Source organism: Platalea leucorodia (assembly GCF_965183815.1).
Source record: "Platalea leucorodia genome assembly, chromosome: 3".
Classification (NCBI taxonomy): Eukaryota; Metazoa; Chordata; class Aves; order Pelecaniformes; family Threskiornithidae; genus Platalea; species Platalea leucorodia.
In genome coordinates this window covers 39,774,775-39,835,722 of record NC_138825.1, presented here as the reverse complement: position 1 = coordinate 39,835,722, position 60,948 = coordinate 39,774,775, and the positions used below count along the sequence as shown (strand labels likewise).

Below are 60,948 nucleotides of genomic sequence, written 5' to 3'. Positions count from 1 at the left end.
AACCAATAAATTATTTCTTAGAGTAGCTGGAGTAGTTTTTACTAACTGCAAAGTTTAATGTCAGGTTCCACCATTCCGTAGTCTGCAAAGTTGCATCCGTATATAAATTAACATACATAAAAATAATCCATTGTCAAAAAGACTGCACATCAAAATAGTACTTCCATGTCTGCTTTTAAAAGAATAGGGTTTGGGGTTTATTTTTACAAATTGAAGCTTTATAGGGACATTTGCTCCATAACCCAAGATCATTAATGAAATAATGACTCAAAAATATGGTTTGTAGCTAAGGATTCTGTACATTTTTGTACCTTTTTCAGACTATTATGTTAGCTTTACCATCAGGTTTTCAGTGCTGTGATATGCAGGCTTCAAATATTGCAAGATGTGTTTACAGACAATAATTACTTCAATTACAGTAGCATTCCTAGTAGCCTTACGAAAATAATTTTGGCTCAAATTTCAAAGTATGCGGGTAATATCCCTTTAAATTTGAGATGCTATTGCAACCATCACACCCGCTATACAGTTAATTTGTTGCTGACAACAAGCGGCAAAAACTAGCAAAACATCTGAGGTGGGATCTAGTTTTATGAACAAAAGAGCAGCTTTGCCAAAGTTCAAGACAAATACAAAAAAATATTGCACAGCTTAAAACACAGTTCTTTGCCTTCTGACTTCAACACAGTACAACTTAACGGTGAATGTAAGGAATTACCAGTTTGTATTGTGAGCCCAATTTTTTGTGCCAGAAGGTCAGACGTCACGTATTACATCTCAACTAGCACGTTTTAAATGCTTACTTGGTATAGGAGTTCCAAGCAAACTTTTAAAAAGCTTAAAAAGCTTTCGGCCCCACTTGTCAAGGTCAGCAACTCTTGCCAACCAACATTAAAATTCCTCAGCGATACAGACCATTCAACCCATTAATTCCCTCAAAAAGCTATCAGACAGTAAGCATATTGTGAAGTAGACATTTTTATTTCACATTCCTAAAATAAGCTGTATTTACATATTATATAAAGGTATGAAGTCTTAATATAAAATAGAAAACTGCATTGACTGAAGAAACCACACTCCATATGGAGTTACTTCTTGAAGACCATTAGTTTATGAAATTTTACAATAATTTATATAAATTATCTCTTCCAAATTAGATGATTTTTTTCTTCTTTTTACTAATCCAGACAATTTTGATGACTTTACAAACAGTGGTGTACATTCTAAACTTAAAAAACAGTTACAGCATCTTCCGGCGCACAACTGGCTTTGGAAAATTAGACAGTCTTTTTTTGTTCTTTCGTAGAGTCTTCTCTGCCACGTCTGCAGTTTCTTTCTGTTTGTTTTTTGGTCCATCCACTGGACTTCCAAAAGGAGAGATGAATTTTATTTCCACTGGTGGAGGTGACCAAGAACCTTCTTGTCTTGAGGTTCTGACAAGAAAGAGAAGTATCAAATGGATTTTTTATTACCAGCAACATTTACTAGAGGAAAAAGAAACTGTGGAATTACAAAATCAATGGCAAAGCATTATTTATGGGCTTCTTTGTAGACAGGATCAAGCAGAAAAGGTAGATAAATAAGCTTCCTTTTGCCTACATTCCTTACCAGACTGTCCCAAGCATTCTCCGTCGCTGCTCATAGGAGCTTTTAGAGCCCCCCACCCCAGCTCTTCAGAGGCAAATGTCCTCAGACAGCTTTCCAGAAGGAACCAGAAAACACGTCCCTCTTCCGTTTCCATTAGAAAGCTAAACCATTAAGTGGGGAGAAGGGGGCCTATCAGACCAGCAAGCTGGGCAGGCTTGTAAAGTCAGAGCAGAACCGCACGGCCAAGTGAGGAAGAGGAAGGTAGGTGGCTAACAGCTCAACCACTACCACAATAAAGGAACGCAAGGAGGTATTTAAGAAGAATTTCATACTTGCTTGCTTTCTTCATTTCTGGCTTTGCAGTTCTACCTCTCTTCAATTTGGGCTTTCCCATAGGCTCTGTGGATTTGGTATCCTCTTCCTCTTTAGTTGGAAGCTCCTAGGTTAAGGAAACCAAAACGTTACTCATGCACAGCTTCTTACACTTCTACAGAATACAAAGGAATGTTTCTTTCATGAAGAAGTCCTGACAAAGTTATTTCCAAAAGCATTACAATTTCCCTCAAAAAACAAACCTTCCACCTCAAGTTATTGGACCACCCTAAAAGTTCAAACTCTGAAATGAACAGATAACACACCAAGTGAGTTTAAAGAAAGCCACTGTGCCTTTTGTTAAAGGCAAAGCGATACTTAGTAATTCTTGACTTACATAGACTCAAAATTGATTTCCGTAGCTAGCTGTCATGAAGTGAAAAAAATATAAATTGTTTAGCCGATTAATTTAAAGCTCTCTTTTTAGATATACTTTCAACGAAAAAAGCAAGGCATTGCAAAGTATGATTTGAAAAAGCAGTATGGAGTAAAAATCAAGAACATGAGACTAGTAACTAGAGTTTTTACTTACTGGTTCTTTCACAATTCGGGAAATGCTAGATACATTTTTCGTCCTTGATCGCAAAAGAGGCGGTGAAAAGACGAATTGAGAAGACATGTCCGGGTCTAAATCCTTAAGCTGCACAGGATGGTCTGCTTTTCCAGCTAAAATGACAATGTATTGTTAACATGCATGTATGTTATACATAAAGGACAGTGACGTTAAATGACAGCTGATAATCAGGAGCACAATAGCTTCCTGGAATAAAAGCTCCAACCAGGTTTATAAACCCTCAATGTGGAGCTATTTTTCCCCTAGTAACTGCCTCTTGGAACCCATTCTTTTACAGTAAATTGTGAAACAAAAATAAGCCAGTGCAGTGGTTTTACCTGCACTTACACAATCAAAGATATTATGCTCAAGAGGCATCAACTGGCCTTACAAATCTCAAAAAAAAAATTATCCTGTAGTCATTTTATTAAAGAACCCTATGGGCAGTAACTTCACTCACAAAGCATATGCCCACAAAAAACAATCCATAATTAAACAGCTGCATAGTTTGTTGCAAGATGCAGCTCATTTTAAGTTCAAAACTGAATTTGGAAGCATGCCTCCTTTCTTTCTCCAGCGGGGGGAGGAGATGGCAATCACGTCTTAACGGATACCACTCCTGTTTTCCAAATTGATAGAAATTAAGCTCATCACAAAAATTCGGCTTAAATTTCATTTCACTCTACTCAGATCAGCCTCCTCATCTCTTTCCACCACCAGTCAGCCAGTCGTGTAGAGTCCAGAAAACAGATGAACTGCCTCCTTCCACATTTTTTATTTTGCGTGCTTACGTTCTTTGTAATACTTAAAGCCATCCTTGCATCCATCTCTTTTACGCAGCTTACAAGACAGGAATATGCCCTATTTTGTGCACGAACACAATGCACCTACCTTTAAATCTCTTTGTCAGCTTTGTGAGAGGAGGAGAGAAAAGGAAGGGCTCCTTTTCCTCAACAGACAGTTTCTGATGCACGGCAGTTTTGCGGGATCTGGTTCTTGTAATACGATCCGTTAAAGTTCTTGATGTTTCCTCACGTCCTGATGGGTTTATGCCTTCAAGCAGCAAAGGACTGCCACCAGGTCCCTGGGGGAAGGCCTCCTCCCCTGTGCTCTCTGCCAATATTGAGCGTCTCTTTCTGCCCCGACGCCCCGTCCTTACTGTAGTCCTGGGTGTGGCCGATTCCTCATTTGGCTGTGCAGGTGTTTGCTCACGAGTATCCGTTTCTCCTGCTTTAGCACGTGCAACTCTTCTTGCTCTTCTCCTAGGAGTATCAAGGATTTCCACTTTCCCCCCTGAACGTACGTTTTCCTGAGTAGAGAGAGATTCTGTGTCTGCCAAGAGATTGCGTGCCCCTTTCCTAGCACTTCTTCTAGGAGTGACAGCAAGTTTGAATTCTGTTTGAGGAAGCGAGGATTTAGACAGATCAAGGTCAGAATTTTCTGAAACTTCGGATGAACTCATCTTTCTTCTTCTGCCCCGTTTAGTTGGCACGGGTACTTGGTCACTAGGCTGCACCTCTGGATCCTTGACCGTATTTTCAGTCAATTGTAAATTAATGCTTTTCAGTTTTCTTGCACTTCTGCTGGGACTGACCGCCGGTTTTATCTTATGAGCAGTGTCCGTCTGGCCACTTTCTTCATCTCCTGCTGAACTTTTCCCTCCTCTAGTCCTTTTGGAAGTAGCAGAAGCAATAACGCTACCTTCCACAGGACAAGTTTCCTGATTCGCCTCTTCCAAGAGTTCAGACGCAGCTTCCTTTGCTCTCCTTAATCCTCTTCTTGGAGTAACGGCTATGGACTGCGTCCTGACAGACAACGCTTGTCCATCAGAATGGCTGCTTTCTACTTTTTCAAAATTAGTCGGTTTAGGCTTCCTACCTCTCCTAGGAGTAACAGGGATCCCAGGTATTCTTTGCTCACCGTCAGCATTTTCTTCCGTTTGAAGACTAGAAGTCTCTGATGCTTCTTTTGTTCGCCTGGTACTTCTCCTAGGAGACAGTCCAAACAGAACTGGTTTGTCTGCCTTCAGCAGTTGCTGATCGCCTGCCGATGCAATACTTAGACTTCTACTCAGTTGCCCCCTTGTGCGTGTCCTAGGAGTGATGACATACTCGACTTGATGGATGCTGGTGTCATCTTCCACTCCTTCTGGCACAGTTGTTAGGGGAGCTTTTGCCTTCTGGAATCTAGTTACCTTTTTACCTATGCTTTCATGAATAGACTGTTCTACAACTTCAGATGTAAATTCTTTACTCCTTGTGTCTTTGATTACATCCAGCAAGTTCTCAGCAATAGCTGCCTTAATGGGTTCAGGCACATATGGGAGCGACTCTGCAATCTTTTGAGATGCCTGATCGCTAGTTACAGTGGACACCGAGTTTGTCACATGGTCTTGGTTTTCAGAATTTCCTAAACTGTTCACAGGTTTTTCCTCTGTTGTCGCGCCAGCCGGTCGAGAACCATCTACTGACGTAGGGCCTCCCATCTCCCCTTCACCTTCTTCTCCTTCCAAGACTAAAGTAAAATTACTCTGAGGTATAAAAAGCTCTCCATCTCCCTCAGCTGCATCACATTCACTATCCTTATTATCAGGCAAATCACACGCAAACTGTTGCTCTATAGTAGCATAGCTGTATTGAAGACTGCCTGATGGAAGCAGTTCACTATATGGTGATCTTTCAGGGGCTTCTTCCGAGGTTTGTGCCTTAACCGCACAATCTTCAAGAACCTAAAGTTAAAAAATGGCTGTGAATGCACTATTGATTACCAAACGGACTAACTTCCAGCTGAGCTAGATGAGACTGAGGACAGCGAAACGCTGCCTTTCCTTTCAGATCACCACTGACTGTAAAGTTAGAAACATCCAGCGCACTCTCTACTGGAGAGAAAAGTTTACGCGTTTAAGGGACGGAGAACAGAGTATTCAGTCTCTGCAATCACGTGCTCCATTTCTGATATTTCTGTTCATGCCTAACGATTTGCCACCACCCGTGAACAAAGTGAGCAGTTTTACAGTGCAAGCTGTATACACAACTGGCAGTCGTCATCCCATCGCAGTACTTTCGGGACTGACTACGGATCCACACAGAGCGACCGACTCTGCATCTAACAGGGTAAGATACAATCATGTAAGATACAAAGTTTGAAGTTTCAGTCGTGACAGCTGTGACCGCAATGCTTTGTCAAACTGGCCAGGTATCGCATCCCACAACTCAACACTGCGAGCTAAGGAATCACTGGGATTCCCTGAGACAACACATCTGTCCTAAATACCTCCACCTCGTGTTTTGTAGTTTCCTGTACTGAGCAATTATTCTTTCCTTCTAGATCATAGAATGCTTTAGGATGGAAGGGACCTTTAAAGGCCATCTAGTCCAACCCCCCTGCAATCGGCAGGGACATCTTCAACTAGATCAGGTTGCTCAGAGCCCCATCCAGCCTGCCCTTGAATGTTTCCAAGGATGGGGCATCCACCACCTCTCTGGGCAACCCATTGCAGTGTTTCACCACCCTCATCGTGAAACAGTTTTTCCTTGTGTTCAGTCTAAATCTACTCTCCTTTAGTTTAAAACCATTACCCCTTGCCTTGCCGCAGCAGGCCTTGCTAAAAAGACTATCCCCATCTTTCTTGTAGGCCCCCTTTAAGTATTGAAAGGCTGCAATAAGGCCTCCCCGCAGCCTTCTCTCCTCCAGGCTGAACAAGCCCAGCTCTTTCAGCCTGTCCTCAGAGCAGAGGTGCTCCATCCCTCTGATCATTTTTGTGGCCCTCCTCTGGACCCGCTCCAACAGGTCCATGTCCTTCCTGTGCTGAGGACCCCAGAGCTGGATGTAGCACTGCAGGTGGGGTCTCGCCAGAGCAGAGTAGAGGGGCAGAATCACCTGCCTCGACCTGCCGGCCATGCTTCTTTTGATCCAGCCCAGGATATGGTTGGCTTTGCGGGCTGCGAGAGCACATTGCCGGCTCATGTCCAGCTTTTCATCTCCCAGTACCCCCAAAGTCCTTCTCCTCAGGGCTGCTCTCAATGAGCAATGATCCACATGAGATACTCAAGCTTTTATGCTGAGAACAAAAGTAGCATCTGTTACGTATTTCGAGTGATGACTCAGATGGTCAAGATCACTTAATCCATGTGTAAAGACCTTTGCCCAGCCCTCTACGTTATAGCGCTAGCCAACGATGGCAGAAGGAAGAAGCCACTCAACAGGAGTCGCCACAGAATCTGCTTATTTTATTGCCTCCTGCCTTGTCAAAAGTTGCTAAAGCATCATTGCATAGCAACGTGCCATGCTTCAAAACTAAATTCAAGACATACTAGTCTGCATAAACTTTCCTTTTATGCTTACAAGTCTACGACCAAGAAAGCAGTAAGTAATTTGTCCTAAATTCAGCGAAGGCAGACAAGCCCAAACCAGATGTTTCCATATAAATCAGTAAGAACCAGCTACAACAAAAGCAGAAAAACCTTCACGGTGCTGCTACATGAACGACTGCAGAAGCTTTGAGACCTTTGTCTCCTCTACCTGCTCCCTTCTTCCCATTACAAATTTGCCCTTTGCTCCCATAAGTGCTTTATGTATTGCCAAGTCTATAATCATCTTCTCTACAGCATTGTCCTAAATCCCAAAGCTGAGACAAGCTACAGAAGTCACTGCCTATTTAACTTCATCTGAAATCTGGGACACTGAAAAGCATTTGCTGTTACTTAAGACCAACCTATTTGTGGTACGCCTACCTTTCAGTTTGTGTTTCGCTCTAACTATTCTTAATTCCTGTGAGGGTAATCCTACAAGAGATTGACAGTATACTCTATAGGGTACTTCGAGGACATCCACAATGAAGCCAAATAACTCATCAGCCCCAGTAGAAGTAAGAACAATGGGGAAAAACCTGGGACACCTGGAGAATCTCTAGTTCTGATTTGCAGTCCATGTGAACAACCTCTTAACATCCCTATTTTGCTAAGTTTAGATGTTAAAAAAACATGGTTGGTTTTTGTTTTTTGTTTTTTGTTTTTTTTAAAAGTTAAGTAGCTGGAAATGTCTTGACACTGAAATTAACTCATGACTGGGAATTCTGGTTATGTTACTAAGGAACACATAGTAAAGGATCTAAGCACCTAAATCATTCCGAAAATGCGTTTCGATCCCCCATCATTTTGTCATTTGGTAAATGGCCCCCAGTATCAACCAGCTGCACTCCTCAACTTTTCTTACTGCATTTAACATACATAATGAGGTTTTAACTTGTGTTAACCAGCTAAAGAAACTGAGACGGTTTTGTGTGTCTTCTACTTGTCAGGAAGACAGGCTTGTCCTCAATTTGCAAAGTGTTTTCTGTTTTGTAGAAAATGGGAGAATAGTTTACTCACGTTCATTTCCTCAGTTTGAGGAAGATTGTTAGAAACAGCTACTTCTTCCTGCAGAAGAGGAACATCTTCTTCAACTTCAGCTGCTTCGAGGTCACGTTCTTTAGGTAAATCCACACACTTCCTCTCAAGGCGATTTTCTGAATGAGTACTGACCACGTCCTCACTGTCAAGGATACTTATCACAGCTGGAAGAGATGTATACAATTTTAACTTAACTGCTATATAATGGCACAGGTTTAAGCAACAGGAATTAACAGAGGCAGCAGGAGCCAACACCACAGTTCTCCACCCTGGCACATATGTTGGGCTGTCGCCACAAACTAGAAGCCAGAACTATCTACCTGGTAAAGGAGGCAGCCCCACAATTAAACAAAACAAAACAAACAAACCAAAAAAGAGCAAGGGTAAAATCAGCCGGGAAGCCCACAGAGAAAAAGAACAACAGAGGAAAGGGTGGCTGGAAAGGCACACTGATAGCTAGTTCTTCTTCACAGCCCAAACACCGAGGATGCATCACGTTGTCATATAGTAACTCAAGCAGCAGATCCCATAGCAGACAAATTAGGAGTGCTGCACAACAGTAAAACGCATACTGATCTCTCCTTCGAATATTTTAAATGCTACCAGTTTTCTCAATACCTTTGTCAAGAACAGGAACAGTCACAATGCATTTTCTACAAGGACTTTCTTTGAGGAGGGTATTCTCTCTGCAGTTTAATGAAAGTTAGTAGCAGCATGCTAGCACTACTTCAGTCTGAGACACCGGTAGCGGTATGGCAAACCACACATTTTACTTCAGGAGTTCAGCTACCTCAACTCCCATAACATCTCCAACACACTGTACATACATTCAGCATCTGCCCCCGGGGATTCAGAGAGCTGTGGATTTGGTGCAGCTGGTATGGCTTTTTCTTCTGATGCAGAGGACATTCTGGACTCCTGGTGGGTTGTTTCGCTTCATGAACAGAAAGAGAGAAATTCATCATACAGCTTCAAAACAAACCTTGAAGAGCTTTACAGGTTACTTTCTCACTGTACAACCTTCAAGTTTCAAAACAGAAACAATTAAGAAAAATTAGAAATCCCTTTACCAACATAGCTACATTCAATTCCTGACTCCTTTTATGCAATGAATCAAGCACTGAACATTCTTCCCAGCTATCTATCTAACACTAGATAATAACATCGCAACAGAGTGGTACTGAAGAGTAAGGTGTCAATTGTCTTCTGCAGCAAGAGTGCAACTGCTATATTGGAGGTTAACAACAAACTGAACAAATGTCTGTACCAGCGTATGTTACCACTTGAAATGAAGGGTTATTTCATGACTAACATTCTGTCTTTATCACTAAGCAGTTACAGCTTTTAAAGTATCTGGCAAGAAAACTGCTTCCCCTTCCATAAACAAAGAGAAGCTAATTGAGCACAGACAGAAAACAGAAATTAAGTGTATAAAATACTGCCAGAAAGTACTCAAACCCCAAAATAAACCTGCTAACGTTACAGGAATCTCAGGTGCAATTTTTAGCTAGGCAATTTTCAGACTAAAGCAGGGCTTATGTTCACAGTATCTGCTTAGTAACCCTCAAACCGTAAAAAGGTTTATAGAGCCTGTTGAACGAAGCCCTTCTCATCATACTTTGAGGTCTGCAATGATTTGAGGAAAAAAAGACTCAAACTGACAGCTAGTCGATTTGACTTCTATTCATGCCAAATTAGTTGTGTTCCCAGACAGAAAGGAATAGAGAAGCCATCATATATAAGAACACAGGAAAGGACCAAGACCAGGTCAAAATCATAGTTCTCAAACACACGAGAGCCAGCAGCTACATGTTGTGTGAACGCAAAGATGTATCTGTTCTATAAACTTACCCTTCACTTGCAGTCCCAAAAGCAGCAGCCTCAGCAGCTTTAACCACCAATTCACCATCCTCAGGAAGGGCAGGACTTTCAGCATTTGATTCTTCCACAAATCCTACAAAAATCGACAGGTGGATGACTTCCCTGTGGCACTTAACAGCATTTCTTTTGAAACGCTCATGTAGTTTTTGAAGGGAGTGAGCCTTTATGCATTTCACCTAGGATAGCCATCTAAACAAAATAATGCTACCGAGACTTCAAATGCACACAAGGTCCGAATTCTTCTTCCCAGTAAAACAAGGAGTCTGATGCATCATTTCAGTCAAGGAAACAAAATGACCATTGATATTCTGTTTACAAACTAAACTTGCTATGTTACTGCCCTAATACATTCAGAAACTTCAGAAAACATCCCTCCTTCTTAAAACTGGCTAGTAACATTTCTTATTTCTCTTTGGATACTTCTCTCATTCCGGCACTCCTGCTTTTCTTTCCTGACTCCGTTTCCCCACTTCTACAAGAATGCGTCTCAGGTCTTCTCTTGTTCTCTTCTCTAGTGATTGACTGGTGGTGTGGAAACCCAGCTGCTTGCTAACCTGCTTTTATCTCAACAGGTTCCGTTTTAGAAACATGCTCCTTTTCTTCTTTGCTTCTACTGTCTGCTTCCTCCAGATCCAGCAATTACCTTTGCAGACAGTATGCAGGACTGGCATAATTTTGCAGGCTCAGGCCAAGCAGGAGCTATACGGACCGCCCTCCAATGCTTCCAGACTACTGAAATTGTACAGAACTCTTGGTACCAGAGTCCAGCCGTGACAAAGTTTCTTCATAAGGTTATTCTTTAACGATTAGTACCTTAGTGTTGTTTTTAATGAAAAGCACCTTTGATTTCTTGTCCAAATCCAAGACGTCTAAAATAGGACAGGCAAATGTTTTGACCTCTCTTACTAGAAGCACTCAGATCTGGAGAATCCCTTTTACCCATGTACATGGAGCCCATATCTGGGCACTCCTGTCATTTAAAAAGGAAAGGAGCTGAGGAACTTCCATAGCAACACTCACTCTCCAGGATCCTCCAGAATCGTCTCAGACTTAGGACTAAATCAGGCTGCAGATGACGCACCGATGCTGGAGTACACCCTCACTGCTACGAACCCTTTCAAGACCTCAGACACAGAACTCTGACACTTGCACACATGTCCCAGGAACAGCAAACATTGTTTAGAGAGACTCGAAGGGACTGAGCTCTGTTTGTCAAATACTGACTGCAGCTGTGCTTGCACATCTTCTCCCTGTTCTGGCACTACTTTCATTCCCAGCTCTTCATCACTGCTCCCCAGCCAGCGAGCTACATCTCTTCGAATCTGCCAGCAGACCTGCTCATATGAGCACATCCTCAGCAGCTGGACTGGCTTGAAGGAGTTCAGTTAAGCTGAATTACCAAAGACCAACTGAAATAGGTTTGGAAAAGGCTGCATAAGCTGTTGAGCCAGCAAAACGAACAAGCATGAACTGAACACTAATGACGTGGTTAAAAAAAAAAAAAAAGAAAGAAAAAAGAAAAAAGAAATCTATGTGCTCAAAGCATGCCCTACACTAAACTTGCTGTAAAAAACCTGCAGCCTACCAAAGTACCCCTAAAACACAACCAGAAGCCTAAGTCTTCAACCTGTATCCCCCTCAAAACTCCCACAAATCGCTGCTGCCTCTCACCTGCAATTACACACAAGAAATGTCAGCCAAAAGCAGTAGACATTCCTAACGTCCAGGATACCTAAAGAAGCACTCAAAACACAGTGGCAGTTTTAGAAGCCCAGGACAAGGAAGTGCCTAGGACACTTGTGAACGCTCACCATTAACTATTGCACTCATCAGTAATTTAACCTTTTTGAAGACATTTGAAAAATTCTGAAACGTAGGTTATCATAGGATGAAACCCACCAGCTTCTTTTCTTAGTTCTGATGAATCTGGTTGTTCCATCTGGAAAGGTTTATCTTCAGCCACTTCACTGTCTTCTTCCTTCCCCAGTTCTTGAAAACCGGCACTTTCTTCAGGGGAAGAATTAGCTGGTTTAGCAGCTATGAAGATGACATCATCTTCAAAATCGCCAGGTGATTTTGCATCATGATACTCCAAAGTAGTTTGGTCTGACCTGGCAGAGAAGCTACTAGTTTCTTTGCTGGCATCCAGTTTCTCCAAACCAGCTCCAGGTATGCTTTCTGAAGACTCTTCCATTTCAGCACGATCATCCTCAGGATTGCTCAGAGTAAACAGAGTTGTTTTCTCTCTACTTTCAGACCAAGCATCCTCCACCACTCCATGTCGATGCTCAGATGAAGCTCCAGACAGTGCTTTATCACCTTCCATTACCTTTTTTTTTAGGGAAAAAAAAGTTCACTATCAATAACATGCATACGCTTTTTGTGAAAGTAAGGGGGGGAAAAAAAAACAAAACAAAACAACAACAAACATATACCGATACTTGTAAGGTTTACAAGTGCCACCTTAAGCAAGGCGCTACAAAATTAATTCTCATTCTAGCGCTATCTTAGCTTTTAAAGCTGATTGTAAAAATTCATCACCCTTCTGACTGCTTATTGAGTTTCCATGGCCTTGGAGAATTAAGATGCCGTGGGTCTTGTAAGTGCTTGCTTATACTGTCATCTCAGGGCTGTTCTTTGGGTTCACTACCGTGCTTTCCAGAAGAGGGAGCTTTGCATACCTAAAATCCTAATTCAAGATTTCTCTTTTTTTATGCTTGCCTTTTCAACTTGTATGCGCTACTAAAATCATTTAGTGCTCACCATGCCTGTAGCATGGAACAAGTAAATTTATCTGGCCACGTCGCCTAATTAGTAAGAACTTCATATAGGAGAGAGAGCCTCTTGTTACCATTGAGTAGCTCGTTATAACAGGCAATGAAAAGTACAATAAACACAGAGTATGACAACTTGTCAGTACATGTATGGAAAGCTCATACATGTAGATTCTAGCACACGCCCCTGTTCTGCCCCTGATTTTGGTACGTTACTTGGGCAACTGCATGACGAGCTGAATCAGGGAATCCAACGGACAGAATAAAAGGAGGAGCAGAAGGGGGCAACCTTCAGGCGGCCCAGCTTCATTTGGCAACTATACGAATGCTAGCCCTGGTGCAAGGCAAGAAGCAAACGTGAGAACTTTGGGGCTAGAGAACAGACAAGAGTCCAGCTCTCTTCATCGGGAGTCTATTTTTACCATAATTTAGGTAAACCCAGCCTCGTGAAAAGAGAGAACGAAAGTAAATGCTGCTCAAGACCGCTGCTGCTTTCAAAGATGTTGAACTCACAAAGCTTAACAAACCCACACAACCGGCTCAAACTATCTTCCTTACCTTCCTGCCATACCACCGTTGGAAAAGGTAGAGCAGGAAGCTGAACTAGCCATTTGGAACAACCACAGCTCCTAACACCACCTGACCAAAAACCGCCAATGTCACTGGCATTTATTATGAATGTGTTCCTGCAGGCACGGGATGGTACAGAAGGTCTAACATAGCCTTTTCTGACCAAATTCAAGTCTGCCATTCTGATTTGCAATTCCAGTTCTCAATACAAGGAGTGTTGGCAAACTTTAAAGAAAACCTAAATCAAACCACAGCCTATAAAGCCTTTACCTGTAAAACCCACTCGCTACAGCCCAGCTTACCCCAACAGTCCATTCTGCATTCGAGATCTCTTCCCTGAAAGATATTCTAGGTTCCTTCGCTCGTAGAGGAGGAGTAACAGATCGTCCTGGAGATGCAGAGGGAGTTGCTAGGGGTGTGGTGCGAAGGCTGGATCTGAGAATAGACTGAGGAGTAAACCCAGGAAAACCAGAAGCAGACGTGGCCAGAACTTTAGCTCTCTATGAAAAGAAACACACACATTGACTTTAACACCAGTTAAATCTTCAAAACAGAGGACTTCCCTTCTCAAAAGTCTTCGTTTGAATTACAAACTGAGTTTGTCCCAGCAGAGAGGACAGAGCTTAGCCTCCGCGCTGCTCTTTTTCCAAAGGGATGAAAATCTTAACAATAAAAACCAAACCCATGCTTTTTATGTTTCTTTTGGCTTTTTTTTTGGATGCCAACATCAAAGGTTATTTTTCAAATTCATTTCCTGAAGAAACAAGGATGTGGCATCTCATTGTCTGCAAGGTTATCTCCCACCCCAGTAATTTTTGCAATTTCTAGGCTGCTCTTCTAAAAGGCATACAACTCCAAATGTTACCCCGGATACAGCGACAGAAAACACTGCCAGGCCAAATGGCAATGAGCAAAGCAACAGCGATAGCTTATTTTTTCACTATTTGATCAATCTGCGCACTAGACTAAATTAAGGGACGCTGCTGTAACAACACCCACACATCTGCATCTAGAAGCGCTCAGGTCCTCTTACCTCAGCTCAGAAAAGATTTGACAGTCTTGAAAGGGCTTAAAAGGAGGAAAATGAAACTAGCCTAATGATATGGACAACATTCAATACGAAGAAAAACGTTGTCATCAGAAACTGAAGCACATACGTTCTTGCTCATAGGTATGCAAGTCAAACTCCACAGAGCTATTGAGCACTTAAATGATGAGATGGTTAAGCTACGGGTTGCATCTTCAGGTATCTAAGTATATCGAAAGGTCCAGTTTTAACTCACGTTGTTCCATGCAGTAAAAACAAGTGTATTCCACAAAGCTATGGGACAACGTGCAGACTGCAATTAAATTAGAGCTAAACTTTCCCTCTTCAAGACTGTTCCCAACGTACTGCTTCCAAAAGGACTGTGCATACAATAACCCCACGCATATTGAAAATATCCCCCAATGTGAATCCAACAGTGTTTGTGTTAAACACTTTGGTGGTTTCATTTTAAACGAAGTTTACAGACTTATGGTTCGGTTGGTTGTTACTGCTTTTTTAAAATACAAACCTTAACCACCAGAGGAGTCTCTAGTAAATTCAGCTCTGATGCTCCTGAAAAACTCTTTTGTGAGATGGAACCATGCCTATTTGATTTCAATGGGCTGGATGCCATGAATGGAGCAGAAGCTCTGCATGGTGACTCCCAGCTACCACCCTGTGCTGCAGCACACGAAGGAACAGGACGAACCACCAAATCCAGCAATCTGTTGAGATACACAATTTAAAGTATGAACACAAATAAATACATGGGAAAAAAATGATGCTGCGTTCAAGAAATCTAAGATGATACGTAACAAAAACATTCAGTGAACGAGAAAAACGGGTGAACCCGCACTGCTGGGGTGATGCATCAGGCCCACGAGCAAGTTACAGGCATTTTCTTTTTTCAATTAATTCTTTACATTTCACACTTAATTTCCTAAACCACTGCCTCTGAGGCAAGAGCAGTCCAATTTTAAGTTGCACAAGTGATGCAGTTCTCATGTCAGAAGAAACTTCATCTGCACTTCTGTGCTGGGACCACTTCAAATTCTCCACTTAGTTGTGTCCCTAAGTTGACCTTTTCTTTAACAGATACAAACCCACATGCAAACAGAACACGTAGCAAACACAGAAAGTATACACACACACGCATACACACACAACATACGTGCACACATACATATGAGAGGCAACACCTTGCTGAAGTATTCATTCTGTAGATCTACTATACCTGGAACGTTTTTGTGAACATTTTGTAACCGGTGTCCCAACAAATGGATCGCGCAACTCTGCTCCAGGGAGAGCGTGTGTTAAGCCTGGTGGTTCTGTAGCTCTAGGGCTAGAATTGAAAGGAAAACGTAACTGACTCTCATTCGCCTGAAGTCCAAGCACACCAGAATTCAAGCTTATTTGACCATACCACCTGTAGGAAAGTCACCTGACAACTACGAGCCTCTTTTCTGCTCTTTAGAAGTCTGCCTGGTTTTAAGTAAAAAGGGCAGAAACGAAGCAGAAACCGGGCAGGAAGCGGTGAAAGATGGCTGTTTGATCCCACAATCGAGTCTACCAAAATCCGTACACCAATGGCTCGCTGGTAATCCTAGTGTTCTAGTTTCAACCGTCTTAAATTCTGTAAACACATTTACCATCATGGAAATACAGGTATTTGCATAAATGACCTCATCACAGCAGAAAAAAATCCCTCTCCAAATATTACTTCAGATGCATTGCTTCTCGAATGTTACACATTGTATGTGCAAAAAAGGCAAACAAAGCTTTATTCGGGTGCACCTTCCCTCCAAAACACTACCATAATGCAAATGGCTTTTTCTCGCTCTCTCCAAACACGTAGCTCAAGACTAAACTTTGTTAAAAGGCTGCTTACCTATCATATTGTGAGAAACTGGTTTTCCGCTCGTTCCCTACCCATACTTCTCCAATTTTGGACAACACATTACCGATGAAAGTTGCTCTTGTATGCACATTTCCTGCATTAGCTTGTTTTGTTACTGTTGATAACGGCTTTGGTCTTGCGACTGTAAAGCAAGAGGGGAAAACATATCAGCCCTGTGTAATCAAAGTGATGGCTAGTTGTCCGTTATATTCCCCCCCCTAAAAATTACCTTCTCTGAAGACCGATGAAGGCAAATGGTAAGGCTTGGCTCTCTCTACAGCCAGCTTCCTTTGGACTCTAGGAAGGATCTTGCCGTATTGGTCTAATATGGAGTTTCTGACAACTGCTCTCTCTCTCAAGCGAGGATCACGATCGTTCTGACGAAATGATGGACAAAATGATGGGACTATTAAAAGGAGTAAGGGAAAGCTACCTACACGCACCTTCCCTTCCGGCTGGATCCAAGTTTCCAAACGCAGGACCTAAAACTTCCAAAACCACCTTATACGTTTGATTCACTGGAGAACTGTCGTTCCGGAAAACAGCGAATGCATCACAGATCCATAACAGAAGTTCACATAAGAAGAAATTTTGAGACAGAGAAGTTAGATAAGAATTTCTGTCGTAGAAGTGGTAAAACGAAAGTTGTAGAATTGTAGAGCTCATGCTACAACTTGAGGAAATAAATAAAAAAAAAACCCAAACACATCACCACGCCAATTTTACCTGTGGATTGGCATCCGGACTGCTCTCAGCTAGAAGAAGAAAGTTGCGTGCAAGATACAAGAGATGACATACAACATACTCTTCATTCCACAGAAAGGAGTGGCACAAACAGCTTTCAGCAATTTAAACCATACGTAGCATACGCATCTGAGTAACTGAACGATAAGATTGGCCGATAGAAGAGCGAGATATTTGTTTCTCAGATGCAGACAAACTATTTTAAGTGGCGTCAGCCATGGTCTGTAACATTCAATTTATAACTTCACAGAGTAGCTTTGGAGTAGTGAAATACTTTGTTCAACTTTTCGGTTCAGCCGTAACTTAAGGTGTTGAAACTTATTCCTGGTACTTCAAAGAATGGCATAAAAAAAAACCAAAGCAGGATTTTTATTGAGTACTATCAAAAACGGTTCGTAACACCTAACAGAAACTTGCACGCTTGACAGAACTTTCAGGCTTACCATAAGATTAACCTTCATTGACTGATTCAACTGTAGTGCTGGGATATAGTTGGCACGCTGCAGATGGTGGACTAAAAGAAATTCCTGATTCTGAACACCAGCATTGGTCTGTAAAAACTTCTCCAAACACTCCTATGAGAAATAACACATTGCAAACATCTATTACGATTCTGCCTCTTCTCCTTTCCAAGAGACGATCAAGATTTTTGTTTTCTTGTCCACACTTACTTGTTCAGTGTCTGTGAAAGGTAGCTTCAGTAAGTCTTCCATTAGTCCCATCTCCTGACAGGTTTCATACATGTGTTTCAGCAGCTCTTCTATGTCTACCTTAGTGCTATGTTGCTGCAACAGACCCCAAGCCTCCACCACGCACCTGCAATTAAGTTTTTGAGACGTGAAGGAATATTAACAGTAGAGCCAGAAAGACGCCCCAAAATGACTGCATTCAAAAGCTTAAAGGAAATTTCAGGGATCGTGATTTGTATTATTTGTTCTCCACCTCTCACAGTATTTGAATGCCAAAGCGGTGGGGTGTATTTCCTTACCTATTGGACAACAACACAGTGAGGAAAAGCCGCACTTCACTACTGCTTGACGTTGATGGCTTCATCATCTGTATGTATCTGAGGGCTCGCCTGTGCTCTCCTTGGCACATGAGGGACTGAATAATCCTCCTATGTTGCCATGACACAGTTTTGATCGTAGCTGGATGAAAGAGCAGGGCCAGTGAACTCTGTAGAAGTCAGAGATCAGGTTTATTAAGGTACAGACATACTCTCATGCAACAAAAACATTCAGCGGTTTCTTAGGTAAGGGTGAATGCGGGTTAAACAAACTTAGAGGACTAACTAAGGAAATACTTGGTACAGGACATGTACAGAAAAATTCTTAAGTATGTGCAGAAAAAGCTTCCGTTAGCCATACAGACCAGAGCGAGTCTTTTAAGAGGAGTAATGCACACTTTTCTAGGTTAACCAAATCTCTCTATACAAACTTTGCTTTTTATAAACACACGGCTAAATAATAAGTCATTCTCCCAGACAAACAGGTTATATGAACGTCGTGACAGGCACAGAACAACCTTCAGCATCAGAAAGAACATGGATTAGGTTGACCAGTCACTTTTGCAGTCTTCTGTCTCAAATCTTGCTGCTCTGTGGTCACAGTTTTACTATTTAGAGTACCTAAAGCACCCTTTTTGAGAAAGTGCTCAACTGGTCTGCTGAAAACAGCCTAAAGGGATGGCTTGGAAAATTCACATATCAAGCATTACTAAAGTTGATTTCTTCTTTGTTTGAATCCATTTCCTGTCAAAGTAATTAAAATTTCAATCATCACTTCTTGCTGAAGGTGTCGGAGCGGTACTACAAAAAAGCTGCTAATGTTTTATCACCTGTTGTCAGCTAAGCACCAGTTTCTTAAAGCCATTTTATAGATTATAGCTTTGTACTGCAAGGCCTGTCTAACTAAACCGTAACGTACGTACTTCATAATCATTGTGATCCAGAAGCCAAAAACCTTGAATGAGCTTAACAAGACCCCAGGGGATGGCAAAGGCAGTTGGGAAGGAGTCGATTGAAGTTTCCGCTTTCTTCGGCAGGGAATGCATGATATCGAGCAGCAAGTAAATTGTCTGGTATCAAGTATCTAGTTAAGGCTAATAACTTTGCAAGGCCAAAAATTCATCACATCATTGCATTGAGAAAACCATAATGAAAGAAGAAGGTAAAAGTGGCAGGAGGCAGGAAATTCGCCTTGCCATTTTAAGCTGTTATAACCTGAAGAAGAGAGTCAGGTGCTAACAACAAAATTGCCTTCTGAATAAATAAGCAGAAAGACAGACTCTTTGATTTCTGTAAGGCATTCCAAAAGGTTAACTTTGGACATTTAAATACTTCAGTTATAAACTCAGGCTCCCTCTTCACTCAGCAGAGCTACCAGTTGGACACTCAAAACATTTGGACATCCAATGCTTAATTATTGAAGCAAACAAATTCTACAGTTGGTTCTTCCCTCATTTCCAGGGTATATAAACCAGTGCAGATTACGGTGCCCTTGCGATACCACTTAGCTCTGAATGATGAAAGCTGGATTTAAACCACTATGTGCGTCACTCACTGGTAGCGTCCTTGTCTCTTTCTGACATCCGTTTTTAGGGACATATGCTGATAAGACAGCTCTGGGGTACAACAGTTTTTAAACCCCTTGCTCTCTAGGCTCCCCTCTCGGGTTAGGCAACGAACAACAAAAGCAATTGTGTATGTTTCGGCAGCTTGAAAGTTAAGTCTCTTCTGCCCAATGACTTTGCTCTTCTCTCGGTTCATTATGCTGCGTGCCTGCCCTTTTAGCAGAACGAAAGCAAGCCTGTCACTAGCTGTGCTGGAAAATGGATGATTTCGGCAAAACTCAGGTACTGGTAAACCACTGTTAGAAATCCCTTTGCTCTGAAGCAGCACGTTTTGGTGCATCGTTCTAGCAAGCAGCCATTTGCTACAGGTATGGGTGCTTTAAAAAATTAAACTCTGCATTTAAATTTTGAGAAGAACTAAAGGGGCTGTTTATCATCTGTAGCATTTCCTAGTAAACCTGTTTTCCCCTATCAGAACAGACTTTGCAACAAAACATTCAAAAAATCATAAAAAATCCACAGTGCAAAGAAACAAAACAACGCTTCTGTCTACCACTTAATTCTAAACTAAAAGCTTTCACGTGCATTGTGTTTGGAGCATACTTTAAAAAATGTTATTAAACACGTAGGTGACAAACATTTAAGAACATTGATGCGCGTATACTGAAGGTGTAATAAAAACAACTAGAAAGGATACAATTGCATGTTTGTAGCTTTCCTCAATGCTTTCTAGCAAATAGAGATCCAGCAGTGCCTGAAAGGAAAAATTAAGAGTTCTTTAAAAACTCCTGTCTTTCACAAATCATTGGCTTTTTTGGGGGGGGGTGGGGGCTGGGGGGTGGTGGTTGTTGTTGTTTCCAGTGGACATAACACTCACATGTAAACTAGCAGGTGGATACTTCCCAGTTCCTCCTTCATCTCTCCGCCACAGCTTCTCGACTTGGTCTCCTAACTGGGAAACCATTCCATCAATCATCAAGCAGTCAGAATCCCATTTTCCCCTGGAACAAAAGGTGGCAAGGATTTGGACCGAGTGAAAGAGTAATTCCAGCCTCTCGGTGTAACTCATTTCCTCCACTCAAAACAAAACCAAAAGCTCCCAGGAGCCAAAGAAAGCAGCAAACAGACAAAGGCACGACCATGACTTGAAATAGACGTGGAAGAAGTTTCTGAGGCAGACGAAAGACGTTCGTTAGATCGTATGCAATTATTAAAGGAGTTCAAAATAGAAATCGTAAGAGCTCTCTTATTAAGGGAAAAGTTGCAATGACCTTTCAGTTTTCAGGTTTTCTTTCTTGTTGTGTTACTTGTAATACAAAGGAAGCGTAGACAAAGTTTTTTAAGTGCCAGAAATAACCACTCTCATGCTGTCTTAACAGAGGAAACGCAACAGTTTCAAAATACCAGGACTGTTCTTTAACGCAAACCTAATGCCGCAAATTGGAGTGTTCCAATACACAGCTGTGAGACAACATCACGGAAATTTCAGGTTTTGCTCTCAGCATCTCACTTTTCTTACTGAAAAAAAGTTATTTTCAGGAAGCTGAGCATACAGGTACATTTCAGTATCGTCTTACGCAGCATTTCTGTTTCTACACACATACCGTGACAATTACGGATGGCTGAACTTTTGAAAATGACATTCTTCCAAAGTCCATCCCAGTCTTGTGCTGGCTGCGACACTACCCTTTAATTTCCCGATGATACACAGCAGAAAAAGCACGCTAGAGGGTGTATGTTTCTAAGGCACACACGAGCCGGTACCTAAGTTACTTGAGCGGTAAGCTAAGTAAGGTGGGCTTTAAAGTCAACACCTGCTACACTGCAGCGTCCACCTTAACTCGTCTTGCAGCAGCTTGTTCACAGTGCCACAGCCTAACCTTCTTTCGGTCTTTATTTAGTTCTCAGTACAATTCCCAGAGGACAACCTATGATCATCTAATCCAAGGCATATCACCTATATGCTGGTCCAGGCAAGAGAGTTACATGTAACTCCGACTAGCTTATTAAATTACACAAATCTACTTGTGAGTAGGAGATTTAGGCCACCACAATTATTACCATCTGTTACTAGTCAACAAGAGGGATGATTGCTTTTTTAAAACATGCTTTCTTCTGTGTCCAAAGCAATTTCGCTGTGAACGCCGTGCTTTGCTCAACTGGAGATGACTGATCCTATCCTAATCACATGACCTGTTTCAGTCGTAACAAATTATACAGATTAGCCAACGAACTAAGCATGTTACAAAAAATGACGATACCGACCAATGGCACTAAGCAGAGGTATATATAAACATTTTAACACGGGAAAGTACCCTCTGTGTTCAACGGAACACTTGCGTCGCTGAAGTCAAGAGTATTGCCGGCAAATGCATTAAGCACAGCAAATGCAAGTGGCGATATAAAACCCGTTCACTTCCACTTCTGAATTTGCCGGGGAAGTGTTCTAGAGCTTTCCCGCAAGTCTTACCTTGATAAACGCTCAAGTTTCTGTCGATGCCCAGTGTAGTAGCTCTGAATCAGAGGATAAGTGTAGAAAGGTCTGGACAAATGCATATCATCATCTGCAGGCGAGCAAGTAAAAGCAAGTTAAAGAAGCGGTATCGCATTTTTAAACGAAAATTTTCAACTAAACACTTGACAGCAGATCGTACAAGCTAAGCATCAAGAAGCACAGGCAAGCCTCCAACTTTGACACCAGCCAACCCTCTTTCTGCCGTTGCCGAAAGAGATGTAAGACACAAGACTCAATTCCTTCTTGTCTCGAGCGCCCGTTCACGGTTACAGTTGATGTAGCGTTCGGAACACGTAGTGTAAGCTGAAGCTCGCTATAAAAAAGAACAACTCTCAAAGGCCATGGTTTACCTAAACTTGTCATGTGAGCATCTGGAAGGCAATTAAGGCTGACAATAGAATTTATAACCCATCCAAAGAAAGGAGTATTTCCAAGGTGCATTTTTTCCTCAAGCCATAAATCAAAAGTTCAAAACACGCGGGTAACGCTTTTACTGCAAAAACAAGCGCTCCAGCATTTGTTGTTGAATAGCAATTTGTTTAAGATCCCACGTATTGCAAGCTGTGGACACAAGCAACTCCTTGAAGTCAGAGGCTTGTTGCTATTACTAAAAAACATCCAGGAAAGAACCCGCTCGCATTACTCTACACTATCTGCTTGAAAAAACAGTTACATCTCAATTTCACCAGCACAACTTCAGCAGACGCTGTCACTGAACCAACACCACTTGTTATCGACAAAACATTTACAAAAGCGTGGCTAAGCATGTGCTCACAGGAATCACCTACTGCACAGTCTCCCTGTTACAAATGTATTACAGTTTACGCTTACCTAAACCCTCTGGAAGGAGACCGGATCGACAGAACCAGATGACCACTTGTGCATACAAAGAAACGAGGCTGGTTACCACCTGCTTATTTGTCAAGTCTGCAAAACCTGAAAGAAGGCACAAGATGATTTTTGTTACGCAATTCCTTTCAGTTGCACAAAACTCCCTTCATCATCCTGAATAGAAAGTACAGAAATAACACGGTAGAAACCTTTCTCTTTGCATTTTTCACTCTGCATCACTTCCTTGTCTCAAGAAAAAACCCACGATCACCGCCAAAACAAAACGCAACCCCTACAAAGAACCAGCTTCACTAAAAGTGAAAATAAAAGAAATAAAGCCTGAACTATTAAATACACTCACAAATAAGGCACCCGTTTTTCATGTAGCCGAGATTTTTACTATGGCAAAGGGATATTCTTTTTTTCCCCCTCCATATGCCCCGAACAATTTGTAAGACAAAAAGCCATAGAAACTCAAGGAACTTACTTTACAAGTTACTCGCTTATGCTTCCTTTATGGTTTTAGTAATTGGCACTACAATATGTGCATGCAGTTATACATTGCTAGCTAAGAATTAGAAAGAAACATCTTCAGCATGACCACATTCAGCTGCTGTAATTTCAAGCCAGTTGCTTACACAGCTTCTTGCTGAATGCAGCCTCCCTTGCCCACTTGCGTGAAGTCCACAACAAACTAGTGCCCTGAACTCAAGGCATATTGAGTGGTGGTCCCAACTTCTCACATTTAAGCCCCTTCTCCCAGCTAAATTTGACTGTCTTCCAATCACCAGAAACAACAAAAGCTCGTGTCTCCACAATTACAACCCAAGCATAATTCCAAATCTTGATAAGACATACCAAAGATTTCGTAATGCTTCTACAAACCTTTGTCAGTAAGCTCTTGTGCTTCTGTTAGAAAACAGTTTAAGACTGTGCTAAGGTTGCTCAAAAGCAACTGGCAGTGCTGAAGAGACTGTAACATCTGTGGGTCAATGAAGTTGCAAGAGCCATCAAACAGCGGAACACCTTTTCAAGAATAAGTATTAAATCATTAGCCTACAGAGCAATTTCAGAGTTTCAAAGTACACTTAAAGAACCGCGTGCAATATCATGTACCAGCAGATTACCGAATAAGCTCAATTAGAAAGAATGGTTTTATGTTTGCAGAATGACTGCACTAGTACTCACATATTTGGTCAAATTCATCTTTCGTACAGATCACTTTGTTCCATGTCCACTCAAGAACAAAGCGTAAATTAGCAGCAGAACTTGGCTGCTCTTTAAAAAAAGAGAACAAAAAAGAAATGAATCAACAATTTCAAACTAAAAAAATATGTAACATAAAACCAACGTAAGAAGTATTACCTTCCGATGTCCAATGTTTAATGCATCCAGTCAGAAGTTCTAAAGAACCTGTCTGGACGGCAGTTGACAATACCGCTTCTAACTGTTCCTCCTAAACATAACCAACAAAACAAAATGAGAATCTTGCATACTTCCAATATCGGAACCATCAACAGTAAATGTTTGTTTCTAACTGTACACTCATTCAGACATCACCACGGCCATTAGTACTAATTCAACTAGTTCCACGTTCTTTTTCTTAATTCTCGCCACAGGCTGGACTGCTTGCTGGTCTGAGGAACACATTAAACTTCTCCTCTGACGTTTCAACTTACTGAAGGACAAATCATGGTAAAATCATTCCATTCAAAGCCATTTCTACACAGGAGAACACACATGGGCCATTCCCACCTTTTTCTGAAAACTGGTTTCAGACAAGGGGACACACCAAATACTCCTTACGGTGGCAAACGAAGCTCCAAACCAAGCTTCTTGACCCTCATTCTGAAATTCGTCCTGCCAACATTCCAACCAAATCCCCGCTCAACTGCCGAACAAGCCTCTGAACGATATAGTTGCAATTCAGCAAAGGCTATTGAGAAACTTCTTGATTTCCCCAGTTATCTCCAAACTGGAGTTGACATCAGAACATCTCATTTGAATGGAAGAGTCTACATCAGGCTTGCAAAATACACAGTCTGTGGGCTAGGTCAACTTGCCAAGAAATTTATTTCAGCTACTACACTGTTCAGAAGTGTTATTTGCCCTAGCACGCTCCTCCCCAAATCCGGCGAAGAACCCCCTAGACAGGAAGATGAGGGCAGTGGGAAGACTGCTCTCCCCCTTCCTACTAATTGCTCCGCTGTCTGATGACTAGCTAGCTGATCCTTTAGCTTAGATCCTGCCTGGGTGAAGGTGGGCTGTCCATCACAAAGGCTCCATCTCTCCTGAAACTCTTCAGACGAGAGAGAAAGGTTGGTGCACTGCAAATGGAAAACCTATGGAAGAGGGGGGGGAAGTCACTCTGGTGGGAGAAAGCAGAGAGAAGGTAGTGGGTGTCATGAGATAAAGGTGATTAAGGTGTTGCAGCAACAGGAGGGCCATCTAAGAGGGGGAAATGGGGCTACCGCAGCAGAAGGCAGAGGCTGCAGAGGCAAAGATCTGCTTTGGGAGGCTGCAGAAGAGCCTACTGATGAAGGGAAAATGAGGGGAAGCGGTGATGAAATCGTCAGGGAGAGCTGACAACGGCAATTGTTTACCACAGCCCGCTTCCTGGGAAGCAAATGATCACGTATCGTGCAGCAAGCTGATGTGCGCAATAGCTCCCATCCGAGCCAGACACCCCTGTCGCCAGCTACTGCACCGAACCGAACGCCTTGAGAAACTGACGGGGACGAAGGCTGTGCCGAGGGAAAGACGCTTGCTGTTGCGCGTGACCGGCACCGGCTGCACGCTTCCTTGTGCGTGTCTGTGGCACAGAATTAATAGATGGGTCTGGAAAGACAGAGCTCTTAGGGCTGTTCCCAGCCCAACTCAGTAGTCTGGATCTAAGACTACTCTTACTTCTGCTAACTAAAGTCAACGCCTGCATTTCAATGCAACTTGCAAGTAAGGTGAAAAGCAGATGAGCGTGTCTCATAGCCTCTACGGCCCTGTCAGACAAGAGGGATGTATTTCCCCCTCGATTCCCTGACATGCGCTCACCTGACTCAAACTGGATGGCTGGACATCGACTAGTCTTGGAGACAGCAAGCCAGCGACAAGGCACCTGTTGTAGCTATCAGGAATGGCTTCACTTATTGAAGGACCCGATTTCTTTAAAAACTTCAAGGTCTGAAACATCAATCAAAAACGACAGATTAAGACAGCGTTATTATTCAACCACTAAGGTTCTGGGTAACCACTAAGAGAAAGAATATAAATGTTCACTTCAACTGTCAGAAAGCTTGCATCAGTAATATGCTTTAGGTTAGCAATCTGAGTAAGCGTTACTAGGTAGAGTCTTAAAGACGGCAGCCCAACTAACAGTTAGAGTTTATTAACAAAAAAAAAACAAAAAAAACCCCCACAAAACAGTAAAGCAAAATATCAGCCCTTGCAATGCTCGATTAAGTATTTTCTGGCTTCTCTGTCAATACGCAGGCCTGCCTTTCTCCCTGAACACTGACACAAGAGACATTCTACAAAAGCTAAAACTAACACACAACTTTAAATCACACTTTGGGGAGACCCTTTCTATGCTTGCTTGTGCAGCAGCTGATTTGGAAATATTTAGTTGCAAATATTTAGTGAGCTGAAACTTAATTCAAAATTATTTGTTACAATCCGCGCAGTGGCTCGGAACTTGTAAGTTGGCCAGGCTTGGGAGGACAAAAAATTCATTCCTTCTTACACAGTTAAATCATTTTTCATTTTCTCCATTCTGTCCTCCTTCGTCAAGTTAATCAGGGATCAAGACCCTAACTCCAGACTAGGCAGGCAGTTTGACTGATGGGTCATGAAGAAGTAACAGCTTTCCCTGACTTCCACGACAGTTTTGTTCTTGCTCCTAGAGCAATGTTGTATTCCTTTCTAGGCATTCAAGCCCTGATCGTGCTTCCACAGGAGGCAGTGGCAGTTCTCCAGTCCCAAGAGCAGAGCTAAAACATTACCATTTACATAAAACTGGCAGGATACAATTGCAATCATGCGTGCGGATGGGCAGGATGAGCGTAAAATGGCCTCTGACACTGAAAGCAGTGCAAGACAAAACTTAGACAAGGCACATCTCTTGACCTTCTCAATAAAGATACAGTAAAAGATCACCTCCTTCTGGAAGCCGGTGCAAGTCATATGAATAACTCCGGAGTTCAGCAAGCACGTACCATCTGCAGAAACAATGAATGTTTGACAGCGTTCCATACTCTCACAGTCATGTTAGCACCACTTTACATTTTTTAAATAGCAATGTCTGGAAAGACATGATTGAGTACCCATTGTCTTCATCAGACCACTTACCAACTTTTTTAAAAAATAATTACCACGTGTAGCAATTTTATCTCTAGCGCTAACAAGGTGCTGTGCTTTGAGCTTCAGTTCAAAGTCGTTTCATTTGGTAACCATCACCACTTCACAGGCTACATTACAAAAGCCCCAAAACCCAACCCTCAGCAGACTGTCAGATATGTTTCACAGTATTAAATACTTTGTTAGTACAACGTAATCAGAGGTGGGTTTGTGGGGGTTTGGGGTTTTTTGGGTTGGGTTGGGTTTGGAGTGAGAAACAATGAGCAAGAGAACCAATAAATGGCATTTGACCTCCGTTTAAGCTCATCACTAGTAAAAGCAGCGAAATACCTACCAAAATTATAGGTGCTTGGATTAAAAAACTGCTCAGGTGGTGGATAGGAAGAAGGAACTCCCCGATTGAGACTCCGCTCATGCACCAGAATATCCAGAATGAGGTTTGGAGAAGTCATGCTTATTACAGCATCCAGTGACCACAATGCAAAATAGGGGCAATCGTGAAGGAATTCTTCTGGCCTGGAAGAAAACAAGTGCATAAGCTAAACGCCGACTTTCAAATGAATTGTTTGTAGGGATGTTGAAAACAACTGAAGAGAAGTCTACCTTAGCGAATCTGGCATTTGAGCATGATACCAGCGATTAATGTCAAATACACCCAAATAAGCAGATGGCTTTCCCTGACCATATGTGTTCACTTGCCAACTGAAGATTGATACACTGGTGTCGGGAGATATTACTGTAAAAGACAAGACATTGTTTCTTATTTGTAGAAAATACGACAAAGCTGATGATACATTTGAAACACCACTTTCTCTTTGGGCTTAATTCTGTTATATCGCTCACGAAACACAACACTTGCTAAGAATAATTTAGAAAAAGTACGGAATAGCAAACATCTCTGTGATAGATTTCAGTCACACATTACCCCTTTTTCTCGTTCAAATTGTATCACTTCTAAGCCAAATCAAATACACAATTGTTTGCTAATTAAGTTTTCCACACGGTAAGAGTCGAACAAGACATTCAGCTAGAAGAGTAGTTTAGCAAAAAAAATATGCTAGGAACACATACGTTGCTACTTTCAGAAAGCATACAAATAATTATCGTACACACTTGCATTCCTCAGCTGGCATTCTTCATTTCCAGATTTGACTCCATTGCAAGTTTTAAGAATAGCTCCTTTCCAGCGTATTCACAATGAAAGAACACAGTTATCACACAAAGAAACAGAAAACCCACAAACCCAACAAACAGGAAATTGGAGTAAAGATTTGAACAGGAAACATTCACAACGTTATACTCCAGTTCTCTCGGGAAGTGGAATGGTCTGTCTTCTCCGGGGAGAATGCCTTCTCTAGATGTAAGCAAAGTACGTGGTATATCGTTTACCCTAGTAGAGTAAGGAACAAGACGACAGTTTGTTTGGCAAAATGTTTCTCTGTTCCCTCTCGAATTCATCATTACCGGTTAGGGAACCTCACACACTTTATTGTGTTTCAGTGTGAACTTCTGTGCCATTTCAGTTTTGTTAGCCGCTGAAACTGCCTTTGAAGATATCCATTATTTTTTATCAGATTTGGACATCCTGCTCCCTCAGCCGCTCCTCATAAGACTTGTGCTCTAGACCCTTCACCAGCTTTGTTGCTCTTCCTTGGGCACGCTCCAGCACCTCAATGTCCTTCTCTTAGTGAGGGGCCCAAAACTGAACACAGCACTCGAGGTGCGGCCTCACCAGTGCCCAGTACAGGGGCACGATCACTTCCCTAGTCCTGCTGGCCACACTAGTCCTGATACAAGCCAGGATGCCATTGACCTTCTTGGCCACCTGGGCACACTGCCGGCTCATGTTCAGTCAGCTCTCGACCAACACCCCCACGTCCTTTTCCACCAGGCAGCTCTCCAGCCACTCCTCCCCCAGCCTGTAGCGTTGCATGGGGTTGTTGTGACCCAAGTGCAGGACCCGGCACTGAGCCTTGTTGAACCCCATACAACTGGCCTCGGCCCATCGATCCAGCCTGTCCAGATCCCGCCGTAGGGCCTTCCTACCCTCCAGCACATCCACGCTCCTGCCCACCTTGGTGTCTTCTGCAAACTTACTGAGGGTGCACTCAATCCCCTTGTCCAGATCATTGATAAAGATATTAAACAGAAGTGGCCCCAATACTGAGCCCTGGGGAGCACCACTTGTGACCGGCTGCCAACTGCATGCAGATGCAGACATAGGTTTGAACAGGGGAAAAAAAAAATCAGGTAACATTCCTAAGCAATCGAGAGAATGATCTTATTCTTCAGAAAAGACAGCTGGAGGAATACAACACAACTGACGAGCATTATACAGATGAGCCCACCATACATCGCTTATAGCGTGGCAGCAAGCATAAACTAACACCTATCCTTTCCCTTCAAGAAGTCCCCCATAACTTAAGCACCCAATTTTTCTTTTTAAATAAGCCCAACAAGCTAGTCTACACAGGTAGTTAAGGCTTTCGGACTATGGGTACAGAACTGCATTCATTGCTCCGCTTCCAAAACCATTTATTCTAGAATAACCACACGCAGACATCAGAACTAACCTTCATTAACGCTATCCTCTCTGTCAACATGGTTGCGAAATTTTTCTACAGTCTGACAGCTGAGTAATTTGGTATTGCTGGTCTGCCCTCTCAAGGGAAAGACTCCACCCGTGAGCTCTAAACTGTACCTTTCGTCACAGTATTCCAAACCCTGGGGAAAAAAGAAAAGAAGTGAGGAAAGGTCATTTTGAGATAAAAACTTACATTATACCAAAGTATGAAAGAAGAAAGTACCTATCTAATACAATATGCATATTACACTGTATCTTTCCAAGGAGCTTATTTCTGATGGCAAATGGAAGCATTAACGGAAATAACGTCTGTCCAAATACGGCATTCGTTCAAACTCTCTACAATGCAACACAGAAACGGCTGTATTGTGGACAAATAGCAGCTCTACAATTAAAAGAAAAAAAACACCAAACCAAAAACAACAAATCACCACCACCACCCAAAAACCAACCCCAAAATCAATCACACCGCATTCTACCCAAGTCTCCTAAACTTTCAGAGCTCTAAAATGAACTGGCACAACACAATACATTCTCACACGACTTGATACATCTAGTTCACCCAATCTGAGAAGAGACAAGTTTCCTCTTAACCGTTCTAGGAAATACTACTAATAAATATCAAGGCTGTCTTTGTCGTCCTTATCGACCAGAGAAATATGAAGACACTTTTCAAAGGAGATGCACTGCTCAGACTCTGATGGGAAAGTAGAGACTGTACACTCTGGCCATCCGCAAGCATTGTGGAGGACAAAGGTGAACATGTGCTCCATGACCGTGATGGGATGCACTACATTTAGCAACCGCTGAGACGGTATAAAACAGGTCTTTGAAAGCATAACTTAGAGATACCTTTATGTTTAATTCCTTGAGCACAGACTTAAAGCAGCCTTGAGGGCAATGGAGACACAAGTTTGACACACGTCTATAAAAAGACAGTGCCACATGTTCCAAAAGTCCTATTTGTGACTTTTTACCATGATACAAAGTCAAAGAGGCGCTGTTTCAGAGCCTCAGGTCTGATTCCTGGAAAGTAAAGCACTGCTGTAGTAGACAAGCCTTTCAAGCTCCTATGAACTCTGTTCAATGAGCAAAGGTCAACAGTAGATTCCTCCTTGTTGACTCAAACTTGGCCTGGCAACTGGGGACAACTCTTAAATTTTCTGCCACGGAAGTTGGACAAGAAACTTGACTCAGCCAGTCAGGTAGGCGGACAGCCACGTAGTACTGACCAATCTGTGGCTACAAGGAGGTATTCCGAGACTGCAAGTGTCCACCGTAGAGCCCGGATCCTGTCCTAATGCATCTTTTGGGGTTGTTGGGGGGGCTGGGAGTTGTTTTGGGGGTTTTATTTTGGCAGTAGGTGTTATCAGGTCTTGGTATGAAGCTCCACGTGTTAGTGGCTCATGCGGAAGCTAGCTGAAGAACCTGTCTTTTCTCCCCAGAGCGTGTCCAAGTTCCCTCTTCAGCTACCTGGTAAGACTGGTTCCTGTTCCAACCTTCCACAACACTCATCCCAGGGAAGCCGAAACAGCAGGGGAGCAAAATATCTCAAACGCAGAGACTGGTGCCTGACACCTCCTATAAGCCTGTGAATGTATTACTGGTTGCATAGTCTGGAGAGGGTTAAAAGTCTTACACTAACTACACCACGGCTTTCTCAGGCCACCAACACAACAACACTATTTACTCACTTTGTGGGCTTTTTTTAAAGAGTGTCCACTGGAATGTCTAGTAGAGCCATATGTAAAAGCTGCGGAAACATTTCGGCCCGCTGAGGTGAGAACTGACACTCGTCACATCTTATTCAGGAAAATAAGATGACCGAGGCACAGAATTGCCAAATAGTAAAAGGTCCCACATTTTATCATTAAAGGCTTGAGACAGAACAAAGCAGCTGCGAGAGAAATGGATACAGACAACCGCTTTTTTTCCCAAAGCAGCACACCGTACAAGGTATTGTCTTTGCCACTGCTAAGACTGTAGCTACAAATAACTTTTAAAAGAGGTTAAACAAAGCAGAAGTTGAAAAGTGAAACTGGAGAAGGATTAAGGAATCTTCCACCTATCAACCTGCCAAAGTGCAGGAGATCGTTGGAGCCAGTTCCAAAAATTTACGTACACTCTTTTGACCAAATGGCACCACTGTGTACTGTATTTATGTCTTTGGCTGGCTTTAAGAGTCAATCCTCTAGGTAACCCAGCCAAAAAGCAGAAGGAGTTAGCTTTACACCTACAAAGTTTGGGGATCAACACTCGAGTGACACTGTAGGAGCATTTCATTTCAAGTCCTGCTGACAGAGCTCAAAAGAAAAACAAGAAGATAAACCCAAAGATCAGAAAAGAGTAAAGCTAGATGACGGCATTTGAAGAAAGGGAGACCGAGAAAAGCTTATTCAAGTCTGCAGTTTGGTTCAACAAAGCCGTCCAAAGCCCTATCTTCTCTTCCCACGTGCCTTCAATTTGGTGTTGAAATGAAGAACAATTCTATTTGTAAAAGCTGCTTCCTCTTCAGGAGCTGAATTTATACGGGCTCTTTGCAGATGGATCTAGTTGGAACACACGACACTGCAATATGAAATTGTATGACTTGTTTTCAAAAAGGATGGACAAAGGCCATGCCCAAGAAGACCCAGCAAAAGATTCTTTTCTCTACTCATCTCTGAATTGTGATGGTAAGTATTACCCCTGCCAACTTCACTGATGATAAGCACTTACAGAAAATTACTGTTTTCACCCTTTCACATGCATGCGTGTCTTACCTCGTACAGGACTTGTCCTGATGCCAAGCGTTTTCTGTCACCAAATGCTAACTGCAACAGATGTAAACTCACAACATCACCTTCACTGAAAAAGGTATAAATTATGAAATTTGATTACAAAGCTGCTTTACCGTCCTCATTATCATTTCATTAGACCTAGCCTCAAGTTGTCTTAATAGCATGCTCTTGCTGGAAAGAAAACAACACCTCCCAAAACATGACAATTGGTCACGTTTAGCCGCTAAAACGTAAAGGAGGAACTTTTGACACTAACAGCTTCAGGGCCAAATGCTAACCATACAATTTGAAAGCTTTCATACGTCGTATGGACTAAAAAGTGTTGGACATCGTTCTCTGCAGCGAAGAGGTCTCGATCAAAACTGCTTGAAAGTCAAACATAAAAAGATTGCCACTCCATGAACAAACGTAAAAGGACTAAGAGCTGAGCTGATTAAATAGCTTGCTGATGCTGGAAGAGAGAGATCTTTCTCCCTTCCCTTCCCGCCAAAGTTCCAGTCCCTCTCTCGCACACGCTGCACCCTGCCACATACTCATTTGATGCTTTAGCCCACCAGGAAACCATTAACTTTGCTGCTCAACAGTGATCGTTCTCTGCCAGGTGAGCTGAGCTGGCTCAAGAAGGCTCCAAAGACTGCTAAAGTTGGCACAAGGTATTCAGCAATGCTGCCGCCTCCCTCCTTTAGGGGCAGCAGGCTGTTATATCGGCACGTTTAGTGCTCTAGGTCTGTAGCCTCAACTACTTTTCACGGTCTTTTAATACCGTGGTGAGAACATCACACAAATCATGAAGCAGTCATCAAGAAACAAAGGAAATCATTTAAGAATGCAAGCACAAAAATACAGCCCCTGTTGCTTTGCCTTCTTTCAGAAGGTAGGAACCAGTAGGTCCCTTTTCACATCCATTCCATCCTGTAAAAATTGCATTGCAAGCTTAACACCTTCCGTACCCGAGAGAATCTCCTGCACAGCTAAATAAACAAAACAAATATACATGTATCAACTCTCTGTGAACAAATATTAAAACAAAAACGAATTCCGTGGCTACTAGCAAGTTTTTATTCACCTTTCTTGTGTAGACTGAACAGCCCACAAGTAGCAACAATTGCGAGGATCATTCTCAGGCTCTTGAAAAGTAACAGCATAGACAGGAATCCTTCCTCCTTCAAGCTGAGAGTGGTGCCTACACGTTTTTGGGGGGGAAACAAAAAAAAAAAAAAAAAAAAGAAGAAAAGAAAAGGAAACAAAGGTGAGCCTACTGGCCCTAACTCTCTGTAGAAGGGTAGAAGCATCTTCTGAGAACAGAGCACCTTGCATGCTTCTCCTCAAGGTACAGAAGGTCACGCTTCCATCTCAAACAAGTGAGCCAAGGAAGCAACTACTTTTTAGGCAACAGTCAAGAGGTGAGGACATTGCTGTCCGTCAAATGCAGTCACCTGGGTTTATCTCCTCCTCTGCCTGAGGAGGAGGAGGAGAAGCATAATTCCTCCTATTGGAACCTACTTCAATATTGAACTGAAAAGGCAGCATATCTGCTGTACAAATTGAAAAGAGAGCCAAACAGAAGTCGTTCCTCGTTTCTTTACTTGGACTGTGTAAAGCAACTTTCTTCCAGACTTCGGAACCTTATTTCTACCTTCACAATCTATTCTTGCCACCTAATTATTCCTCCACTGTCTATTTATGCATAGCTTCTGGTGAGTCACTGCAGGTTTGCTTAAGTGAATCCCTCTCTGCATTTGGTCAAATATTTCAACTGAGATTGCGCTTTGGCACAGTTTAAATCATCTCTTGGTTTTTCTGTTGCTCAGAGATTTACATGTCCCTTAGTCTCATCTCCAAGTGTTCCAAGCAAACTCTCATTCACATGCACCGTTGCCTTGGAATGGGTCAATCCCCTATTTCAGTCAAGGCTGAAAGGGAGCAAAGAATGGATTTTCAGGCACAGATCAGCTCTTCATTTTTCACGTCTCACTAGTTTCATCCCGGACACTTGAAAGAATATCACCACCAAAACCACATTATTAACATACTTAAGCCTTTCAACGTACGCCCTAATTGCAGGAACTGCTTCTGAAAAATAAGTTTAAAAATCCGTTTCATCGAAAGACACACATTTCCGGCTTTCGCTGAATACTACTGACAGAACAAACTGTCTTCTAGAAATCACCGCTGTCACATCCTAGCTGCTTGACATAACCCAAAGAAGCATGCTTTCTGCAATTCCTCACTCCACAGGCACAATAAGGAAAACAACCCTAGTGCGCTGGGGAGAAGGCAGTCCGCTTAGTCCGTGCCTGACTTGAGAGTTATTTCAGAAGAGGATTTCTAAACATTCCAAGGTGGTACTCAAAATGTCAGTCCCTGAAAAAGTTCTCTTGAAATTAACATGCTTCCTCCTTAAGCAAAAAATTGAGACCCCTGCACCTCCAGGCATGGCCAAGTGCCAAGGCCTACTTACTCCCTCTTCAGCGTTTTCATATTCCATAGCGACAGGTAGCCATCTGAAAAACCCACAACGAGCTGATTGCTTCTGCTTATGTAGCACAGGGTTGATATTGCTGTTCCTGAAGGATTTTGTAATTGGAAACAGAGATGTCTCCCTTCTCTGGTCACGGTTTCTCTTCTTTGTGGAACTTCAGCAGGAACTCTAGTGACGACTTCGAGATCTGCACACACAAAGCCACACAATAAAGGAATGTGTTATGCCATTTAGGTTGCATTTTTAACACTGACGTGACAACATGTATCACCTCATTCTACCGTCCCAGGCAAAATACCCATTTATGCAACACTTTTTTTGCTATTGCCATTTTGAACGTATGCAAAGAAGATAAGAACTCTCTGATCGGACAGGCTATTCTCACTCCCGTTTCAAAACCAGGTGAAAGGGTAACCCTCGTAGGCAAATTCTTCTTGGACTCTGTAAATGGGCAGTCTGGGCCTCATGATGAAGCTATCTATCTGAAGTGACATCAGCTCCTGAAGCCACCGTTGTGACAGCCAAAAGAGTGTACGCAATCTGAACACACAAATTAGAGATTTCATTCCTCCAAATGCATGAGTTTTGAGAAGTCGGATTTGCTTTTAAAAACAAGCCTAACGTTTGCCCCAAGTCACTTAACAGAAGCAGAAGAACGTTCCCAAGAAATAGGGCACCGCTGAGACAGCTTCCTATCCGGCAGCTGCACTGACTCAGGTGGTAAAATTCCTGCTCCTCACAGGCAAGAATCACAGTGACATAGGGGACTTGGTGGGAGGGGAGCATTTATGACATTTGAAGGAGTATTAAGCCACTCCCCTTTTTAATCCGTTCAGGACTATACGATGTCAACCCGCCATCCGTAATCAGTAGTTATGCATGTCTGCACACTGCTGTCTTCCAAGTGGGATGCATATCGTTTACTTCAAAGACACACCTTTTCTTACTTTTAAATTCAAGTCTAAAACCAGCAAGCTTACCCGATGCTTCTATTTCATTCTGACTGCAAGATAAATCATCCAAACAAAGGTCAACCAGAAGGAGATGACCAACGTCTGTAGCCACCGCTGCCACTCCAAAGAGCCATCGCAGACTCTGATGTAGGTGCCGAGTGCTCACGCTGGCTCCTCCGTCATTACTTATGGGTTCTATAGCAGTTACCTGCAGGAAAACTGCAAGTTACTCTTTAAGCCGTTTGACAAGCTACACAGAAATCACTCAAAAGCAAAGCCAGAACTAGCCCACCCGAAACAAGAAAGTAAATACAGGATCATAAGACTTAAAAACAAAGCATTGTTTCCAATTCTATCAAGAAAAAAGAAAAAAAAACAGCCCTGTACAGTAAAAATCTGTTACTGCCTTCCTTTTCCTAGATTTCCTACAGTTATTTAACTGAAATAACTTCAGCTTAAATTCTACGATTACAGTTTACCAATTCCCATGTGCTGCTTAGAAATAATTAACTCTAAGGAAACATAGAAAATCCGTTAGATGCAAGAAACTTGATCATATTTCAGGGGCCTAAGTCAGAAAGACAAAACTAAATCTAGTTCTCCCACTGCTCACAGCCCGTCAGCACTGTGATGCAGTCTATGCCTGTATCAAGCACTTGCTATGACTACGCTGCCTGGCAATCTACTACAGGCTTTCCTTTTCATCTTGGTCACAAAAACTCTAACCTTAGAAGGACCTGCAGGGCTTTAGACAACTTTGTTTTGGTTCGGATTTCCTATAAATCAAATTAAATTTCCAACCCTCTCTGCTACTCGAAGGACTATCAAAAGCCATTTCGTTATTCCAATTCTTGCTGCTCCAAGTCCCCATGACTGTTACGAGGAAAGCAGAAATACTGTACGTATCCTGCCGCAGAATCAGCCAAAGGTCAGGTGTCGCATCAAACTTCTTTTTCTTTCAAGACCTTTTTTTTTCCTTGTATAACTGCCTCCAAATCAAGCTCTTCCATTTTTGCATACCGTCTTCCAAAAACGTTTGCCGGTTTGAACGCTTCAATTTTCCCTGTCGAAGCTCCTGAAACTGCCTGGTTTTCCACTGCGCTATGCACCGGCTTTTCATATTCTCCTAGACTACTGCCAACCCATTCTGGGAATGAGCAAAGAAAACTTGTCTCAGCTCACTGAAGCTGAATGCTACCCTTCTGCCTCATACAAACCAGGCAAAATTTGGGAGAATACTGTTCAACAGTTCTGAAACAGACAGCCATTATAAAGCAATTTCATGTAATTAATGTTTTCATCTCAGATTTGCTTTTACAAGAAGCCAACTCAAATTATACTCCAACAACATTTTCAGTGTCCTGCTGCATTTCACCTGTATGTCCAGAGGGCAATGAGAGATGCTGCCACAAAAAAAGAAAAAAAAAAAAAAAAAAAAAAACAAACATTATGCCAAAATTCTTTCTGAGCTTGTGAGGTTGGCTTTTTTGACTCATTCCTGTACTCTCTGAATGACTACACGCCTACTCTTACACTAAAAGGCCGTCATACAGTCACTGTAAATACCCTGTATGAAGACGCTCATGGCTTGACACCTTGGGCCAGAGTTACTCTAAGTTGGTGTTAACCTGGACAACTTAGTTGTCCACAGAAGACAGACCCACACGGAAAACAGTGCAGACCAGTCATGACAAAAACTGCAGCAAGTGATGTTAAGAATAGATCTGCCTTTTCCTTTTAACAAGAACCAGTGTGAAAATCACAGAAACGTTCAGGCAGACTAAAAACCCGTATTACGTAACGTATAATTTGGAAGCATGAGTTACCGCATAAATTCAAAACATATGGACGCTGGCCAAGTGCCCGTTTTATCTACTTGGTTTTGCTTACCCTTCCTCCCACGCACAACTTCAAAGTTAACCGTCCAGCTAGCAATACCTGTGTCCTGTCTATGCCGACCTAACTAATCCGATAGCAAAAAGATAGGAAGCAAAATGAAAGCAACAGACCAAACGTGCTTGTAATCAAGAGCATTCAGGGCAGAAGAGCAAAAATGCTGGCAAGCTTTGGCTTTATTCCAAAAGTCATAACCTTTGTCACACAACAGCCAACTTTCCCCCCCGAGGCTTCTTCATATTTGCTCCTGAGCCACTTTTTTTGTGGCGTACAAAAACTCCCTAATACAACTGATAGTTACAACTACGTTCTATTTCAAATCACTGCTTTGGTAGACACAAAGTCAATACGTGACATGATCCTTCTTAGCCTTTCCTTCTCCTATTCCCAGCTTACCTAGATGTAAGAAATAACACTTATATACGCCTATGTCAGTAGGCATATACGCCTACGTCAGTACGCAGCTTGCCTTTCCATCGAAAACTCCAAGATTTATCGAGACGATAGGCAAACTAACACAGTGGAGCACCAGCCCAACTCCTATCTTTAGAAATGACCACAATACAAATGCTTACTACTGGTAATCACACTGTAGCATTACAAGCAAACAAAAGCCCACCTGTACTGCAGCAAGTCAAACCAAAGGACGTTAGGGAAAGCCGAGTCATGAATAACTATTTATTTGTTGCGGATTCTAGGATGATAAAAATATAGTGAATCTTGATGTTCTATTAACTTACGCTGATTCTAGTTTACATGGAGATAAAGCGACTAGGGGACATGACATCACTGGACTTTACGGGTTAGAGAAGACGGAAAAAATTAGTAACATTACACCCGTGTATCCCATCTGCCCAAACACAACATTCAATAAGCAGAGATTCAAGGACTTCAGACGGAAAGGCAATCTTTCAACAATCTGTCAGGTAACTCACGCAAGGCTCTTTTTTCCTACCCTAAAACAAACCAACCCAAACAAAAATGTGTTCTGCTCTAAAGTCACCTGCTTGCTAGGCTGAGATTCATGGGAATGTGCCCAAGTCATTTACAGCACAACGATGGAAGTCTGAGGTATTTTAAAGACCGTCTTTCTGACAGGAATTAACCATTAAGGAAATGTACGCTCCAGGCATTTGAAGAGTAAGGTTGGGTTTTTTTCTTTTTCACTCTGGCCAGAAAAAGATAGTTTTCAGTGCCTTTGTGTGGAAGTGGAGAATTAGGTAACTACGTGCCCTACGACAAAACCAGAAGACTCGTTTTACTCTCAGTGAACTCAAAAAGAGAATGGTACCATTAAGCCCAAGATTTTACATCAAGGCTCTCTTGACTGGATGCTCTGAAGGGACGGTGTGTGCATGCAACGTAGAAGAAATACCTCCTCCAAAGCGGCGCTCCAAAGCTCTTCCTGAAACAGGATCATGCAGCACCTAACAGCACAAAAGCTTCCTTGCTCCGATTAAAAAGTACGTACCCTTCCTGGAAGAACAACCGCTTTAACCACTCTTGATATTCCAAGGTCGTACAGACAGAGAACACTTCCCTCTGCTTCTTCCAAGCCAACCAGCAGTCCAGTTCTCTTCTGCCAGGAGAACTCCTTTACCACACGAACAGTGGGAGGCTGTTCATTTACTCCACTGAAGCGGTGTGCAGAGAGCCGCTCTCCCGTCACAGAGTTCACTACCTCAAGTTGAGGACCACGCGCCAACCATGCTAGGCCGTTTCTCCCTGTAAGAGCAAAGAAAGCTGACGAAAGCAAGTTTCCAACCAACTGAAAAATCACAGGCGCTGCCCCTTTCCTTCAATAAAAGCACCTAACAGAGGAAGACCGACTTACCTACTTCTCGTCAGTTATTTTCAAATCACCCACTGAAATCCTCAAGCAATACATCTTAAAATTAACCACCTTATTATTTGGCATCTGTACTTGTCATTCCTGCATGGGAGAATTTTGATTGCTTGGGGCAAAGGTTACAATATATTCATCTATCGTCTTTATACCGTATTCGGCTTCTACTCGCTCTAAATCATCTAAATACATAGGGGAACGCAAGTCTTAAAGCATACTTCACCTATAACAGATCTAAGCCAATTCCTTTCCAGGTTATGAATGTTACTTGACACATGCCTGCTTTGGGCAGGGATTTCAACTTCAGCAAGAAATCATCTTAAAATGGGCACCGCATGGGTGAATTTAAACTTTTACACGTGCGGAGCACAGGAAGAATTGAACACGTTTTGTTTCACTCAACTACTTCAAACTCAGAGGAAGTATTAGCTATTACTGCACTTACAGTCGGGTGGGTAGATTCCACCTGGTCTTAGCAGAAGCCTAGGCACCCAGGTGGGCACCCAGCTCTACTTTCAGATCCCCTAGACAGTCAACTCCCTCATCTGCTTGGCCACTTTCAGCAGCTCTCACTGCGTACTCGTCTGCATCCTATTAAACACTTTGGGAATACGGCTGCAGCGCTTCACAGTGCTGTCCTCTTCCTCCTGTGTTTATTCAGACTAGAAAAGAAGAAGCAGGGGGTTCTGCCTCTGCAACATTGTAGAAGACGAACTTCTGCGTGTGGCGTTATGATGGTCATAGAGCTTGAGCCGGTGCAAAGAAATACCGCCCAAAACACCACCACCATTCCTTTTGTGAAACCTGCCTTCTATTTAATTAGAAATTGAGGAGGGCTCACTGACGCGCATGGCTAAGTAAATTATTTTCATAGCGCAAGACTGGCACAGGCTGCTGTCATTTCAAAGTTCAACTATACCAATGTTCTAATATTAGCATTTTTAAGAGTTAAACCATCCTTTTTGTTCTCTCGAAACCTGATGCTTCTTAACAGCACCAACCTGACGCAGCTGTACTGTGACGCTCTGCTTCAGGTAACCTCCAGGCAATAATAACTTTATACCAAGACCAAATTTAAAGGAAAATGCTCACCTCCAGAAAACTTCCCACACAGCAGAGAATCTAGGGTTATCTCATCTTCCCCAAGTGCCTGAATAGTCACCTCCGGAAACTGCAGCAGGCCGCTCGTTACCTGGGCCGCTAGGTCTCGCATTCTTCACTGTAAATCAAGAAAAAAATGCAAAAATAGACTCCCGTCAGCCATAGATAGTTTTGCGACTGACAGAGGGTTCATCAGTAGGCAGCGAATAATCTCCTATCCGTCTCCTGTAGCTCTTTTCCTTAAAATATGGCACTCAGGACAGTTTTGGATCCCACAGCAGAGCAAAAGCAGAATCCTTTGCTCTCCCCATGCCTATGAGATCACCCGCAAAAAGTGACGCAGAGGGATGGACGAGATAGATAACAGGAAAAAAACCAATACGCTGTGAGTTCAAGTCTACTCCCATCGGTTAGCAAGATGCGATCTGAGAGAAATCGTATTTTACAACGCTTCTCAGTAACAGGTGTAAGTTTCCATTTGTCCTTTCCCTTGATTTTATACTTTATTACTTATTGTCAGTTGTCCTCTAGTAGATTTCACGCATCATTTATGCCTTGTTGACTTTTTGCATGCTTCTTTTGAACATTAAGGCATACTACGTTCTCAACTACCTTCATTCTCAAATACTTCCACAAAATGTACCGTTGATATTTTCACATCACAAGCCATACAGACTTTCATAGCTCATCGATTAGATAGTAGTTCTCCAGACCCTTGTGATGTAGACATAACACAGCACTTTAAAAGACTGATTTGTTTTCTGTGCTTAGAGCCTCATCTTCCTTATTCCAGTCCTTTCCTTCCTCTTGCCTGTCCTTATCACATCTCTGCAGGATTTTACAAACATTTCTAGGCCTTTCAGACAGCTTCCACACTTCTGGAGGTGCTCCACAAAGACTTCACATGTCACCATGTCAAGATAGATCTTTTGGTGGAAAAGCTTAATAGCTGAGCTGATTTACAAGATTAAACAGGAGCCTAAACAGGAGATACTCCATACACATGGAAATACAAACTACTTGAAGTAACTGTGTTTGCAAGTGCTATGGGTTACTGAAGAAGCCTCTGGAAGACAAGACAGATTTCATCATCCTCTTCAAATAGCACCGCTTTCTTCATGAACTCTCAAAAGAAAGACGTTGTACGCAGTTCACTGTTCCTGGCTGTCACGCGTGCCGACCAACGCAGGCATCAGACAGAACCCTTACCCTATGCTACAAACCAGTACGGCCAGCCACCGCTTGAATGTGCACACCAAGCATACTGCATTAACTGCCCCGTACATGTTCTCCTGCAGACGAAGCTTTATGATTGTTTCTTCCAGCGTGCACTACTAACCTATTTGCCTCACAGCACAGGAGGTTACAGCTAGTTTCGAAGACGAGACTCTGGGAGCCACACAAAGTTATGAAAGGGAAAGGTTTATAAATCAATACAATTTATATGGAGTGTCCTTCTGTGGAGAAAGATTATGCTCTAAAGCCTGGGCGTTGGAATCTGCGACATTTCAAGTCACGAGCGCTCTATCTGGGAATATGGTCCCGTATCTTCTGCCAGCATGAAAACAAGGAGCGCGTGAAACACAGGCAGTGTCAGTCAGGGTCCCGCACTAAGCGCGAGTCAACGTTTTGACAGAAACGTTGCCGATGGCAGAGCCAGTGTTGCGGGACGCTGCTGCAGCCAGCCAGCCTCACCCCTCTGCCAGCGCTCCCAGCTAGCACAGATCAAGTTCCAAGTGGGACAACTTATTTGCAGCAGTTCCGTTGGGTTTGCTTTGTGGTACTTGTCATAGCATCTTCTAAATGTTTCAGCTTGTGCCCAGTGCCTCTGGTCCTGTCACTGGGCACCACTGGGAAGTACCTGGCTCCCTCTTCTTTACCCCCTCCCTTCAGGTATTTATATGCATCGATGAGATCCCCCCTGAGCCTTCTCTTCTCCAGCCTGAACAGTCCCAGCTCCCTCAGCCTTTCCTCACAGGACAGATGCTCCAGTCCCCTCGAACCATCTTTGTGGCCCTTCCCTGCACTCTCTCCAGTAGGTCCGTATCTCTCTTGCGAGACTGCGGAGCCCAGACCTGCACACAGCACTTCAGCTGTGGCCCCACCAGTGCTGATTAGAGGAAGGATCACCTCCCTCCACCTGCTGGCAACGCTCCTCCTCTTCACGCAGCCCAGGATACCGGCAGCCGCCTTTGCCGCAAGGTCGCGTTGCCGGCTCACGGTCAGCTTGGGGTCCACCAGGACGCCCAGGGTCTTTTCTGCTGCCAAGCTGCTTTCCAGCTGGGCAGCCCCCGACATATGCTGGTGCACGGGGTTGTTCTTCCCCAGCTGCAGGGCTTTGCACCTCCCCTTGTTGAACTGCATGACGTTCCCGGCAGCCCATTTCTCCAGCCTGTCAAAGTCCCTCCGCATGGCAGCACGACCCCCGGGGGATCACCACTCTTCCCAGGTTTGCATCAGCAGCCAGCTCGCTGAGGGTACGCTCGGCCCCATCACCCACATCATCATTAATGAAAACATTGAACAATCAACTCCCTGCCCCGCCCCGGCAAAGCAGCCTATTTTAAAATATTCAGTTGGTCAATCCTGCTTCAAGGAGAACGCTGACTACGACAACATATATTAAGGAATTTTAGAAAACAGCGCAAAATTCTGAAAAGAACCTATATGATCCGAGTGAATGAAAAATTTTTTGTAAATAAGCACGGAGATGTCTGAAAAACAAGTCTGTGTGGTAAGCACTTCGTGATTACCGATGCAATGTATTACACTAGTACCAAAGCAGTTTTAAGAAGAAGAGTGAACAAGTATCTTCCAGCAGGGCAGGTAACAGCGTTCAAGAAAGCTCAGCTGCACGCTCTCCATGAGTCACCCTGAGTCACCCTGCCTGTGCCACTGCCTACCTGGACAGGCCAAGAGCACACAACTTTGTGTGGCCAAATGGGAAATCAAATTTTAAGACACTCGACTGGGGAGATTTGAGTTTTAAAACAAACCACTCACCACCCCAAACTCCCCACCAAATCAGAAAGAATTCTTCTCTGGCGGAAAGCTCACACCTCGACGCGGTGTAGTCCTGTCCACAGTACACGTCAAACGTGCTTATCAGTCCAATTCCACCTTTACGAACCATCAAATAAGTAACACTCCAACCCCTGGACCATTCAGCTAACTGTCAGTTTAATCATGCTGCCGTTCTTAACCACCTATCAAAGCACGCCAAAATGCTGCAGCATCAGGCGTGCCCAGGTTTCCTCTAGTAAGCCAACGGGCATTGTAAACAGTGCTTTTCTAGACATCCAGCTTGGCTAGGTGGAACTGGGGAGATAAAATCCATAATAAATGATGAACAACAGAAATAGCGACCTGGTTATCAGGATGTTTGACCTGCATCATTCTGCTAAGTTAAACCAAGCGTTACTGGGAAAGCAAAACAGTGGGAAAATAGTTAGATCGAGATAGGTTAAAGGCATGAAGCCTCTCCTGCAAGAGAGAGATCCAACACTAACTGCGTTTCTGCTCTCTCTGAAACCAATGACTACAATCACGTTCCTATTGCTGTCTGTTAGAAATCAGATTAGGGCAAAACCCCACAGGCTTACTCCATGTTCAGGAGTAAACCCGAATCCAACCTCCCAGCTGCATCCTATACCCAAGGGGTCTGTGTACGAGTTGCCAAAATTACCATTCTTCTTCAGCCTAGCTGCTTATGGCTTCCAAACATCGTGAACTATTGCCAAAGAAAGGAACGGGCCACAAGCCATAGACTGATGACAGGTTTTTGGATTAAAAAGCTCCAGGGGAAAAAAAAAAAAACGAAATCAATTGAGAAACGATACACTCAAGCAGAATCACCTACAGCCAAAAGTCAGGGTTCTGGGATGTCAGTTTTGACTGACGGTAGTACATGAAAATCAGTTTCAAAGGCCAACAGTGTTATGGGCTTATTGAAGAAAAAGCTAAAAATACGGTCAGTCACAGGTGAAGATGATTTCAAAGATCATGTTGTCTTCACTGCCACCAAAAGAGAGGCCTTGCTGCCATCTCTCATCTCTCCATCTGCTCCTTTGTTCTACTATTGTATTCCTGTGGCATACCTTGCACTGACATGAACACTTTTTAGAACACTTTACGAGCCACACTTACTCCCTTAGCAGATAGGAAACTAACCCAGAAAAGTAGGTAGTTTTCCACCAGGTCATAGAGTTAAACTGGCTTGCAGAGAGAACTAGCAAGCATAAAAGGTGGCACAAGGAAGGAGGCAGGACAACGCATCGGGAAGAAGGAGAGAATTCGTCCATCTACATTCTGCGGCAATAAGCCATTATGCTAGCTCATACACGTGTGAAACTACACGCTCAGTTTGCAAGGAGAGCTAAAAAATCCTTTACTTTTAGAAAGGACAGCACCCAAGGCACAGTCAGTCAACTTTTAAGTCCCTCTTGCATGTTGAGACTCACTATCACACTGAGAAAGGCTGCAGCTGATAGGCATCATTCTTTCATTCAGCCAGATGTGGAAGCTAAAGTGATTTCAGGGAAGTGTTACTTGGTGATCACAGAATATCTAATTCTGAAACACGCTTTTACAAGCAGCACCCTGACAGGCAGAACTGCAAACACGTTTGCAACACATGCAACAGGCCCCGGTTTTGGGGACTCTCTCCTACCAGTTTAAGTATTCTCTCCACCACGCAGCTAAAACAGTACCACACCAGCAAAGGCCTGTCACCGTCATTTCTCAAAGACTATATCCAGCAGCTTACCAGGTAGAAGACACAAAGTTAACAGAAGCCTGGTTAAGCTCATTTCACTGTCTTAAAAAAGCAAACCCCAGGCAAATCAACGCAGGAAAACAAGTTGCTGCAGGACGTGAACGAGGAGCTGTCCTCAGCAGAACAGCCTACGGTACTGTGTGCCCCAACGCATGTGGCAGCTGCCAGCCAAGACTCCTACAGCCATCCAGACCGACGGGCCCAAGAAGGCACTTGAACTACCCCACGTGTAGCCACCCGCCCTGAACGGGGTTCAGCATTCCCGGCAGAATTAAGTCCCTCGCTTGCCCATCATTTACCAAACGTGATCAGGAAGCAATTCTTAGACCTGAAAGACTGACACCACGCTTCTTTCTATTGGCAGAAGCTCCAGACCAGCGCTCACGGTTTGTTAAGGAAGAAATCAAGCACTTCTGTTTAAGTCAGCAACTTTGCTGCGTGATGCGTGCTTCGTGCAAAAGTCAAGAGACCCCCCCAAAACGCGCTGGGTTCCTGTCACGCTGTGCTCTCCCCCTTCACCCCAGCCAGCCCTCTTCCCGCCATCGCCGCTCTACGCAGACAGCGAATTTCCCGCCTCCTCCTGGAAAACGACACCGAAAGGGGGAAGGGAGAAAATCAGATGAAAGAAAATTAAAATCCTCGGAGGACAGAGCGAAGGAGCGAGAGGCGGGGGCGTGCGCCGGCCGGGTGGCCGGGCCGGAGGGAAAGCTCCCGGCGGCAGCCGCCACGCCTCCCAGCCTCTGACGGCCGCCTCCCGGCTGCGGAGCCCCGCACGCCGCCGCCTCCCATGTGCGCTGCCCAGGCCGCGCCGCCGGCCGCCCCGGCCTCCCCCGCCGCCGCCGGGCCACGTGTGGCGGGGCACTGCGCCGCGGCCCGGGGGACACTTACGTAAGGGGCCGGGCGACGGCGGCCGGGCCCGCCCAGGGCCCCCGCCGGGCCCGCGCTGCGCCAGCGGCGGCGGTGCCGGCCTAGCCGCCTCAGGAGCGGCCGGTACCTGCTGGTACGGGAGAAGAAAGGCAGGCGGGCGGGCGGGCGGGCGGGCGTCGCCACCGCCGCCACCTCCGCCGCCTTCTCCCCGCGCCGCTCCCTCCCGCCCGCCCGCCCCAGCCCGTTTTTCCCCCGTACGTGCCGATGAGGGCGGCGGCATCTCCCGCACCGCGCACAGCGGCCTCCGCCTGCCCGGGGCCTGCCCGGCCGCCCCGCGCTCGGTTCCGGCCCAGCCGAGCGCGCTCCCTTCCGCCCTCGGCTCCAGCGCGCCTGCCGCGCGCCCCGCGCCGCGCCGCGCCGCTCCCCTCCCCCCGCGCGCGGCACCCACCTCGCTCGCTCACCCGCCGCGCGGGGGGCGGGGCGGGGCGGGGGGCGGAGTTCTCGCGAGACCTGCCGCCGCCACCGCGGGAATTTTCAAATTCGCGGGACGGGGCCCAGGGCGGTGGCCGCCCCCGGACTACGCGTCCCAGCATGCCGCGCCCTCCGCTTCCGCTCCCCGCCCCGCTCCGCTCCCTTCCGGTGCGGGTCTCGCCGGGAACTGTGGTTCCTGGCCTCTTACCGCGCATGTCTTCTTCGCGGGGTGTAGGCCGGGCACCATTTTGCCTCGGCCCGCAGCGGCCACCTCAGCCGCCGGGGAGTCTGGAAGAGGGACGACCCCAGAGCCCATGGGGAGCACTCCCGCCCACGGCAGAACCACACGCCCTGCAGAGCCTGCTCTCGGCCCACAGCACCTCACCCTGTGGGGCCGAGCCTGCCCCCCTGTCCCACCAGGAGGGAACGGGCCATGGTGGGGAGGTGGGCCGCTCGGGCCAGCCCTGCCCACACGTCTGTCTCATCACAGTGGCCATCTGTCCTCCTTGTGCCAGCCCTGCCTACGCGCGTCCCTCTGATCGCAGGGGCCGCCCGTCCTCCTCGGGGCACTTGGTTGCTGCTGAACACCGGGTTCAGAGGAGCTCAGCCCTCCCCCGGTGCGAGGCCCCACCGGCGGGGGCACCACCCCTCGCCATTGGGCTCCGCTCCCGGCAAGCCTAGCCTGGAAAGCGAACTCCTCACTGGTAGTTTGCAGGCTTGTTTTGCGCTTTTTTACACCTCATTACAGGCTCTTTCCAGCACAGCTGTTTCAGCAACAACTACAGTCTTGGCAGTGTTGGTGAAAACTCAGGAGAAGATGCAACCATGTTTCAGTGAAGCTTAAGCCTGGTACCAATGTGTGAGGTGTCTGTAAAGGCAGTGGTTCTGTATTGACATCCTTCAGCAGCCCGAACGGGGTTTATGCCAGGCGTATTTGCTCGTAAAATAGGCTAACTGCCAAAGAGAAGATGACTTTGTACATTTTGTAAATAAACAGGTTTCTAGGCATGCTTGATTCCTGGTCTCTAATTTATTGCTGCTGTTCCTACTTGACTGCAAAGGTCTAAACAGCAAGGAAGCAGAAACATAGCTAGACTTTAATGAAGTAATACTGGCAATTAAAAATACTTAAAATAGATTAGCTCTAGACATTTGAGAAAATTTTAGACTAAAAAAAATACCCATATGGCAGCATAAATAAGCATTTCTTTACAGATAGAAACCATGACTATCATTGCATGCATTCACCACTGAAGAGAGTGCAGCTGGAGGTACTTACCTGTAGAAAACTGTTCTTTGCAACCATCATGATGATGGTTCTTTGTGTCGATTTGCCCAGCCGAGTTGTGACCTTCTTTCCATTTACTTTACAACACAAGCTACATGTCACCGGCACCTTGGCAAGATACTTACCCTTTCAGGTTTTGCCTCTTGGAGGTAGAACATCAGCAATGTTAGGAGACATAAGTATCACTGTACTTGTGAATTACTGTTTCTTGAATCCTAGCTCATGACTTTTGATGTTCTGGATGTTGTTTCAGTTAGGATGAGACGGTGATAACGGACTGATGTATCTCTTGTGCAACACTGTTCATGTACAAAGAATGAGCGAAGTCCCCCTTTCTTGTACTGAGCAAGAATTAGATCACAGAAGATATTTCCAAACCCCTTTCCACCTAACAATTGCTGCTAGGACCCCATCTTTTTCTCCAGGTAGCCAAGACCTAGATATTTTGTTCTTTTTTATCATGTGTATTCAAATCTCCATCAACATGCAGAAGACGACAGTTTTTAATCAGTCTGCACAGGCCTGTTCAGAATATGGTACTCCTTTTATTTCAGCTACCAAAAGAGCTCAATTTCTTTTATACTTATCTTAAATAAAACAAATCCATTAGCCCTCCCAGCTTCAACAGAGCATAATGCAGTCACTAACACACTTAAATGGCAGCCACCTAATTTCTTGTACATGAGTGTTTTGCTGTTGTCACAAGTTAAGTAAAGCTTACTGAGCTTACAGTAGTGCCTACAGCATAATTTCTTTTCGTCCTTCAGTTTAAACTAAGGGACTACGTCTTCTGTTTTCAACTTTCAGAACAAAAGGAGAGAATTTTGGTCTTTGGCATTTTAACAGAATTTTCACTTTCATGGTATTTTTTCTCCAACCCACATAGTATCCTTCACAAAGAGGTTCATTGCGCATAGCATTCACGATAATTTTCATTACAATTTACAAATTGTCCAGAAAATACCAGAGCTATTAATTGTCACTCCAGCAGTTTAATACCTACCTTTTCTCTCACACTCCCACGTCTATGTCCTAAAATACCCTACAAACAGTAAGAGTGAAAATCAGAATACAAACCAGTTATTGCATTCCAGACCTCTTCAGCACATCCATAATGAGTTTAATTGATTTTGGAGCAAAGCAGCTAAACTTTGAGTTGAATGTTTAAACCCACAACAAATAGTACATGCTCAAAAAGGTTTACTGAAAAAAAAAATGAACCAGGTAATAACACTAAATGATCTTATTTGAGATTCCCGTATACTGTTTCAGAACAGCAGCTTATTATAAGTAAAGACTAATCTGTTTCCATCACAGCAAGGACTCCCTGTTAGACTCAGATTTTCTTTAAGGACACAAATTTATTCAACACAAAATTCAGAAGAAAAAACCCTCAGTATAAAACATTTCCACTGAACACTGTAGAATATAATCTACGCAAACCATCTAAGGTGCGTGATTCAAAGATGACTAGCAGACACCCACCTCTTTCTTCACCTCCTCTTTTCCAGGGGAAGAAGCCCCAGCCAATATCCCAAACTTGGCTGATAACTGCTTTCCCCCCACCCCAGTCCCCCTGGATTTTAAGGGAGTAGGCTATTTAGCTGCAGTTTTCATCTTATTTTTAATAAGAAAGCATATGTAAAAAACCAACACAGCTAACATAAAATTAAGGTTATGCTGTTAGTCACCGAAAGGAAAGAAAGTCAGTATGAAGTGAAAAGTGCTACCCCTCTGAGTGTATGTATTGTAACATGGTCAAAACACTCTTTGACTTTAAAATAGATGTTTTCAGATATTAACAAACAAATCTGCAATGCTTCTAAGAAGTGTTAGGTTCATCAAAGGAGTGACAAGTACGTTCAATTTCTCCCAGCACTATTAACAGCATACATTATCTCTAAATTACATCTGTGCCTCTTAAGGTTAAGTCTACCATTCTTTATAGTATTATGCAAATGCTGATCGTGACTCGGTGGCTGCTGTTGCCATTTTAGATCTATTAATTTGTAGCATATAAGAGCACCGGTCATGGACAAGGAGCCCATCATGCCAGGCAACGAAGTCGCATGGGACAGCCCAGCTCCTGACCTTACAGGGGAGGTTGCGCACACAGTCACGAGGCATCGGTGAGACAGTATTTGCCTGCACAGAAGGAAGCCTAACCCTTGCCAAAAAAAGGGGAATTTTGAAGGTGCGTTAGTTTTGCAGTTGTGTGCAGGCAGCTCCTCCCAGACAAGCTGGGCAGCCTGACACCCGCGGGGCTGCGTACGAGAATGTACCGAGCGGGTGATACCACCGGCCGATGGGTGATGGCAGGGCTGACTCTGTTCTGCGTGAAAGGCTCTGCCTGAGACAGGCAGAGCTGGGGTGGGCCACGGAAGATCTTGAAACTGAGGACAAGTGGCTCTCATCTGATGTGACAGAGAGCAGGGAGCTAGGGGAGAAACGCAAAGATGGGCATGGCAGCACCGGAGGACCAGCTAGAGCCATATCCTTTGCTGAGGCATTTAGAGTGATTATGTGCAGGACAGGGCTGCATTTATTAAGGGCAGGACAAGCACTTCAGCAGTAAGCACAGTTCAAAGTGGCAACAGCTTGGATGAGAGCCTTAGCTGTATGGATGGAGACAGGAAGGTTTCGTGTCAGGAATTATTTGTAGAACAAACCTTGCAAGGCTCAGACATGGCCTGAATAAGGACACAGGGAGAGGTCTGGACCAAAGATGTCCCCCCAGTTGTAGGCATATGTGAACATTGGCCTAAACAGCAACTGAGGAGCAGCATGATGCTGTGGTCTGGTTTAGCGGAGCTTGAACTTGAACTGACAGAGAGGCTTATCTGAGCAGGCATCAGAGATGCAGGAAAGGCTGCGTTTGGAAAAAAAGTCTGCAATTCATCTTACCCAGTTTTAAGGGTCTACGGTGCAGTCATCAGCATCAGAGCCACTCAGCTGGTCTCCCTTTTTAGGCAGGAGAGGGAAACAGGTTTTTCCTGGGTGCCATTCATCTGACCTGCTTTAGATACCTCCTATAGATTATCTGTAAAGGGAGTCTAGATGGCATTGCAGGTGGAGACACCTATACTGTACCCTTTTATTTTTGGTCAGGTTGATCTCGCCTTGAGAGACTGATCTTAACAGAGCACTGGATCTTTAAGTTGCTCAGCAGCTGAATTTATGTTTGCGGTTGGGATCACCCAGAGATAAGGCATAAAAAGAAAGAGGACAAGGACAGAGCTTTATACCATCTGTGCTGGAGTCTGGTGAGTGAGGTAAAGAGGAACCTCCAAAAGCCATGCTGGTTGAATGAGGGAAGGGAAAGGGGAGAGCAGAGCTGCGGAAGACAGGGAGAATAACCTCTCAGGGAGAGAAGCTCAGTTCACTCATGGCAAGTGCCTGACGGGTGAACGGAGATGTAGGGGAGAGCTGGAGCTGCCTAGGAGGAGGTCATTCAAGGCTCCCGCTATAGCAATGCTGACTGAATGTGGGGGCAGAGGCCAGGCGAGGGAGAAGGAGACGCAGTAGGAGGACTCCAGGCTTTCACTGAGCTTACAAAGCAAAGAGAACTGAGGTGCATGTTTGTATTGGGTTTGCATGGCAAGGTTTAGGTAGCGGGGGGGCTACAGGGGTGGCTTCTGTGAGAAGGTCCTAGAAGCTTCCCCTATGTCTGACAGAGCCAATGCCAGCCGGCTCGAAGACAGACCCACCGCTGGCCAAGGCTGAGCCAATCAGCGATGGTGGTAGCACCTCTGGGATAACATATTTAAGAAGGGGGGAAAAACTGCTGCAGAACAGCAGCTGGAGACAGGAGTGAGAATATGTGAGCGAAACAGCCCTGCAGACACCAAGGTCAGTGAAGAAGGATGGGGAGGAGGTGCTCCAGGTGCCGGAGCAGAGATTCCCCTGCAGCCCCTGGTGAAGACCATAGTGAGGCAGGCTGTCCCCCTGCAGCCCATGGAGGTCCATGGTGGAGCAGATATCCACCTGCAGCCCATGGAGGTCCACGGTGGAGCAGATATCCACCTGCAGCCTATGGAGGATGCCATGCCAGAGCAGGTGGATGCCCGAAGGAGGCTGTGACCCTGTGGGAAGCCCGCGCTGGAGCAGGCTCCTGGCAGGACCTGTGGACCCGTGGAGAGAGCAGCCCACGCTGGAGCAGGTTTGCTGGCAGGAGTTGTGATGCCGTGGGGGACCCACGCTGGAGCAGTCTGTTCCTGAAGGACTGCACCCCGTGGAAGGGACCGACACTGGAGCAGTTCGTGAAGAACTGCAGCCCGTGGGAAGAACTCACATTGGAGAAGTTTGTGGAGGACTGTCTCCTGTGGGAGGGACCCCACGCTGGAGCAGGGGAAGAGTGTGAGGAGTCCTCCCCTGAGGAGGAAGGAGCAGCAGAGACAACGTGTGATGAACTGACCGCAACCCCCATTCCCCATCCCCCTGTGCCACTGGGGGAGGGGGAGGAGGTAGAGAAATCAGGAGTAAAGTTGAGCCTGGGAAGAAGGGAGGGGTGGAGGGAAGATGTTTTAAGATTTAGTTTTTATTTCTCATTAGCCTACTCTGATTTGATTAGTAAGAAATTAAACTAATTTCCCCAAGTCAAGTCTGTTTTGCCTGTGACGGTAACTGGTGAGTGATTTCCCTGTCCTTATCTCGACCCACGAGCCTTTCATTATATTTTCTCTCCCCTGTCCAGCTGAGGAGGGGAGTGATTGATAGAGCAGCTTTGGTGGGCACCTGATGTCCAGTCAGGGTCAACCCACCGCAATGTTGTTTAAAAGAAAGAGGAATGTATAAAGAGTAGTTAGCCCGGGGGGGGGGGGGGGGCGGGGGGGGGGAGGTGGGGAGGTTGGTTGCTTGTGAAAAACAAGAGGATTAACAGATTCATTTATTGAAATGATAAGGAGCCAGAGAAGGGTGAGCAAATAAAGAGATAAAATGACAGTGAGGCAATTAAGGAGATGAGAGAAAGTGGAACAAAGAGCAAGCGGAGGAGCGAGGGGACAAAAACAAGGGACAGAGCTCTGTGTCTGTGGCACCAGCAAAGAATTGGAGAGAGATAAGTGGAAGTGGATGTGAGATGGGGCGGGGGGTCCAAAGTCAAAACAGTGGAAGAAAACAGTGAGGTCCTGTGCAAATAGAGAAGGAAGGAAGGAAGATGCAGTGAAGAGGGGAGATGCTGCAATTGAAATTGTCCACAAATTGTATGCAAATTGAAAATGTTCAGCTAAGCTGGAAGAATCAGGCTGCTTGGCGTACAAGATGTCGTCAGGTTTCATGCAGTTAAGATTGTTGAAAACCTAGTGGACAAGCAATATTTGAAAGCTAATGTTCTTATTTAGCTAAGTTAATGATTGCCAAATCTAATTGTTAGGGCTGGGTAAGGAACAAGTGGAGTCACAGCTGCAGCAGCACAGCAGCTCTGAAATGGGGCCGCTGAGACGGAGGCGGTAACTCAGCCGGTCACCGCCTGCTGCTGTACAGCTGTGGGTGCCTGGGTGCCAGTGCTGATGCACCCCATGGGGGTACCCGGCCCTGGCGATACCCCCTCCCCAGAGGACTGGGCAGCCTGGAGCACAGCGCTGGCTGCGGGGAAGGGCTCCAGCACCGCTGCCTTCCTCGCTGAGGCAGACCTTCTCCTCTGGGAGAGCTGGAGGAAGAGCCCAAAAGCAGTTATTGAATTACAGGGAGCTGATGGTGGGGCTCAGGCTCCCCGGTGGCATCCTGGGCAGCACAACCTTTCTTCCAAGTCAGTAAGTCGATATCTAATTACGGGTGACACTCCCTAGCACGGTCTGCTGCTGTGTGCTGCCCAGGCACAGCGGCGTGGCTGTCGCTCCGGTGTAACCAGTCGGCGTCCACTTCTGCCTTTGTGTTGCATTCGAGTATCTGCAAATCTGCCTCAAAAAGCTAAAATGGAAATTGATGCATGTTCGATAATATTTTTTTTTAATCATTCTGAAGAGCCTACAGTAGCATCCTCTACAAGCACTTTTTAGTTGGTGCTCACAGTCTGAAATTTTCAGTAAGCTGCACCAAAACTAAGCAAATCCTCAGATGAAGAAAGCCCTGTGTTAAAATGAAGTTCAGACTGTAAGCATATATCAGGGATGTAAAGGTGAAACAAAAAAGAAAATGGTACAGTGGTGTAATAATTATTTTCAAGCACAGTATTGTTTATAAACACAGGATGCTCAGAGATGTGGTTATACTTATCCAAGTATGTAATTACAAGGATACAAGTTTAAAAACAAGAATTAAATACTGCCTTTCAGTAATTACATAGGAGGAATCTGTTTGGGAAATACCCCATGTCTTTAAAGCCAGATATTAAACAGCCTCAGACACAACAGACAGGAGTTTGGGCTGTTTGAGAGGTTTTGTTGTGAATTGTTTCAACTGAGATTTTTTTTACTTAGTCTGTTTTGTGGTTTTTAAAAGACTAATCTTAATTTAATTTTCTGGATTCAGAATGCCTGGTTATGAGATACTAGGAATTAGTTCTGTACATTTTTTACTCTTAAGTAATTTATAAATATTCTCAGCCTTTAATTCTACTATATATTTCATTGGGAATAAATATTTTCTGGTTTTCGTTTAAAATGATATTAACTCAATTGTAGGGCATTACTAACATTACACATTAAAAGCATTAATTAGTGCTTTTCAATATCAGATCCAAATTAATTAGAAACTTAATGAACCAAAAATAGTATAACAGGATCTCTTCTGTTCTCCACTAGAGCGGCAATAATTTAATATAAAGAGAGGCACTCCAGAATTTCCCAGAGAAAGAGAAAATTAAATGGTGGTCGGAACTGCAGTTGCTAAAGAGTCATGCAGCCATTGAAAAAGAGAGAGAGAGAGAAGTGTCTGCATTTCAGTTCAAGCAGAAAAAGGGACCTACGAGACCTTGAAAACTGCTTTCTTGAGCAGCACATTTTTTATTGGTCGCATCTTAGTTTCATCTGTAAAAAATGTTACAGCTTGATTGTCAGAGCTACTCCCAGGTGCATTTTATGCATTACAAAGTTCTATATTATGAAGTTTTGATTTTTTTTTTTCCATTGGGGGCAATTGTTTGAAGCCTAGACATCTTCCTTGTGCTGATTTAAAATGTGGCTTTTCTATCCTTAAATCACGTTGGGACAGGAAGGTGCTTTCTGGATCTGATCTTCTGTCACCCCTCTGCTGTGTGTGGCGACTGGGCAAGTACTGTAGTTAGCAGGTCTGGTGTGAGCTGTGGTGCTGAAAAGACCTGTCTTTGCTTTAACAGTTTGCATACATGTGCCCTTAACTAAGCAGCAGAGAGAAGACAAACGCTGTAAGATCTGGCTTCAGGGAGGTGGGAACCTCTGAGTAATATTAGTAGCTTGACTAATGCCATTCAAGCTTTTAATTTCATAATTTAGGGACACCATGTCATCTAATTAAAATCTACAAAAAGCAGTCACTTAGAAGTGAGGAAATGAGGGATTTCAAATATTTTACCTTGCCCACATAAGCAGGTTTTTTCTCCTTGAGTACATGCATTTCTTCACAATGCAATAACCTTCATGTTAACCCAAAATTAATATTGTTCTGTCAATAGCAAGGCTGAGAAGGAATGCAGATACACCTTCAAGGAAGATGATTGCTTCTAGAAACAAACTGGTCATTATGACAGGTTTTATCTCATCTAACTTTAGCTGTATGAAAGATGGGTATCTAGTTCAAGTGTGCCCAGAAGACTGTTTTTCTTCAGCTGTGCCGACTGATCCATAAGTCAGATTTCCCTCGCTTACAACCCTGCAGTGCCCTGGACCTTACACCTTCCCACCTATAGCACCACTGCCAAATAATTAAAGAAGTCATCTGGGCTCCCTCTGTAGCTGGAGGAAAGCGTATGCGCTTCAGGAGACCTTGTTGTCCCATTGCAGGAGAGGCGCCTGGGTGGGTCAGCATGAATGTCCCTCGGGGGTGCCTGGGTCTCCCTCTACCATTAGAGGGAACCTAGACAAATTGCAGGGAAGGGTGCTTTGCTTTTAGGTAGCTACCGATGGCTGGGAGGAATCACTCTGTTCATCAAGGGCTGGGAAGCTGCTGCTGCTACACCTTGTTTAGTGCATAGCCAATTCAGTCTCCTTAAAGTGAGCTTCTCCCATATGTTGCACTTGCTAGACTGCTCTAAGACCTTCCAATTATCCTTACTGATCATGAAATGAAAGGCAAAATAACTCCCCAGATGGCAGGAGTCTCTAATTGTATATCTAATTGTATATCACAGTTCTTTATAGGGAAGTTCACGGCCCACATTTGTTTACCTTTCCTATTATTCTTTTTAGGTTCTTGCAGGTAAAGGTAGGTGGTTGCTTCAATGTGTCTGAAATGACCAACATATCAAAACAAACTAAGGGTAAGTTGTGCTAACGTGGATATACCTTACACCAGTTAATTCAGAGCAGGCAGTTTCTTTCTTTTCAGTTTTTTGTTAGCCGGCCACACAAGAAATTCCCAAGTTCTCCAGCAGCGTTTCACTTGCCCAGCCTTTTTGATAACTGATGTCCCTCACTGTGCAACATGAAGGTCACACAACAAAAGTACCCACCAGTCAACAAAGTGGGGCGTTCACATTGCGGTAGTAGCACTTGGTCTGCATTGCACGTCTTGAGAAAATTGGGGTTTATACTTGATAGTGTAAGCAACAGATACTCCTTTACATAGGAAAGGAATAGAGGTTCCTGCATAGCACGTGTGCAATGTGGCTGAATTAATCGTACTGTTCGAGCGCAATGGTTTTTATGCCTACGGTTTTGCTGATAAATCTCAATGGTCATTAGTCCAAAATCAAGCTTTTCCCACGAAATAAAAAAGAGAATTTATTCAGATCTGAGGTTGTGTTTCTGGTCTCTCTCATGGCTCTGACAAACCCCCATCACCTTTCATATTGAAACAAAGGAATAATGAGTTTGCACATTTGGAAAAAAAAGAAAATAATCCTAAAGAGTAAGGTCTTAAAATCTGACTTTGAAGTACAGTTTCCCCCTCATTTCTGGTGCAGAGGGATTTTTAAACTCAGTTTATGCAGCACAATAGCAACAGGCAGTGCACTGGAACTGAGAAGGGGGTTGCTGTGCTGAGGTGCTGCAAACTAGCCTGCAGATGCTTTCTGAGGTCTAAAATAAAAACACTCCAATAATTAAGAGGGGAGTTGTTTCATCGGCACCAGAATCACTCTGCTGACTACAGTTCATTATCACTGTGCAAATACTGCATGTGTAAGGTGGTTTATACCGTGTTCAAATTTGGAGTGCCCTAATTTAACACAACTTGAGCTGAGGGATCAATTTGAGATTGTTGGTCATTTTCTTTGGTGGTTATAGTCTCCGTGCGTGGCCTTAGGTCAAAATACCAAAAGGTGTAAACTAGAAATCTTGGAGGCAATCAAATCCAAACTTATGTAGCCAAAACCCGAATGCTGGAAAATACAACCTGAAAAAGGAACTGGTTTCTTTTCATAGGGAATGTGGCCATATATGTTGAAATGACTGTCAAGTACAGATTTTTAAAAAACATGCGGTATCCGGCAGTTCCTCTCTAAGCAGGCAAAGCAATTATAGAAGTTCCTCGTGGCCGTGTGCAGGGGAGCACAGGATATCTGTGTTTCCTCAAACCATCTGCAACAGACCAGCTCTTGAAAATATTTGAGAGAAAGAGTCATTTCCCTGTGCAGGTAAGGTTTAATGTCAGTGTGCCCAGCTGCGTGAGAAGCACTGCTGAGTGTGAGCAACTAATAGATTTGCCGGCACAGCAACTGCAATGTCTAATTTATTGCTGTGTGGGCTGTCTGGGTAGCTCAGCCCTGCAGCCTTTTATTCTGCCAGAGGCTGATCACCTCCTGAGAGGTGCTACGACATCTCATTTGTCAATGGGTGCTTGGCACCTTGCAGAAAGTGATCAGCGCCTTGTTGGATTTGACCCATGAGTACTGAAAAATAAAGATTATCCATCCTTTCGCGTAGAGAGACAGCTAACACAAAGCCGGTGCCCTTGAAAGAGCCACTGTGACCTCTGGTGTGAGAAATTTAGAGGAGGGGACTGCTGAATCTGCTCATTAGCTGCTGGAACAAAGGTTCGCTGTGAATAAATAGTCCTTTTAGCTTCTCCTACTCCACTATTTCAAAGCTAGAAAATATTTTTCTGGAAGTGGCATCATGGAAATGAACTGAGTGCCACCAGCTTGAGGGTCTCCCTGGGCAGCCTCAGGCATGGGGCAGTGTCCAGCCGGGCTCCAAGGGAGGCTGTGGAGGTACCCGCCATGCCTTGCCCTCCTGCCCTGGCTGCCCCTGCCTGCATGTGTGGGTTGGTTTGTGCTGGGATCATGCTTGTATGTATGTATGCTGGGATCATGTATGTAGCACCAACTCTGTTGAAACATATCACCTGAGGCAGGGATCAGCTGGATTGTCTCCCCATTTCCACTAGAAACTACACCAGCAGCTTGTACCATGCTAATTAAACAAGTCAGTGCAGCTTTCAGGAACAAAAAGGATGCTGATGTCCTACAAGGAGCATTTAAAATTCATTTGTTTGCCAACTTGTGTTGCTGTTCCTTTGCTGATTGTAAGAAAATATTTCTTTTAAGTGAGGAAACAAACAGGTATATTTACTATTTTCTCCCTTCTGCTAGCAAACGTTTCTGCCGCAGGTTGCACAGCTTTCAGCATCAGCCAGTGGGAAAAACATGGGGTTCCCTGAAAAAATGCTGACAAAGAAGTAATTTATTTTCTTGTTTCTTTGCCCTCTCCTTGCACTCGAAGCCTCAAACAGTGAATGAATCTAGGAATTATTTCAATAGCTCAATCGGGATGCAGGGCAGGGTGCTGCCTCCCTGCCACCAGTGCCTCCAGCAGAGCCAGCTCCTCCTCCTGGGTGCCACTGCATGCAGCACTTCTGCATAGGACCGACCATGCTGCAGCACTGTGGCTGGCACCCTGGTGCCAGGTAACTACATGGTATTTAGCTTCTTCCCATGGAGGTTTATTTCCATCCAGAATTTCACAGGATTCAGAAAAGGACTGAACATTTAAAGGCTAGCAGGGATTTCCAGAGCAAGGAAGAAAAGCCAGGACATATGTACTGTTATACACATCACCCACTGTGTGATCTACAACTGGTTGTGAGCAAGTTGTGTGATTTCACTTACAATCATTTATGTTGCAGTAGTCTCTAAACCAGTACCAGTCAGTGAGAGGACTCTGGTCGGGGATCCCACTGAAAGCAAGTTTTGCCTGGTTTCACTATGTGACTTGTCCTGCAGTCCTAGAGGAGATCCCAGATTTCTTTGCAGTCTCCCAGTCACTTCAGTGTGCCCCTGGCTCTGCTGCTGCTGGCAAACTGGCTGCTGAGCATGTCTTTTTTTTTTTTTTTTTTTTTAATGTACCTGGCTAAAAAGACTGAGTTCAACAAGTTTGGTCTAGGTACACTGGCTGAGATCAGAGTCCTGTTTCATTAGGCTTCATATGAAGACAGGATTATACTCAGCCTGTCTCACAAAGTGCTTGCAACTTGACAAACTGGAAGGGAAACAGCGATAATGAGAAATGCCTTGCCAAAATCCATGCAACAAATCAAATGCTGAGCCAGAAACATTAGCCAGGTATTCCAGTTCCTGCCATCCCTTGAGTAGACCTGCTTCAAACTGGGTAGCAGGCGGATCTGTGTATTTATTCATAGCAGTGGCTACTGCCTCTTAAGAAATATGCTCAAAAAATTACACTGCTAAATTAAATATACTTTGGAGGAATTGCTGGCCTCTGGCTGAGTCCTTCAGCCAAGGAACAGCTCCAGCAGCAGCTGCTCGTGCTGGATGATTAACATCACCTTCCTTGAATTTTGCAAAGCTAACAGCATACAAGGATCTACCGAAGGGCCAGATGGCACCATTGACTTCTGGTCCACATTCGCCCTTGATTTCAACAGAGAATTCTATCTAAAAATAATTGCTGTGACTTTGCCCTGGCTTTGGAGAATAAACATGCATAGATTTTTCAAGCTAAAGAGGCTAATTTGGTATTCTAATCCCTCTCTCTGCATGAGAACAAATGACTGGATTTTACTTAGTCATTTCCACATCAAGATTGTGACTTTTGGTCGAATGACAAATTATACTGCTATAGTATGCATGCTAGCTGACTGCCTCTCACTTCAGCTGGAATTAAACTGTGGGAGTGCGAGCCCTCCTCCCCAGCCCCCTGCCCTTCCGAGTGAATGTGGTTTGTCCCAAAGTATCACAAATTATTTTATCTCCTTGCATATGCGATAGATTCTAGCTGCTCTGCACCTCCCGCTTTATTAATCAAAATCAGCTCCCTGTGAAGGAGGATTAGGTCTAGAATTTGCTTTTGACTGTGTTGCCCATTAGGTCTGCCAGAAAAAAAGTACTGCTGTAACTCAAGAAACATAGCCCTGGAGATTGATACACTGGATCCCTGGGCATGCACTTAGAATTATGTACTTAAGAGTTCTGTTGTGGTTAACCCACTGCATTTTTAATAAGGGAATTCAAAGTCCTTAGTACTAGTCAATCTCTTTTAAGACTGTTTTGCAGTGAGCTGATCCAAATTGTTTCACCTCAGCCTGAAGCCTTTTTGGACAGAACCAGGATATAGTGCAATGTACCGGTGAGATAGACAGAGAGACAAAGGTGAGGTCCTCAGAATCGAAAGGAGAGCAACAAGGAACCGAACTGTGGAGGTTACATATGCTGTTAAAACCCCACAGCCAACCGAGGGAAATCAGGGGTGATGCTGAAGATGGTAACTGAGCAGCTTGGCTGCAAAAAAAGAAGAAAAATCAGAATTCAGGG

The 60,948-nt window shown here is 44.1% G+C and overlaps 1 protein-coding gene across 7 annotated transcripts; it reads right to left on the bottom strand.

Annotated features, from left to right (window-relative positions):
• Window positions 1-263: 263 nt before the first annotated feature.
• LOC309588177 (protein ELYS-like) lies at window positions 264-46,836 on the bottom strand. Of its 7 annotated transcripts, none has more exons than XM_082307128.1 (36): window positions 46,794-46,836; window positions 40,696-40,822; window positions 39,229-39,482; window positions 35,889-36,069; window positions 34,888-35,095; window positions 33,493-33,609; window positions 32,409-32,493; window positions 29,636-29,786; window positions 27,666-27,798; window positions 27,397-27,578; window positions 26,862-26,923; window positions 25,761-25,889; window positions 24,078-24,168; window positions 23,901-23,990; window positions 23,598-23,738; window positions 22,713-22,817; window positions 21,837-21,930; window positions 20,244-20,367; window positions 20,064-20,120; window positions 18,725-18,871; window positions 17,784-17,971; window positions 17,467-17,611; window positions 17,239-17,370; window positions 16,281-16,428; window positions 16,043-16,193; window positions 15,389-15,496; window positions 14,684-14,879; window positions 13,430-13,627; window positions 11,683-12,112; window positions 9,754-9,856; window positions 8,730-8,836; window positions 7,882-8,066; window positions 3,404-5,240; window positions 2,492-2,625; window positions 1,920-2,026; window positions 264-1,433 (listed from the first exon to the last, which is right to left on the bottom strand). In XM_082307128.1, exons 2-36 carry the CDS (start codon window positions 40,814-40,816, stop codon window positions 1,241-1,243), a joined length of 6,834 nt encoding a protein of 2,277 aa, XP_082163254.1. In that variant the 5' UTR covers window positions 40,817-40,822; window positions 46,794-46,836; the 3' UTR covers window positions 264-1,240. The 7 variants fall into 7 exon arrangements, with proteins under 7 accessions (XP_082163254.1, XP_082163255.1, XP_082163256.1 ...); XM_082307129.1 differs by lacking the exon at window positions 46,794-46,836 and adding an exon at window positions 46,608-46,708; XM_082307130.1 differs by lacking the exon at window positions 33,493-33,609.
• Between the last annotated feature and the right edge of the window lie 14,112 nt (window positions 46,837-60,948).

Excerpts from the sequence above, each read along its gene's own strand:
- LOC309588177 (XM_082307128.1), bottom strand. The coding sequence starts at position 40,816 with ATGCGAGACCTAGCGGCCCAGGTAACGAGCGGCCTGCTGCAGTTTCCG. Across the intron at positions 26,924-27,396 it reads TCCAAGCACCTATAATTTTG|ATGGTACGTGCTTGCTGAAC; the intron begins GTAGGTATTTCG and ends TTGTTTCTGCAG. Across the intron at positions 24,169-25,760 it reads AGCCATCCAGTTTGAGTCAG|GAGGAACAGTTAGAAGCGGT; the intron begins GTGAGCGCATGT and ends GGTTATGTTTAG.